General features: G+C 37.5%; 1 protein-coding gene across 5 annotated transcripts; it reads right to left on the reverse strand.

Annotated features, from left to right (window-relative positions):
* Positions 1–19,920: 19,920 nt before the first annotated feature.
* On the reverse strand, positions 19,921–39,441 carry LOC131072987 (cytochrome P450 CYP72A616). Of its 5 annotated transcripts, none has more exons than XM_058009312.2 (8): positions 39,185–39,441; positions 39,012–39,079; positions 22,774–22,858; positions 22,216–22,524; positions 21,896–22,122; positions 21,271–21,512; positions 20,767–21,154; positions 19,921–20,658 (listed from the first exon to the last, which is right to left on the reverse strand). In XM_058009312.2, the coding sequence occupies exons 4-8, from the start codon at positions 22,502–22,504 to the stop codon at positions 20,227–20,229; spliced, it is 1,578 nt and encodes a 525-aa protein (XP_057865295.2). In that variant the 5' UTR covers positions 22,505–22,524; positions 22,774–22,858; positions 39,012–39,079; positions 39,185–39,441; the 3' UTR covers positions 19,921–20,226. The 5 variants fall into 5 exon arrangements, with proteins under 5 accessions (XP_057865295.2, XP_057865294.2, XP_057865292.2 ...); XM_058009311.2 differs by having other exon boundaries at positions 22,764–22,858; XM_058009309.2 differs by lacking the exon at positions 22,774–22,858.
* Positions 39,442–72,089: the final 32,648 nt, after the last annotated feature.

Below are 72,089 nucleotides of genomic sequence, written 5' to 3' on the forward strand. Positions count from 1 at the left end.
TCCATAACTCACAAAGAGGTTACTAGCTTATTCTCTAGTGCTTTCATGTAACAATGAACTAAAACCATGCACCCAACATAAGCACTCCATTCCATATTCCAAATATCTGGTGTTTCTTTGTGTAGCCAAGATGTTAATTTACCCATACAACATGAACACCTTCTCACTACACATGACCACAAGGTAAAGAAACAAAACTACCACACAAGAGGATGCACAAATATTATCAAACAAGAGCTCCATGTTACCAAAAATTAACCAACTCCATGAAGATACGCAAACATGAGCTTTCAATTCCTAACATGGATCAATGGTTTCCAATCTCAAAATCCTACAAAACAAAGTTAACTTAAAGAAACCTCCATTGCAGCCCCAAAATCCATTTATCAGCCTTTAATTACTTCTAAATAATTCCCATAAGCTTTCCAAACTAAGAAATCAAAATTAGAGGAATACCCAAAACCAATAACCAAGAAATCAATGAATGTTGAGAGGGAGGTGAATCAGTGTTCTGCAAATTTTGAATTTGTTAGTCTGTTTCTTTAACCACTGGATGAACAAAAAAGAAATCAAAGTGCAAAAACATAGAACAAGTAACCATGCAACCATAACACCACAAATTTTACGTGTAAACCCAAATGGGTAAAACCACAGTGGGATTTGAACCCACAATATTATTCCACTATGGCTAGTAGCAAAACAATATTACAAGAAGGGAATGCACTTGCATTTAGGCAAACCGCCTAGAATTCACTACTCAAGATACAAAATGGGGCTACAACCCGAAGGAAGGCTTATTTCCTTACAATAGATTGCAGACTGATTACAATAAGTGAAGAACTATAAAATAGCATCTAACTATGTCAAATATCAGTTCTAGTTGGGCACAAAATGATCCACTGCACTGTTCTGAAAAACTATTTTGTTCTGCTTTGTCGAATCAACACAATTTTGAGTGCGCACATGAAACTGTGCTCAATCACTCCAAAAATAGTACACAAAACTATATCCAACTACTAATCCATTGACCCAAATGGTCTTATTTATCTAGACACTCCAAAATTAATCACCCATAAGTCGGCTTCAACAAATATTAAAAGTGAAATGTGTAGCTGCAAGTCCGTTTAGATCTGTTTTCCAAATCATATACCAAACCCAAAATAAATGATCACACACTTCTTATAGGTCTCACATATCATTCAAAACACATTTCTAATCACTGGAAATAACTTAAGGAATCTGGTCACACGATACCCCATCACACATGAAGAATACTTTGTTTTACTGTTCTTCTAGATACCAGACCTTCAAATAGGCGTAGGAATCAATATAGGAGGGTGGATTGACATGATAATCTTCTCCATATACCTAGCCAATTAATCATCGATCACCGAAATCAAAACTGCTTCACCATAAATCATAAAACTGTATACTGAGCTGCTCTGACAGTCTTAGTCCAGAAGTACAAGACATTCAATTAACCAGAACTTCATACCAAATCAAATCAGAAGACTGGGTTGCCATTAATGACAACTCCTAAGAATCTACAAGCATCAGGAACCATCAATATCCATCGAAGCATCACTGAAACACCAAATGCCAACATAAAGATGTTTGAATAATCAAATTCATTCCTCACAACCACACCCCTTGGAATGTCTCCATAGAACTTTAAAAAGCTCTAATTTTGGCTCCAATATTTTTCCTCCAACATGGTTTCCCATACTTGTAAGATAAGCATTACATTAAATGTAATAAATGATGAAATACTAAGAGATGCTTGTTGCCTCTTCCAGTTTCCCACTTAGAGAATTCCAAAGATCACTCATTTTTTCACTTCCTAATTCATTAATTATCTTATTCTAGATGTCTATAAGTGAGGAAAACATTATTCAATAATTGTGTTCACAACCCACTTTTACTGCTACTAGTGGAACCCATCACCCCCTATTAATGTATTACAAACAATAGTGATAATTATGTATTACAAATTATTTTTCCAATATATCCTAAGTGCCTTAGGACACTCTTCAAGGATGTTGGAACCATGTCATAGGGTTTACAACGTAGATGAAACCTTAATCCTAACATTATCCCACTTGACATCATACATTGTAAATACACCCATAGGGATCACAATCAAGGGAAAATCATCCCTTAGCCATCCATGTACCATAAAAATCTTCAATAGGCTCTCGTGCTCAAAAAAGAAACCTACAAAAGCAACCATGATAACCACCATCAAGCAAAAAAAATCTCACATCCTCCAACATGCCACATATGGAAGAAAGAGAACATACCAAGGTGAACCAGTAACTATCACTGAAATTTGCACCAATCTCTACATGAACATAAGCATTAGATTCAAATGCTAACAAAGGATCTAAGTAACTACCTTACTCATATGACCTAGAATAGCAACCACAACAAATTGCAATTCATCCAAGCTACCCATACCTTAAACCAAGGTATACCAACATAGATAAAACTTCATGCCATCAACATATCAACTCTAAAATTGCAATCAAGTTTTTGTATATCCAACCTCCTATCTCAAAGAAACATACTGTGATGCTAAAAATATGGTTCAATGAAAGCAAGCATACACATAGATGAGACAATAAAATGAAATCATGAAGCAAATAGAAAGCTAAACAAAAGAAAACCAAAAGCTCCTTTGAGATGTCCTATCTACCTCTATTCTTTAGGACCTTGAAGGTGTTGGACGGTTGTCTCTCAGCGGAGCAATGACCTCCAAAGTGCAACTCAAGAGTTGAGTAGCTACTTCATGATTATGCAAATGATATAAAATGCATGATTGTATGCATGATTAATCCAAAATGCTAATTATACTAGATGATTGAAATAAAAATCTCTATAGTAATGATGCTAAAATCTAGGATGCAAGGGATCTTTATTACTCCAAAAAGAGGGGTATTTATAGGAATCCCAAGGCCAAAGTTGAGGTAGATGGAATCAACGGTTTGGATTCAATCTGAAGATATCAAGGGCTAAGATTGGGGAAGTTGGAGAAGAGGTTGGAGGAAGGGACACTTGTCATCTCTGTGGTGACAAGTGTCAAGGAACCTTGCTCATGAGAGGGAAAGTGTCCAAGGGAGGAGACATGTGGCAAAAGTGCCATGTGTCTCAAGGGGAGAATATCCAACCCATAAGAGGTTAGGATGTGAAAGATAGGATAGGGTTAGTTAAACCCAGGATTAGATAGAATGGGTTAGGTTAGGGGTGGTTAGGTTAGGTGGTTAAAAGTTAGAAGTCATGTGCTCAATTTGAATTTAGAAATTCAAATATTTAGGAAAGGATAATTAATCTCAACAAATCATGATTTGATTTGTCTTAATTAATTATAAGATTAGAAAAATGAATTTAAATGGGGGGAGGATTAATTAATTTAGATTAATTAATCAAAAAGGGATATGAAATGAACTATATAAATAAATCATGTAGATTTATTTACTAGTAGATGAATAGGGAAATTAATCAAATTGCTTGTGAATTCAATTAATTGGGAAGGGGGATTAATTAAATAATTGCGTATTTAATTAATTATCTTCAGACTTTTTAGGTGTATACATTTTGCCCCTCTTTGAAGCAATGTGTGAAGACACGTTGGTTCAAAGAAAACTCAATTGATGATGTTGTTGATATTGATCTTGATAGGACGTGGATTCGGTCTTGATTTCGATGCGGATTCGGTTTCGATATGATATTGATTCGATTCGAGATGATAAATCTCGATATGATGCGGATTTTCATGCAATTTTGATTTTGAGATGATAAATCTCGATATGATGCCCCAGATGTTGACTGATAGATTATGATGCGAGGATGCCCCTCGGGAGATGAATCAGATAATTTTCGATATTTTGAATTTTTCACGATTTTTTAATTTTTTTGATATTTTTTAAACTTTTCACGGTTTTTTTAGATTTTTAATGATTATCCGATTTGTAGATATTTTCAAAGTTGGTCCGATTCATTTCTTGATAAGAAATTTGAAAATGCTGCCCTGCCAGGCTAATTAGTTGATTAGATGTTTAAAAACAAGTGGAATAAAAATCCCACCTAAATGACCCACTAGAGTTTAAAAAGGTGAATTTCCTTTTACCACTATTCATTTGTGCATTTGAGTTGTTTGAAATTCTCTGGGGGAGGAAATGGCGATCATGTACCACCAGCACAGGTTCAAGCGATTTCGGCGTCACGTGCATCCTTTGGCCTATGGTCCACCGATACGTACTTCGAGAAAACCCACCTTTGTCAAATTTCAGTTTGATTTTCAAAAAAATTTAGCCAATTGTATTAAAAAAAAACATTTTTTTGTCATTTTTGTCACATGGGTTTTTTTTTTAAATTTCGTTTTTAAAATGGGTTTTCCAAGCGTTAAACTAGGTTCGAGGCGGTCTTTTGAAAAAAAATTAAAATTTGTTGCATTTGTTAAAAAAAAAATTCAAAGTTTTGTTATATTTTTTTTAAAAATTATTTAAATTTTGTTGCAGGGGGGCGGTGGCACCCCAGCGGAGCCACCACGGGCATTGCAGCAGACGTTGTCAACGCCACGGGTGTCGTGGTCGACATTGTCAGTGTCGCAACTGGTGTCGTCGGTGCCACCACGGGCACCGCAGTGGACGTCGCCTACGCCACACATGTCGCAGTCGGAGCCATCGACGCTACCGTTGTCGTCGTCGCCACTTGCTGGCCAATTTTTCCCATTTTAAATTTTTTTATTTTTTATTATGGGATGATTTTTTCGAGATTTTTGACTGATTTCTTCGATTATTTGACCTGATTTTTTGATTGTTTGATTTTTTACTTGATTTTTTTATTTTTAAATTTTCCAATGATTTTCTTGATTTTGAAAATGATTTTTGATTTTTTCGAAATGATTTTTTGATTATTTGATGTGATTATTGGATTTTGAATTGATTTTTTGAATTTTTGACTTGATCTTGTCGGTGATGATTTCGATAAAAAATTTGTTGCTCCTCTGTCCCCCCAAACATCACAATTTTCGATAAAGGCGATGAAATGCTGCCAATTTGATTTGATTTTTTATTTCGATTGGTTTTGATAGGGTAAGGTAGATTTGATTAGGTATCAAATTGATAAAATGAAATACTCTTGACTGATGAAATTTGATGATCAGTTTTGATTATCTCAATTTGTGTGCTAGATGAGATAGGATTGATAACGACCTCATGATAGATAAGCGTCATTAATAGGGGCTCAACGAGATTTGATAGAAATCTCAAGTGAGCAAAAATGTACTGATAGATAGATTGATTTGATTGATAGATAATTTGAGATATTGATATGATGATATGATTTGATTGCAGGAGCCCTTTAGTGTTCTTCAGTCTTGGGAGCGCTTCCCGAAGACATGGATGTTGATACCCCACCTTAGCCAAGTGGAGCGAGACCACATCAATAGGTGTGGTTCATCTTCCCTTCTTGATATGCCCCGACCTTTGATTAACTGGGGATTATTGATAGCATTAGCGAAGTGTTGGCACAGTGAGCACAATACCTTCCACCTACCGACTGGCGAGATGATAGTGACACCTAAGGATGTGTATCGGATACTGTGCATCCTCGTGATGGGCAAGTTAGTGTATTATGATCTTAGTGAGCAGGGTGGGATAGATGCACTTCGCAGAGTGTTCGATGATGATGAGATTGGTGGATACGACATTCCTTGGCAGGAGATGCTAGATATAGGTTATGCATGACTACCTACTATGCTCGTCGGATTTGTTGGAGGTTTGATTTTTCCTAATCACAGGTCAAAGGGATTACTCATTGGATGGGGTCATCTCCTTGAGCAGTTGGTGACACAGGGGACTTGATTTGCATGGGGATCATGTATGTTGGCCCACTTGTATTATGACTTGCATCGAGTAGTGTATCAGGGATCAGTCAAATTATCAGCACGCGTGACAGTTCCCCAGATATGGGTCTGGGAGCATATGCCCATCAGATGACCATTGGCTGACAGAGATAGACCTGTAGGTAGGCCTTATACCCATGGATATCTAGGCATCATTGTCTAGCAAAAGATAGGCAAATTGGAGTATTGGCGACGAGCACTAGAAGATTTGGATACCGTGATATGGAGACCATACAGAGATTTTGAGATCTGGCCTGAGGATTCAGTGGAGATGCCATATGTATTCTTGACTCGGTACCTGATTAAATCTACACCCTATGTTATCGAGTGATTCTTTTGTATGAGGGTGTTGAGACAGTATGGAAGGGTACAGGGGATACCACAAGGCACAACCCATTATGCTCGCAGGAGACTGGATGTGGCTACATGGGGGCCCTCTATTGCATACGAGCAAGTGAGTGCAAAGTACTTATCATTGGGGCCACTAGATTGGGATTACTTCCCAGGTATGATAGATAGTGAGATGATAGTCGAGTATGCCACATATTTTACTGCAAACAGGTTGACGTGTCCTGATGAGCCAAAGCTAGTTCCAGATGAGGATGATGTGAGGCCACGATGTAGAGATTCTAGACAGCCGAGGGATGGTGGGGGGAGAAGAGGTGGGGGTGGAGATAGAGGGGATGATAGAGATGGATATGGAGGAGATGCAGGAGATTATGGTGGTGGAGATAGCGATGGAGGAGGCCATGATGGGGGAGATGATAGAGCAGTGGCAATGGTCTCGATAGGTACGCCAGGAGCCAGCAATTCAAGATCTAGTAGAGAGATACCTGTGGATTGGATAACCTGGGTGGTTAGACGGAGGAGATCATGTCCAGCGGATCAAGGGTAGCAAGTCCTAGAGTAGGTTCCCTAGGTTAAGCAAGTACCTATAGGAGTATCACAGGTTGAGCAACCACAGGCAGAGGCACCATGACGGATCCTCATTAAGATGTTGTCTCATCAGCAATAAGCTTAGATTACTGACTTGTAGGGTCAGGTTCAGCAGCTAGAGGATTGGCTAGTAGAGAGGGACTCTTAGATAGCCCAGCTAGAGGTCTAGATGACACAGTTACAGGGACAAGCACAGGCACAGATGTCCCAGGTACAGACGTAAGCACAGGATTAGATTGTCTAGGTAGAGACTTGGATGGCCGCTCTCATGGCAAAGAGATATGTAGCAAGGGATAGGTGTCGGTAGGCCGAGGTGCAAGTATAGATGTCACGAGAGTCTAGTTCAGGGAAGGCGGCCCTGAAGATGATGTGCCAGACAATCCGGGAGGCTGAGTATTATAGGACCTTATACTATACTATTGTTCCTATTGATCGGAGGGCTCCAGGATTTTCACAGTTGAGCAGGAGATCGGGACAGAGCTAGTCTGAGAGCCGAGGAGTGACAAGGCCACTTTAGAGAGATTGGGCCTCGAGTGGGGACCCAGGTACAGGGGGACCAGTTAGTGCTACCAGACCTGCCGCATCAGGACAGAGTCTCACTTCGTGTCCTATTGGTCACAGTGATATGGGACATTGATTCATTGATGTACACACCTTTTGTGATGACATATTGATGATTCTTGTGATGTATATTTGTGATGTATCTCATATAGTTTTCTGTGATATCATTGTATCTTGGACATTGATCTTTTTGATGTTATGATATGCAGTCAATCCTATTTGTTCTATATGACCTATGAGATTATGGATGCATTCTATTTGTTATATGATTATGTTGTGCAGTGACTTTCATGATGTATGCTTTACTTTCTATATGGTTATGGCTTCCAGATGATGGATGTATGCTTCTTATATGATGATGCAGTATTCACATGATGTATGCAAATGTGAATATGTATGGTGATGCATGTGCAATGCAATGCTTTCTATTTTTATGATTTTTGCCATGCATGTTAATATGAGATGGAAGCAATGCAATGCAATGATGAAGCTATTTTATATGATTTATATGAGATGGATGCAATACAATGATCTAAGTACATGAATGAAAGATTGGATGATTTATATGAATGATGTCTTATTATGCAAATGTTTATATGTGGTGAGATGAACTAACTTATCATGCAGGGTGGATGAATTGATTATTTTTGTTAATGTCCAATGTACTCAATCACTTAATAAAAGAGATAACACCATGTTGAAGCCTTTGGCCTTGGAAAAGATGAGCTCTTGTGATCCCATGCAAAAATGAAATGCAATCTACTTTTAAAATGCAAACGCAAAATGAAATACAACGCTACGATCGAACTGGTCATTTGGTCATTGCTTTTTGTCATTATTGAGCCTTTAAAATGTGGGAAGTGAGTGCAAACATCAATGGTATAATTGAGCCATGATGACCTGAGCACTTCTTTCCTTGGTTTTGGTATTGCAAGTTAGCACAAGCATCGAGGTATAATTGAACCAATATGACCTGAGTGTTGCTTGCGTAAAATAGGCAGTATTAACCATTTCTATGTGCAAATCCAAAATGTCTTCGATGATACTCCAATGATCATGTCCTGAGACAAATATGCACATATTAACGATTAATTTACAGACAGTAGACAAGAAAATATCATGTTCCTTCCTTGTTCCTCTATTTAGAGACATCCTGGAGTCACTCAGAAATCATGATAGTGAAAATCAAGATAAAATAGTTGAACCATTATTGTCAAAGTATTAAAATCATTAGTCAAAAGATGTCATCCATTGATATGTGTTTGTCATGTTTAGACTGATAGTTGATAGTTGATGGTTGACAATTTGATCTTGTGTTTAACGTTCAATGTGTCTCAATTTTCACTTGATGAGTGTTGCCTAACTGTTGTTCTACCTATTTGATGAAGCTCAAAACGATAAAATTTTTGCCCCCAACTAGGTTCGGGATTTTGCCCCCAGTCTAGAAACAAACTTTATTATGGTATACACAATGATCCAAACCATGGTCAGAAATCACCTATGAAGCCTACATATGTACAAAGGCCTTATTATGGATATAAACAGTGCTGATGAAAATGAATGCAAGTGGAAGGATGCATGAACTAATAGATGGAAGAGCTAGCTGACAGATAGCGCATGTTGCCAGGTTTTCGCCATTTTTTTTTATTGCACTTTTCTCATATTTGAATTTTTTTTTGTATGTTTCACTATTTTCGTTGTTTTCGAATTTTTCTGCTTTTACACTTTTTGGGGATTTTTCTGCTTTTTCACTTTTTTTTATTTTTCTATTTTTTCACTTTTTTATTCATTTTTCTGCTTTTCCACTTTCTTTTGGATTTTTCTGCTTTTCCACTTTTTTTGGATTTTCTACTTTTTCATACATAAAACTTTTTTAGATGCATTCTATTGATGGGTTCCTTGAGTTGATCATCGACTGACATTGATAGCTAATATGCTCTTGACCGAAATGTTGTTGTGACCACAAATGGACCCAACCAGTTTGGTTCAAACTTCCCTTTCTTTTCTTAATTTGACCGGTTTCGTGGATTTTCCTTTAGCACTAATTCTCCAACTTGCAATGCTCTTGGTTTGACCTTGTGATTATAACTTCGGCACATTCTTTGTTGATACACCTTCAAATGATCAAAGGCATTTTGTCGTTGTTCAAGGATCAATTCTAGCTCTTGCAGTCTGGATACTCATTGTTCTTCATCTGGTATAGTCATTTTAATGATACTCGTAGAGAAGGTATCTCTACTTCTATTGGCAGTATTTCTTCCGATCCATAGACAAGAGAGAAAGGTGTGGCTCATGTTGGTGTGCGGATACTGGTACAATAGGCCCATAGAGTAGGGTTCAATTGAATATGCCAATCTCTGCTAGCATCATTCACTATCTTTTTGAGGATTTTCAAAATTGTTTTGTTTGATGCTTGTGCTTGTCCATTCCCTTGTGGATAGTAGGGTGTGGAGAATCTATGTTGGATCTGAAATTTCTCACAAAGCTCTTATACATCCTAGTTCTTGAACGGTCTCCCATTATCAGTGATAATGGTCATGGGTATGCCATAGCGACATATGATGTAGTTCAAGATAGATGCAGCAATTTGTTTTTGTGTGATATTTGTGAGAGGTACCACCTCAATCTATTTTGTAAAATATTTTGTATCTACAAGGATGAATTTGTAACCATTGGATGAAGGAGGATTTATCATTCCTACTAGATCAAGACCCCATTGGTAGAAAGGCCAAGAGGTTGTCAAAGCATGAAGCTCTTGTCCTGGTGCATGAATTAAATTGTCATGGATCTGATATTGTTTGCATATTTTAACTATCTAAAAAGAATCTCATTCCATAGTTAGCCAATAATAGCCCAAGCATATGAGTTTTTTCAAAAGGATAAGACCACTTGAATGAGTGTCACAAACGTCGTTATGGACTTCATTTAAGGCCTTCTCAGCTTCTTCTTGCTCGAGACATCTTAAGAGAGTATCGTCCAGACCTTGTTTAAAAAGGGTATCCACGACAAGAGTATAATAGGAAGATTGGCAGATGAAATTTCTCTTTTGGTTCTTTGACAAGTCAGGAGGGATGGTGTTATTTTTTAGGTATGTATAAATTTGGTCATAGCAAGAGGAATCATGCCCAACAAGGTGACAAATAATTTGGGAATCAGGACAATTATGGGTAGGGTAAAATAACTCTTCCACCAGGAATTCATAACGCTCTTGATTTTCTTGTGTTTGCAGTAGAGAAGCAAGTGTTGTCATGGCGTCTATTTCTTTGTTGTCATTTCTCAGAATCTATTTAAAAGTGATTTATACAAAATACTTCTTGAAATCATCTACCATATTTTTATAAGGCATGAGTTTTTCATCCTTTGTTTGATAATCGTCATTAATTTGATTAATGATGAGCTGAGAGTCTCCAAAAACCTGTAATTGTGTGATGTTATATTCTATGGACATCTTGATTCATGTGACCAAAGCTTCATATTCTGTTGTATTGTTGGTGCATGGAAAACTCAATTTATATGCCTTTGGAATTGTGTGACCTTGTGGTGTAATGAATAAAATGTGTGCTCTTGATCCATGTTGTGTATATGAACCATCAAAGTATAACTGCCATGTATGTTTGGTGACTGTGAGTATTTCTAGATGTTCCTCTCTATTGTATGATTTTTCCAATATGTCATTCACATAGTCTTCCATGAATGTATGCATCATGTCATGGAATATTGTTGTCATGGCCCTTTTATATGTAGCACTTGCATTCTTTAGTCCAAATGGCATGATGTTCTAGCAGAAAGTACCCCATGGACATGTGAAATTTTTCTTTTCTTGATCTTCCAGAGCTATTTTAATATGATTATATCCTAAGAAACCATCCATTAGAGAAAACATGGAATTTCCAGTAGTTAAATAGACAATGATGTCAATATTAGGCAAAGGAAAGTCATCCTTTGGACATGCATTATTGAGATCTTTGAAGTTTGTGCATACTCTGATACTTTTATCCGGTTTAGAAACATGAACTATGTTTGATACTCATTGAGGATATGCCACAGGTCAGATAAATCCCATGTCCAGTAATTTCTTCAGTTCTGCTTTGACAAGGAGAGCTATATGAGGATGCTTTTTTTTCATTTTTTGTTTTTTTGGTTTAGCTCTTGGAGTGACATTTAGGTGATGCATTATAAGATCTGGATCCAACCCTAGCATGTCTGCATATGACCAAGCGAAATTGATTTGTCATCTTTTGAAAAATTCCAGATATTTTTGCTTTTCTTGTTCTGATAGAGAGGTTGTCGGATGTAGAACCTTTGGTTTATTTGTTGTTCCAATATTGACTGCCTTTGTTGGTTCAATCAGTATAGATGATCTCTCTTGATAATATTTAGGTAAGGTGTCAAATCTCCCATCTTCTAGTGACTCAAGGAGGTTTTCACCATTAGATGCGTCCTTTCTTTTTACTTTTCCTTGATCTAATGTTGCCAATAAATGGCTTTCAGCATTAGACCTGATATTTTTTTCTTTATTTTTACTTTTGCAACTGGGAGATTTGGCACCCACTTGAATGGAAGATGTGTTAGCGAAATCCCTGGTGGAAGTTGTTGTGAGTTCAATTGCATTGAGGTATAAGGCTATAGCGTGGTCATTAGGAAAGGTATCAATTTCAGTATGTCCCTCATTATCCCAATCAATAAGTTCGGGATGTATTAAAGGTAAGGGATCATCGAGTTGAGATGTTTCAGAGGCATTAAGGGTCATGATAGAAACATTAAAGTCCTCAATATGTATTTCAATGTCTAGGACAATACTCTCATCAGAATGGCCTCTCACAAGTAGTTCCCGATCATCCTTGATTAAATCTAAGTCAGCCGAATGTGATTCTAATTCAAGTGATCTAGTTCCTAACGTTTGTCCTACATACGCATGAACTACATCGACACCCACATCTTCTTCATAGCAGGTTTCTTCAGTTGATTGTTTAGAATGATAGGAATCCCATTCCCATTCATTGAAATTTGTCTCACTGGCAGCTTGCAATCTGCAAGTTTATTCATATAGCTTTTGGTTTGTTTCCTATGTTTTCTTTGCTATCTCTTTTGTTCTCTCATATTCAGCTTCCTTTGGGCTGATATGTAGTTATGTTAGTCTTTCTATTAATTCTCCTTGCTTTATACCAGCTTCTTGTCTATTTTGATTAGGAGTTGACTCTGCTTGGGAAGTGCCTTTATTTTGTCTTTCTTGTTGATTAGAAGTTCTCTCTATTTGTGATCTTATGTTTTCTTATTATTGTTGTTTGGCAGATGCTTCTTCTCTTTTGATTGCAAGTTGCTCTTGTCTTTTGTCATGTTCATCTTTTTGTTGCCTAGAAGATGTTTCTTCTTGTGGAGTGACTTGTCCATACCCTAAGCCTAATTTGTTTGTAGCCTGTTGAGTATGAGGTTGTATGGGTTTTGAGATACCTTCTTTTCTTTTTCCTACAGGACCTATTCCAATGTATCCCATTTTCTGAAGAATGTTAAATCCTTTTCCATTATTTTTTGTGGGTATTCTGGCATTATTGATTTTTTGTTGAACATCTTCATCCTTATATAGCCATTATAGCACATCTTTGTCCTTTGTTTCCTCAGATAATGTCCTAGCACTAAAAATAATATGCAAACCAAAAGCTCCTTTGAGATGTCCCATCTTCCTCTATTCTTTAGGACCTTGAAGGTGTTGGATTGTTGTCTCTTAGCAGAGCGATGACCTCCAAAGTGGCAACTCAAGAGTTGAGTAGCTACTTCATGATTATGCAAATGATATGAAATGCATTATTGTATGCATGATTAATCCAAAATTCTAATTATACTAGATGATTGAAATAAAAATTTCTATAGTAATGATACTAAAATCTAGGATGCACGGGATCATTATTACTCCAAAAAGAGGGATATTTATAGGAATTACAAGGCCAAAGTTGAGGTGGTAGGAATCGACGGTCTGGATTCGATCTGAAGATATCAACGGCTAAGATTGGGGAAGTTGGAGAAGAGGTTGGAGGAAGGGACACTTGTCATCTCTATGGTGACAAGTGTCAAGGAACCTTGCTCATGAGAGGGCAAGTGTCCAAGGGAGGAGACATGTGGCAAAAGTGCCATTTGTCTCAAGGGGAGAATATCCAACCCATAAGAGGTTAGGATGGCAAGATAGGATAGGGTGAGTTAAACCCAGGATTAGATAGAATGGGTTAGGTTAGGGGTGGTTAGGTTAGGTGGTTAAAAGTTAGAAGTCATGTGCTCAATTTGAATTTAGAAATTTAAATATTTAGGAAAAGATAATTAATCTCAACAAATCATGATTTGATTTGTTTTAATTAATTATAAGATTAGAAGAATGAGTTTAAATGGGGGGGAAGATTAAATAATTTAGATTAATTAATCAAAAGGGGATATGAAATGAACTATATAAATAAATCATGTAGATTTATTTACTAGTAGATGAATAGGGAAATTAATCAAATTGCTTGTGAATTCAATTAATTGGGAAGGGGGATTAATTAAATAATTATGTATTTAATTAATTATCTTTAGACCATTTTTTAGGTGTATACACATACCAATGCACAAATGACCATAGACAAGGCCAACTACTTTTTTTTGCATCACATTAAAATAATCTAGTGAATATAGACCATCCACGTATGAGTCATACCACTATAAGAAAATGGGTAGGTAATCCATAACCTTCATAACTCATAGATCCAAATCCAATGCAACATGCAAACTCGTCATCACATCAGTTATCAATAAACAAAGATATCATTCAGGAGAATCAAACATATATCTAGAAACTCCCACTGCACGAGTATAGTCAAATTTGAAAATAGATCAAAGCATAACAAGTCTATCTATAATTCTTAACATAGAGGATGTGGCTAAATCCTTTATTACATAGTGTCAAGAAAAGATGCATTGATATGCAACTAGACTACAATTAAATATGTTGCAATAGCTCTCTCACCACCAATCTACATAGCTCTCTTAGATTCTTCACACTCGACCATGTGAATACAAACATTGAGGAAGAAGAATAAGACCAAAGAGAGAACCTACCAATCAAATCATATCCTTGCTTTGTAAGAAATTTAAGTAGCGAAACAACTTCCTAAACTAATCTTGAGAGGAGGGTAATACAAAAAATTATTGATCTTTACAACAATTACATAAACTTAACATAAATAGCATGTATACCACAACACAACGATTTACATAGGGAAAACTCTTTTGGGAGAAAAACCCCACACTGCAAAATTTGTCGAATATATTATTCATAAATCAACAACAAATTATAATATACTTGCAGAGCAAGCTTCTCATAAGAGTATCACCAACCAAGATCCATAGGTAATTCAACTGCTATAAGAATCTTGCACACAACATCCATCACATAAACCTAATATATAGGAGATGCAATACATGAAACCATCAAAAGGTATTACAAAACCATGGGCTAAAACCACCAAAAAGTAGCGCTCATATTATAGGTATTTCTTCTTTGAGATGTTGCATATGTGCTTATGTTGTAAATTGTTTGATGAGGATAATGGTGATCAAAAAAAAGGCCCACCAAACCAAATCTTCATCAAACAATTTACAACATCAAAACATATGTAACATCTCAAAGAAGAAATACATGAATAATGCTACAATCTCAAATAACTAAAAAATTCAACCCAACATCAGTATTATGCATAACAAAGATAATTAGGCATAAAAAGTGTATTTCCAAGACAAAAAAACACAAAAATCAATGCTAGATCTAATGTACCAAATAAACTCACATAGAAGTAACCATAGATCAATAAAAACCTTCCAAGCAACCATGCAAACCTATAACAATGTTCATCCAAAACACCCTGAATCCATTCTTACCACAAATCTACATACCAAATGTTTTAGTTAACTTTGAAAACTTTTATTTAACCATCTTTCTATAATCCACTTAAACATCTAGTATTCACATTATACTTGCCATGTGAACAATGGCATAAGCATAGATCTACAAAACCCAACAGTTGAAAACAAGAGAACACTACAACCCAACATGAAAAGCAAGTTGTTTAGGATCTTAAACCATATCAAATATATCAACTCCAATACTCACAAAGAGGTTAGTTTCTTATCTTTGTGTGTCTTCTAGTAACCATGGGCTAAAACCATGCATCCAACATAAGCACTCCATTTCGTAGACTAGGTAAATGGTATTTCTTTGTGTAAGCAAGATGTCAATACCCATCCAACATGAACATCTTCTCACTGCACATGAACACAAGGTAAAGGAAAAAAAACCACCAAACAAGAGGATACACACATATTATCAAACAAGATCTCTAGGTTTCCAAATCATAACCAACTCAATAAAGACCCACACACATGAGCTTTTAATGCCCAACATAAATCATATTGATAATATCCATAATTTTTAGTCTCACAAGTCTGCAAAACAAAGTTAACTCGTAGAAACTTCATTTCAACCCCAAAATCCTTTCAACAACCTTCAATTCCCATAAGCTTGCCAAGCTAAGAAATTAAAAAAATAGAAGAATACCCATAATCAATAACCTTCAGCTCTAATGTCAAAGGTTGGGAAATAAATAGGTTCAATACCAAAGATTGTGAAGATCAATCTCTATCCAATAAACTAATAAGAGGATGAGATACAGTCTTTAGATAGCTGTGACATGAAAATTTCAAACTCGTGCAAATATGAAAAATTTAGTATCCTTAATGTGGAAAACCAAGATTAGATCCTTCTTCTTAATGGTGCCAAAAAATAGCCTTTTTATCATGCTTCATAAACTTATCCTATGTGAACTTATAATAGAATTAAATAATGATTAACATCAGCTTAAGATAATAGTAATAAGGTATACATCAATAACATAAGATCAAAATATAGCACAAGACTTACATGTAGAAACCCTTGCGGGAAAAAACTCCACCAAGAAGAGAGGGCAAACTTGTATTATGAACAATAAATGTGCTTACAATATAATCACTTCACTTATCCTCTTTGCCTCCAACATAGAAGCACCTATGTACATGTGAACAACCTCCTTATTTCTCCCACATGTCCTTGTTCCTGTAGAGAAACTCTACATTCAACTATTTCTTTGTATTCTACACCCAAAAGGCTAAATTTATAGAATGGCAAGAGCTCCAATACCACCAATGAAACCATGCAAAGAAGCCCCTTCATTCATCATAACCACAACCCTTGGAATTTCTCCATGGTTCTCGAAAAGGCATCGATTGTGGCTCTAATACTTTTCCTCCAACTTGGGTGCCCATTCTTGCAAGATAAGCATTATATTAAATATAAAAAATGACAAAATGCCAAGTGACACATGTTGCCTCTTCCAGGTGCCCACTTTGAGAATCCTAAATGTCAGTTATTTGTCCACTTCCTAAGTCATTAGTTATCTTATTCTAGATGCCCATAAATATGGAAAGAAATATTAAATAATTTTGTTCATGACCCACTTCTACTGCCACTAATGGAACTCATCACCTCCTATTAATGTATTACAAATAAAAGTGAGAATTAAATATTACAAATTATTTTCCCAATACATCCTAAGTACCTTTAAATGATTTCCAAGGATGTAGAAACAATATCATAGGATTTACAAGGTAGATGGCACCACAATCCTAACATTCTATGACCTTATGGGAATCATCACAAACAAAGCACTTCAAGGTCTTCCACTCTCTTGAAGGTTGTCGTCCTCATCCTCTGCCTTTGAAGCCTCCCCTCACTCCAAAATCAGCCTTCACATTCTTGTCTTATTTTGGCTCCACTCGGAGTAGGTTCTAAAGAAACCTCTTTCCTTTTATTTTGATAGCTATCACCCTGTTTACTCACAAATTTTTTTCTGGTTTTGTTTCTCCTCGATCTTTAAGAAATATTCATATGATTTATCTAGAGTAAGAACTTTCACCAATTCAAGCTCATCTTGAAGTTTAAATTTGAGTTCATTCATATATCGAGCTACTACTTGCTCTTCAATTTCTTATATGTTTGTCTAAATTTGAAGCCTCAAAAATAGTTTTGTATAAGTCTATACTGACTAAACTCCATGTTTTAAATTTTGAAATTCTTTTAAACAATTTTGGTTGGTGATCTAAGGGCAAGAATCGAGCTCTCAATTGTTTCAACATCTAAGGCCAAAGTCGGTTGTTTTATTTTCCATGTCTTTTCCTTGAACTCTGCATGCTTTCCCACCATAGGGTCACATGTAACTTCAACATTGAAGCAATGATCTTTACTCTTTTAGGGTTAGCTTCATCCATGCCTTCCATCTCAAAGTACTTCTCTAACTCCTAAGATCCAATCTAAAAAAATATCAGGATCAAGCTCACCTTTAAAATAAAAAATATCTACCCTTATTTGGGAATTTTGTTTTGTCAATGCTTCAAAGGGTCTATTACCCTGATAGGAGTCTCCAAGTTCTCATGTTCCTCTTTAGATTCGTTGAATTGTAATATATAACATCAAAAGCCTCTCATCTTTTAAACACTTATGTAGTGTTTTGAGGGCCTATGTTTCTCATGTCCCTCCTTTCCTAATTGACATAGACTTCCCTCTGGACCATCTATATTGCTCCAATACTAAAATTTGATGTAGATAAGGCCTTTGCCTTGCAAACAAATTTAACAAAATTTATTAAAAAACACAAAGAAAGATGAACAAACAATCAATTCCTTTCAATATTTAGTAAAATAGTTAGAGAAAAACAAATCTTTCTTATCATCTTCCTTAATTATGTCGTAACTCACCCTAAAAGGCCCTATATGTAACCCCAAGACCAACCTGCTAACAAAACCAACAATCCAAAATAAGATTGTCCCCACAAAAAAGGGTAGTGGCAATTACAAACCAAAAAATAGGAAACACGAAAAGAAAGAGTAACACCTTCCTACTAGGGCTAATGCAAATAAAAGTTTGTAAGGGAATCTTTGGTTACATTATTTATGCTCGGAGATGTGATTTGTGAAGCACCTTCTCCTTGACCATGAGAATGTGTTTACACTTTTTTTATTGATGAAGCTAATGCATAGAGCTCCTAATCATGTGTGCATAACTTATAACAACCCCTTTAAACGTATTTGAATGATAGAAAATGAGCTTATCTCCTTGCAACAATATCACTCCAATAGCATAGTTGGTGACATCAATCTATACCTCAAAAGGTTGTAAATTTGAAAAGCATTAAAAACGGTACATTATAAATTTATTGCTGGAGGCCATCAAAAGAATGCTATTGTGGCGTACCTTGATGAAAGCTCTTCTTACAGCTCATGATAACATGTAATGACCCATCAAAATGTGAGAGAGAACTCACAAACTTTGGGAGGCATTGGGCTGCTCCAAAGAAGCACCTAGTTTTGCATATGCATGTGGGCTTTGGTTAATTCATGATTGCCTCTATTTTGGAAGGGTCAATATTTTCTTTTCAATTTTTCACATCTCTTATGTACATGAGAAGTCTTTGCAAAATCATAGTTATTTTCATTCAATAATAACCTATGTTCACTAAAAATAACTTGGAGACTCTCCATAGATGGACACGTTCTTCAATACCTCATTCACTAAGCAAATGAAAGTTGTAATGCCCATATTTTAATGAGAACACTATGAGAAAAAGTGGGTTAGCAATTTCGTTTTTAGCATGAGACAATTGGATCGCCATTAATAAGCAATGTAGACTAACAAACCAATTGTGATGTTGCAAGTGGCAACAATCACACAATGATTTACATATGCAAAACATGTAGATGACTTATCAGTATGGAGATTTTCATCTCAATCCTCCAAGGTTTTTCATATAACTATGTTGTGCAACTAAATAAAGAAATATTAATGAAGAGAGCTAAGCATAAATATACTAGTTCATTTTAGAATATTTTCTTTCAAATTAAAATGCCCTTTAAAAATAGGAGACTCCTACATTTTCTTTGCTACCATTGAGCACCAATGTCTAATAATTATTCAAATAAATTTCTTTAATTTTGAGACTTTATCCTAGATTAGCATGTTAACGAACATTTATTTTAAAATCTGTTATAAAATTCTTGGCTTCTCTATTGACCTAATGCTACTTTCAAATTTATAGAACATTCTATATAAATTACAATCAACATAATCATTGCACCTCCATTACAATCATGGTGTAAAATTGCCAATTTGTAAACCAAAGCAAATAAACCACTAAAAGCATGAAACAAAGTTCACAAAGAAAAATGATAGCTCAAAGATAAATCATCAACCTACGATCAAGATTGTAATTCAAAATCGTATACACAAAAAAAAATAAAAAATTAATACAAAGATATTGTAAATTAAATTAATATATATTCTATGTACATGAAATTGTATTCTCCATATTAATTTATATATAATTTTCTATCGGTGTAACCCTTACACCTTCCAATACAAATACCAGTTTAAATAAATTGGAACTTGAAACATGAGAGCATCATATTGGTATAAATCGGAACTTGAAACATGACAGCATCATATTGGTATAATAAAATGTAAATGTTTTTCTTCCTATTTTAAAAAAAAAAGATAGTTTCTGTAGATTTTCTAGTGTATTACTTTATATTCATGATGAAAGCATCAACCCCTAAAAGAATAGGGTGTACCTAAATGAAATAGTTCTGTGTTATGCCATGACTTATGTCTTATCACCATATGTACATTTCTTTGGAATTTTACTCCAGAGGAAAGTTGAAGTGCCCGTAGATAATGTATTGAACCACAATTATGCATGTAATGGAAGAGAAAAGCTCTAATTTGGTAGCTGTTGAAAAATGATTTGAGCTCCATGTAGGGGGAGAACAGTGAAAATCAATGCAGGGCTATGGATGTAGGTAGGCGAAACAGAGAAAGAGAAACGTTGCAAGATCATTGTGAGCATCACCTTGGCTTCAATAAGAGCAAAATTCTGGCCTATACAAGTTCTGGGTCCAAACCCAAAAGTTGTAAATGCAGCAGGATGGGTAGACGCCTTAGAAATCCCTTGACTAAACCTGTGAGGATTGAACTCCTTGGCATCTTTCCCCCACAACTCTTCATCATGGTTCACTGTAATCGTGGGTAGCACAAGCTCCACACCCGCTGGAACAGTTAAGCTTCCTAGCTGCATCTTTTTGCAAGTCCTCCTTGATAAACCTACTATTGGAGGATACAGCCTCAACACCTCAAATAAAATCATGTTCACCTGACCAACATTAAAATTCATTTCATGGTTTATACTCCTTTGCAAAGATGTGGAATGAAAGTAACAAATTGCCATTAGAACATCAAAGAAAAAAAAACAAATTGTTACCAGTTTGAGGCGAGCCATGGAATCGAAATTTGGAGTATCTCTTTTAAAGGTATGAAGCACTTCTTCCCTAGCTGCATCCTGCCAGTCAGTATGCATTCCAAGCAGAATGAGTGTCCATGTGAGTAAAGTGGCAGTAGTCTCACTCCCCGCTGTAAAGAAAGTCTTGCACTCATCAACCATGTGCTGAAGAGATAAGCTCACAAAATTGCTTTTTCCCTTCACTTCATCCTTATAGGCATTCATCATCAGGCCCAAAAGATCCATGCCATAGCTATCATTTTTCCCCATCTCTACATTCTTTTTGCGGTTCAGGATCAACTCTCTCAGTGATTTTTGAATAGCCATGTCTAACTTCTTAGATCTTAAATTACTTGGAGTGGGCAGGAACCTTCCAATCAAAAACAAATTTAAAAAGTGTTAAACTCGACTACGTTCCTTATTATAGTGTAGAAAAGGAATAAAGAGATCCATTAAGAGAATCAAATATTGGAAGTTTAGTGTTACCTGGAGCCTAGGAAGGACATCTTCCCAAAACTTTTTCCAGCCAGAATGGTTAGTTCAGCTAGCATGTGAAATATATGTTTTCCTTGCTCAAAACTAGTGCCAAAAGCTGTCCGGGCTATCACATCTGCAGTAAGGCATCGAAAATCATTTGAGACCTCAATCTCTTTCACACCATCAGCGATTGCATTTTCCCATTTTTCCAGCATCCTGCCGGTGCTAGATGCCATTACTGGAACCATCGACTGAGAGAAATCCTCCAATAAGTTCTCATAAATTTAGGAAAAGATTCTGGGTTGGATTCATCTTAAACCATGAGCAATCATTGCATCAATTTTTTAATTTATTAATGTTGAAAAACATTCTACAATGGTAATAAGGGATACTAATATGTAATGACATATAACGTGAGCATGTTAACAATAACAAATATTCGTAAATAAAATAGTTCCAAATTGATATCTCTAACATTGCTTTGATAGATATATTTAAGATATCCACACTAATATTATTAATATTTATAAAAGAAAAAGATAATTTTTTCAAACTTCAAATTTCATTCTACCACCTACAAGATTACCATAAGAGTATTTGACCTTAAAGTAAAGCCTACGAAAGTTAAACTGACCTTCAAACTGTCTAAATGAAAAGCAGGATTGAGAAGCCTTCTTTGATGAGCCCATTTCTCTCCACTGGAGCTTGCAAGGCCATATAAACCAAATAGGCGCTTCAATTGAAAGTTGGGATCAGGCTTTTCATAGTGCCCAAACTTGTTGGACAGAATCTGCTTCATCATCTCCGGGTCATGAAGCACAATCCTTGCCTGGGTGCCCAACCAATACACAAATATCCTGCCTAACAACATCCGGGCAATAAGATTTCATTGGTAAAAGTAGTCAATAACTAGAAATTAATCAGTTACCAACGTGACGTTAAGTAAATGTGCACCATATAGTTGCGCCCAAACATGAATATGTGGAACAATTTGATGTACAATATCGTGGGGCATGAACTCCATGGATGTCGATTTGGCACGCTTCTTGGTTTCGAGTAATTCTTGGGTGCTTCCATATAACAGTTTGTATGGAGGTCCATCAATGCCTTGATTTCGAAGAAACTTCTGTGTGCAAAGAGGCGTCCACCATATTTTTACCAGAATATTCACCAATATAGCCATCAATATGAAACCCACAAAGCTCACAAAACGCCAGGGGAAAAGATTTAGATCCATCTCCATCTTCCACAAGCTTTATTTTCCTGCAAATCAAGGGCTCCCTGGTGTTAACATAAATCAAGATAAGTATCATTTCTGCTGCATCTTTTCTCATCTCTTTTAAAACAACGGAAAAAAAATCCTTCCTCGACAGAGATAAATTTATAAATCTTTAAGCAAGATTAAAAAAATCTTTTTATGTTTGTAAATGTCTAGAAGTTTTTTTTGTATTGAATAAATGCAAAAGAAAAAAAAATAGAAGGATAGAACACAGTCAACAGACTGTGAATTACATTAACCAATGAAGCTGCCCGGACAAACCAGCAAGCCACCAAACTATAAAACAACTCGCTGTTATCAACCAGCTAGTGAAAGAACCTAGCCAAAGTATACAACCAGCCCACAGGTGAAACTAATAACAAACATAACAATGAGAAGCTGAAAAGCATCGTTAAATTCTGAATTTAAAGAGTCCATGCAGCTGTCTAGAAGAGAATATCTTCTTTGTGTAGCTTTAAAATCTGTAGTTTAATGATGTCCGGTAGATTGTTAGTCTGAGTACGTTTTTTGGTGAGCCTCTGAGCTGAAAGAGATACAATTTCGATCAGTATGTCTGAGTAAAATTTTAGGAGTTCAGCCTCCTGTTGAACTAAATGATTTGAAAATACAGCCAAACACCTCCTGTTCCATGTACTGAACAAAAAAGTTTGTCTTATGGTATCCACCACAACATTATGATGCAAACCAATTCCCAAAAGAGCTTCTTTCCAACCCAAAACATGATCAACGATAGCAGGTAAATGATAGAAAATAGCATTCCATTTTATTTTTGCTAATTAACAGTCCCAAAAAATGTGTTTCAAGCTTTCAATATGTGCTGACAAAACAGGCATTTGACAGGTTGAACAACCATACATTTTAATTTGTCCCTAACAGGCAGCTTGAAATGTAGATATTCCAAGCCAATAACTGTGCATTAGCTCAGCTGGGGTTCCATATTTGAGCACTCCACTTCTTCCATGTCCTTTCATGAAGCCTACATTTCCATTTTTTATTCAATCTTGGATTTAGTGTCATACTTGGCAGAAGATTTAAATAAAAAAACTTTAAAGGAAAGCAAGAGAAATGGAACTTGGACAACCATAACCAGTCTTGCCAAAAATTGCATTGTAAGGGAGTACATAGTTTCATAACAAGATCCATACACACCAAAGATTTCACAAAGAGTAAAAACCCTTTACAATTGTCATTGAAATGAAAGGAGTTCTTAGAGCTTTGCCAAGAAGCCCACTCAAGAGTGTTGATGTGTGTTTTATGACACTCGCCAACACAGAATAAAATACCAAGTATTATATCCTCTATTGAACAAGGAAACCCCAAATGCTAAACAATGTGATCAAATAAAGCTACCTCAAGGTTTACAATGTGACTTTACAATGGATGGACTCAGTGAAAAACGTGATTTTGTTGTTTACACAAAAGGACTTATGCTTCACTGGAACTAGAATATCAAACTAACTTGAACTTAGATTCCATAAATCAAGCTTTTCTTTTCCATGAGAAAACAACTACACAAAACTAATGCAATCTCCAAAGGCAATGAAGGATTTTCATATTGTAAAACATTCATCCAAATACCCAATACTGGTGCAATCCAAATGAACACCCACAGTAGAACTACTGCTAAATTAGGTTCAGACTAACCATACACTACAAGTTGCAATCAACAAACTACAAATGGTATGAACCAGGGAATTCATCACATATCATCGCATTTCGCCATTACAATAAATGATCTTTAACTAAAACTTAAGGAGTAGAAACCATGCAAAATGTTGAAACAACACACAAAGATCCACCATATCATCAATGAAAATTGTGTACTTATTCCATCATAGTCTTGGCTACAATTTCTAGTCTCCTCCTCCTACTTGCTAACTCTTAACTATCCTATTATAGCCACAACACACAAAGATACACCATATCTTCAATGAAAATCATGTACTTATTCCATCATAATCTTGGCAACAATTTCTAGTCTCCTCCTACTTGCTAACTCTTAACCATCCTATTATAGCTCCTATTAACCTTTACAAATGAAAAGGTTAAGCCTTTTATATACTTCCCAGTAACAAATGAAGGGCCCAAATTGACTCTAAATCAATGGCCAAGATAATTCAAAGCAAACCCTAATTGGGGTAGTTACAACAACCACCTCCTACATTCAATATCATCCAATGAGAAAATTACAAGTCTTTGAATACATATCCTTTTGAGGAAAAGGATCAATTATAAAATGATAGTCTCAATGGCACAATTTACAAGGAGTAGATAATGACACTTCATCCAATGCACACACATGTCCACTTGTCTTCTTCATAGGATGAGCCAGGTTCAATCAATCCAGACATGTTGGCCTTGGACCATTTGATTGGTTGATGATGAAAGGGTGCCACCTCAGCTCACATATGCCTTGTAATCTTCCATCCTTCATCACAAAGAAATATTTGCATCTCTAGCAATATCTCTTAACACTCAACATTATCCAGCCTTTTGACTTATTGTGATGGTTCATATTCCCAAACTGCATCATCTTTATCATTCTTCTCCTCTTGGAAATCCTTCATTTTATTATTTCTTGTGACTGTGCATTGTGTCGTCTTGCATTGATCTTCTTGTAAAGTCCTTCACCTTGATCTTGGATTTCCAAGGGAAATCCAAAGTCATTGTAGAACCTTGCATCATGTTGTAGAGCAATCCGCTTCCTTACTTGACTTGGTCTCTCTCCCACTGTGAAGTTCTTCATCCTGCACATGTGCATCTTGACCTCTTCATGATGTTGAGTCTCCATCCTATGTATCTCCCCTTGCAATGTCTTTCTTTGTCATCATCTTGCACACCTTGATGTTGTCCACCCTCAAGCTTGTCTTTTCCCTTTGTCCTCTTGTATTGTTGAAACATGCTTCATCTTCCTTGCATCCTTCTTTCATTTGTCGCCTGAAAAAGAGCAAAACACCATGAATCAAATTGGTACAAAATCCTTATGTTAATGAAATGTAAGACTAAAATGAAAGCTTAAGGCTTTGCATCATGAATTCATTTTGAAAATTTTTAAAAGGGTTTTTTCATGCTAATCATTCTTTAATGGAGGTTGTAAACAACACCATCAATATCTTGTAAAAAACTGTTTCACAAACCCTCCATATCAACTCTCCATCGTCTTGACTCTAATTCAAACACATCCCTCTTGCACCTCAGTTGATCTTTTGCAATCTGATTTTTATTAAACTAAAAAATGACTTCCTGATCGCATCTTTATATGTATTCATACAACGCTTGATTTGAACCCTCTGCCTTGAAGTTACCACCTTTCTGCTGTCAAAGTTGCATCTTAATTTTGGAATATGCTTACGGACTGCTTGTGAGTGACTCTGATTTATATTGAAGTCACTTTCCTCCCTGTTTCAAAACGGGCTCCTTTTGGTTCTGATCTGCCTTTGAATTCACTGCATGGTCTGTACTTCGATCTGAATTGAGTTGGAGCTGTGACTGGTTTGCATGGATATCCACCACTCTACCTTGGTAAAGTTCACACTTCTGCTTTGATTTTCATTTCTGAATTCATTCTTCCTTCTTGGAATTTGCTTGTGAAATCTGATTTTCCCTTTCTCTTTCTGGAATTCACATGCCTTGTGGTTCTGCTTTGTATTAATGTCTTCCACTTAGTCTTAAAGGAGTTCTTAATTCTGCCTTTTAATTTCATTTGCTACTCTCCTCCTTCAGATTCGCCTCTCTGCTCTGGAATTTTATTTAGAACTGAGTTTGAAGGGTGATGAAATGAATTTTAATCCTTGCTCTTATATATGGTTTCAACTATCCCTCACCTTAAGGTCGGACTATATCTCCACTCCTCACACTTTCATTTGCCTTTACACGTTTTGGGAGAAAATTCTTACTTTCAGATCTTAGGTCGGCCCTCTTTCACTCAACACGTTTCAGCTTCTCCTTACACGTTTCTTCCATTGTAAATTCAGGTCGGCCCATTCACATCTTATACCTATCTCACACGTTTTAGAGCTACTTATACAAGGTTGAACGCTTCATTTCCAAGCAAACACACTGCTTATTCATTTATTTCCAGTGTTCCACAGCCGTTGGAGACAGGGGGACACAGGGACACAGGGGACAGGTTTCGGGGATGGGGGACAAAAGGCTTAAGTTTGGGTATGGCAGGGGGATGTTGAGACATGGACCAGCTAGGATTCGAACCTAGGACCTTCCATACGCTGCTGGAGTGCTCTACCACTAAGCTACTGGCCCCTCTTAGACCAGTCCATCGTCAGTCCGGGTGTGGCTTATTTCCAACACCAACACCCCCCCTTAAGCCACACCTCTCGTGTGATTGGGGCTCCTAGCCTGGACCTGGCTCTAATACCATGTTGAGACATGGACCGGCTAGGACTCGAACCTAGGACCTTCCATACGCTGCTGGAGTGCTCTACCACTGAGCTACTGGCCCCTCTTGGACCGGTCCATCGTCGGTCCGGGTGTGGCTTATTTCCAACACCAACAGGGGATAGCGACGGGGGGTGGCGGGGTGGTGGTGCTGATATAGTTATGCATATACTTATAGCACTTGAAAAACTAGTTGTGAAAAGATGTATAACAGTGTAAGAATTACTTTTCAAATGAAACTACAGAAAATTCGTAAAATTATAAAATAGCAAAATTTGAAATACTAAATCTAAATACAAAGATTTCTTGAATGCTAATTGCATTAAGACTTTTCTAAGCTTTTTCTCCTCTTCAGCTAGCTGGTAAAAAAAAACAGAATTAGAATGTGAATGAAATCAGTAGTTTTAGGGGTTTCGTATTGCATTGGGGGAAGGGGTGGGGCCCACATCAAATTAGGGTTACCCCCCAACCACAAAAAATCACTCAAAATTTTAAAAAATTAAAATTTCAATTGCTTTTTGATGTGTTCGGACTGAGATCCCTGCAAGTCCCCCCGTCCCTCGAGAGATGCATGGGAGTCTCCCAAGGAGTCTTGAAGACACCAAGACGTCTCCAAGTCTCTGGCAAAGCACCAGTGGCGGTGGCGGGACAGCGGGAGATGCCACGTCCCCGACTCCTTGTCCCAGAGACGTGGGCTTGAAGGGGAGGGGGGGGAACGCATTTCCATGGAACACTCTTTATTTCTGCCCTGCGAATTCTGCCCTAGCGGAAAATTTCGTGGATTTTAAACATCTGTGCATTCCTTCCCTTGCAAATTTTGAGGATTTTCAAACTTCATGTATTCTTTCCCTTGAAAATTTCAGGGATTTTCACTTGTTATGCATTGGAATTTTCATCATTTCATGCAAGTTCATCCAAATTCCCCTCTAAATTTGAGGGATTTTGGAGGGTTATGCATTAATTCAAGTGCATAAAAAAAATCAAGCAATTTAAGTGATCATGCATTAATGCAAATGCAAAGAAAAAAATCAGGGTTTTTTAGTGATCATGTATAAAACTTAATCAAAATGCAAGGTAGAAATAGGATTTGTGCATGCATGTTTAAATGAACTTCCACTTTATCCTTGCAATTTCAATCAAGAATTGACCCCATACTTGCATTTTACTTCCATCGCCTTCATTACTTTGTACTTGATGCAAATTTCTCAAAAAATATCAGGGATTTCGAAACCTTGTGTATTTTGCAAATTAGAGATGAAAGAAGATTGCATTGAAAATCGGACTTTACATGCACTCAATTACACAGGGATCTTACCTTGCTTAAAGAGAATGCATATAATCCTTGCAATTCCAAGCAGAATTGCAAGCATATCTCACAACTTTGACTAACACTTCTCCCATCACTTGCAACTTTCTCAATTTCAATTTCACACTTTCATTGTTGCTTCTTCAATTCAAAATTCCACAATTCACCTCAAGACTAGTTAAAACCTAAAACCCTCATTCTAAGGCCAAAGACTGAAATCATTGCCAAGCTAAGGAAAATTACGCACAACAACTAAGCTAACAAGGACAAAAAAGAGGGAGTCCCCATTTGCAATGGGGCATGTGCGTTTACAACAAAACAAAGAGCATTAAAGCCCCAAATGTCACCAAAATGATGTACTCCTTTCTTAAACAAATAAGAAGCCTGCCTTGGAAAAGCAACAAGGAGCTAGCCCTGATATTGAATCAACCTGTTCCAGCAAATGGAAGAGGTCGCGAACTTGAATCTGTACTACAAAGAAGAATTTTTCCAATGTAAACATTTACTCACTTGTTGCCAAGCCTTCCAAATGGAGTTTAGAGGAAATGAAGCTTCAATACACAGGAAGGGAGCAAGCAAACTTTTGTCAAGCCATCTGATATTTGGCCATTTCTTCCTAACAGTAGCAAGCATAATATGGTTAAGGACCAAGATTTTCCATAATTCATCACCAGAAACAACCTTAACTATCCATTTGGCCGCTAAACAAATCTCTTGTGTTTTGGAATCAAGCAAGTCCAAACCTAGGTTCAGCTACAGTTCTAATAGTAGAGCTTAATGCTTGTGGGTTGATGTTCCTTTTTTATTTGTAATGGATTTGACATTGTGAAGTGTGTGTAAATGAACTAGGTAAAATGTTAGCAAAATGATGACTTTCAATACAAACAGTGACATAAAGAACTAAGAACACAATTGGAGGGTGCCCTACACCAGATGTTTCTGCCTGCTCAAAATCTGGGATCATCTGTCATAGTCTTCTCTAAACACCTATAGGCTTGAAGCCCTCTTTGTGGTCGGATCTGAACCTACACACACTAAAACAAGGAAAAATGGTTGTGTTGTATAGGGGCTTGCCTAAATCAAACCCCATGTTGGTGTTCCCACCTCTATAAGATGAAAAAGAGAGCTTATCCTCAAGGAGGACAAAGGTTAAATCATTATTCAAATACTAAAGTGACAAGATTATACATTAGGATTGATAATGGTGGTGATGCAATGCTCTTTAAACAAGTTCTCTGAGTGTTGATGCAATAACATGATAAAACATAACATAACCAATCATGAAGTCATACTTGAAGATAGGTTGTTGTAGCTTGCTACTCCTTGGGTTAACTTTATGAATGATAAAGATTGCTTTATATAGGGTTCACATAGGCCGACATCCAATGGTCAATTGAAAATATTGGGATCGGATGACAAATGACAGAGGTCGACACTCACACACGTTTATATTGGGCCCCTTTTGGAAGGACTAGGATGCCCTAGTCCACTCAAACTAGGGCATTGGGTGCCCTAGTCCTCTCAAACAAGGACTAGAGAAAGTGGTGACAAAATATAAGGACCCAAAACATAGGACCTAGTCTCGAGATTAGCATATGACAACAATAATATAGGATAAGGCCCAAATAGGCTTGAAATGGCCCAAGAGAAGGCACACTAAAGTAGCAGCCCAAATAGAGTGTGAAATTGTAAAGGTTACAATTTACAACACTATAAATAGCAACACTTTTCAATCTACTTTCTTCCTTTCCCAAAGCATCTATCATTTCAGGGTTAGGAGAAACGTGGGTTTTCTTAGGGCCAATTGGAGGATGCTTACCTTCTCTTTTGCACCCTTGTCCTTTATCACTGCCTTCATCATTCCTAGGTTAGAAACCTTGCAGAGGGAGATATTGTGGTTTTTTTCTCCACAACTATGTCACCAAAAGACAAGTTTTTGCTTTTAATTTTAGATTACCCTTTTGGGTTATTGGGAGGCTCGTCGGGTGCGTTGGCACCCACCTCCAATTAATGAATCACATACTATTGGCCCCTACCAATAGAGCTGCAATAAAAGCACTCAAAAAGCAAGTAATTCAAAGCAAAACAAGCGTGGGAAACAAAGAATAGTTTACACATTTGACAAAAATGAGGGGAAAAAAAAACTAAAAACCGATCCCTTATTCTTTGAAATATTAATCTTAAATTGAAAAGCTAGCTCAATAGACTTTTTGGTGGATCGATTCATCCTTTTATCACGAGTCTTAAGAGATCCCATAAGCTCATTTACTAATAACAAGGTTAGATCCTTAGATTCTTCAAAAACTACCACAACAAGATCCAAAAGTAAATGCAAACATCTCAGAATTTTCTCAACAATTTTATGTTCTATTAAATTCTCTCCATAAGATCTAATCTGGTTTACTAGTCCCATAACTCGAGTAAAGAAGTCTTGTATAGATTCAGAATCTTTCATAAAATGATTTTCAAAATCTCTTCTAAGCATTTGTAATTTGATAGCTTTTACCTTCTCCATTCCTTGGAATGCATTCTATAGAAGATCCCAAGCTTGTTTTGACTTTGTTATTGCAAACATTCTTGGAAAAATTGAATCATGTACTGCTTGTTGAATGATAAAAAGGGATTTTGAATCCTCCTTTTTGCTTTCTTTTAGTTGAACTTGTTGTGCTTGCATCCAAGAGGCAAACTCTTGTGCATTTGTAGGTTTTAACTATTTTCAACTAGAACCCAAAAATCTTGAGAAATGAATGACATCTTCGTTTTGATACTCCACAAATCAAAATTTTCTCCTTCAAACCAAATTATCTAAGGTTGTTACAAATTCAAACCACTGATAGTAGTAGCCATATTTTAAAATCAACGAAGCAAGAAAATATCATACTTATCTCTCCTTCACAATGCCTGAATTTGTTGATCTTTAGACAACTCTCTCAACAAATTCTGCTTTTCAAATCCAAAATTCTACAGAACTCTTTTTCACTGACACTACTATATTTTCTCCATCACTCTTGCTACTGTCCTTGTTAGAGCAAACCAAGCTTCTACAACTGAAGTTGGCTCCGATACCAAATGTTAGTTTGTTTGTTTTTTTAAAGCATAAAAGACAAGAAAAAATACAAGAATCTGATCGCCTCAATAACAGAACATAAAAATTGGAACAGAATGCTGCTATAACAATAAACTTTATAGATGAGACAAGTTTTCGGAGTGTTGATTGATGGAGTTGTGCATGGAGGATGTTGTGTGTGGGCTAGGGCATCGCAGCCCTAGCTCGTGAGTAGCATCTGCATGCTGGTGCAGCGGTGGGAGGGAGGTGCTTGCGAGTGGTGGGTGGTGCTGCGGGAGGGGCTGTTATCGGGGTTGCGGGAGCTGAAGGAGGTGTAGTGGCTGCGGGTGGTGGGTGGTGCTGCGGGAGGTAGGGGCTCGGGGTTCCTGCGGATTCGCAATCTGCTTGCGGGGAAGGGCGGTGGGGGTTCGATCTGCCCTGTGGTGGAACTTGGAAGGGGAGGTGTGTGTTTTCTTGCAGGGGGGTGTGGAGTCCTTGCTCATTTCCTTGGCTTTCTGCGTGGTACTATGTCTAGGACTGGTGGAGAGGCCTTGAAGGTATCTCTCGATATGGATTTCCGTGTTGCAGTGGGTTTGAAATCTCCATCCCAAAATGTCAAGACCTTTGATAATAACCTTTTTGCCTCAGATTCGGGGGCTGGTAGTGCTAGTGGCTCTCGGATCTCGAAGATTAATGGCTGCCTGGAGAGGTGCAGCGAGAGACCAAGGTTGATTATTCCTCCGGAGATGATAGCGGAAGATGTTGAATACTTTTCAAAACACTCGTTATACTGCAAGTTTTTGGGGATGAAGGTTTCTCTGCAGTTTTTGGAGAACTGGGCTCAGAGGACTTGGGCACCGAAAGGGGAAATGGAGATTATGTTGCTGGCAAACAACTACTTCATGGTTACTTTCAACTGCATGGAGGATCGTAATAGGGTTTTTGAAGGAGGGTCGTATTTTTACAACCAGGTGGGGTTGTTCATCAAACCTTGGCATGCGGGGTTCAACCCCTCGAAGGAGCTCCCGAATAGGGTCCCAGTGTGGGTTCGTTTACCACATTTTCCGGTGGAATGTTGTCGGGAGGATGTGCTATGGATGCTCGCTTCAGTGCTTGGGAGGCCAGTTGGAGCCTCAACGCAAACCTTGGGGAGAAAGGTAATGACTTTCGCCCGTATTTGTGTTGAAATTGATCTTAGTAAGCCCTTGTCAGATGCTATAAATATGTGTGTGGGTTCTTATTCTTGGGTTCAGTAGCTGGATTATGAGACTTTACCATTTTGGTGTCGTCTATGTCATGAGTATGGTCATTTGTAGTGCAAGTGTCCTAGTTATAAACCGGTGGTGCGCCAACCTCAACAGCCGACCCGTAGCATAGATGGGGCTGACAAAAGAAAAGCTGCCATGACTGTGGAAGTTGTGGGTGTTGATGGTTTTGTCCCACTTAAGACAAAGAACAGGAATCAGGGACAAAAGAGGCCCCTACAGGAGAGACATGAGGAGGATACCTTTAACAGATTTGAAGCCTTGGACGACCTTACCCAACAGGAGGTGAACCCTGGGTTAACTCCTTTGGATCAAGGTGCATCAGGGTTGGTCAATGATAGTGTGAATTGGGACTCTACCCAAGCTCTGCAAATTGTTGGGAGTCAGCAAATGGAGATGGATCTACCAGTAGTGGCTCAGTTGGGGCCCATTTCTAGTGTTGTAGTGGAGTTGGCTGGGGGGGATGGTTCTCCTGCAGCTCAAAAATTGGAATCTGCTGGAGCCAAAAGTAACAAGATGGCCTTACATTTGGGTCTCCATCAAAAGGACATTAAGAAAGGACCAACGGAGAAAATTTCAAAGGCTGGTAGAAAGAAGGATTTGGATAAGATCAAATTGATGGGGGAGAATTTGATTGAGTCAAGGTCAATAAAGACTCTGGATTCTCATTTTTCCAATCCCCCGAAATGATTGTTCTATCATGGAATGTGAGGGGCTTGAACAGTGGCCCTAGACAAAAAGTTGTTCGGCAGTTGATAAGGAGTCATTCTCCTAATATCCTTTTCTTGCAGGAGACAAAACTTTCTGTGGAAAGTATGATGGACTTGGTGCCAAAGCTATGGGGGAGAAGCCAGTGTCAGTGTATTGGGGCTGTTGGCTCCTCGAGAGGGGTGGCCTATCTCTGGAACCCTTTAAGGATTCGCCCTATTTGGTGGGTTGCCTCTAGATCTTCGTTATCCGGGGTTGTCTCTAGTCTTGAGACTGGGGAATATATCTTGTTTACTAACATCTATGCCCCCACTGATCTTCCTATGCCCCCACTGATCTTCAGGGTAAGCAGAACTTATGGTCTCATATTTCTTGTATGCAAAGGTTGGTCCCTTTTCATCCTTGGATTATGTCGAGCGATTTCAATGCCATCCTTGAGTTGAGTGAGAAGAAGGGGGGTGTTATGCGATTGGAACCTTCTTGTTTCCTTTTTCGGGATAGTATATCATCGTTGCATCTTGTTGACATTGAGCCTGGTAATGATTTGTTCACTTAGAACAATAGGAGGGTGGGGGAATATTGGATTGCGGAGAGGTTGGATCGTTTTTTGGTTTCTAGTTTTTGGGTTGGTGGGGGGTGGTCCACAAGCTCTGAGATTCTTGACTGGAGAGGGTCAGACCACTGGCCCATCAAGCTGGTTTCTTCTTCTGCTCGGGTCGCTCTCTCTCATTCATTCAAATTCCAACTTGTGTGGCTTCGGGATCCTGCTTTGCGGACTCTTGTAGCGGAGTGGTGGAGGAAAGGGAGGCCTGCCTTTGGCACTGCTATGTACACTTTTGCCAAGCAGCTGCAATTTGTTAAGTTTCAGCTTAAATAGTGGAACCATCAAAGTTTTGGGAACATTTTTCATGCTAAGAAAGCTGCTCAAATAGTGTTGAACGGCATCACCAGTGAAATCAGAGAGCATGGTTTGTATGAAGCCTTGCTTAGGGAGGAAGACAGGGTTGTCAAGGCTTTAGAGGAATGGGAGCTTAGAGAAGAAATATACTGGAAACAGAGAGCTCGTATTGATTGGCTTCAAGCGGGGGATAAGAACACTGCTTTCTTCTTCAACTCAGTGAAAGCAAGAAGACATGGAAATTCCATTCCTGTTCTGGTCAATGATAGAGGTGAGCAGTTTTTATCCTTGCAGGAGATCTCTAGGGAGTCTTTACAGTATTTCCGGTCCCTCTTCAGTGAGGATTCTCAAGGGGAATCGATGGAGGAGAATCAGGTTCTCGCTTGCATTCCTTCTCTAGTTACTAGGGAGATGAATGAGCAGCTTATGGGTCCTCTTTTGCTGGAAGAACTCGAGAGGATTGTTTTTCACATGAGGAAGGGAAAAGCTCCTGGACCGGATGGGTTCCCGGTTGAATTCTTTCAAGATTTCTGGGATATTATCAAATTGGACTTATTGGAAGTAGTCCAAGAGTCCCAGAGGAATAAGCAGATGCTTCGGGCTTTGAATGCGACTTTCATTGCTCTAATCCCCAAGTGTGATGGGGCTGACCAGTTAGGCTAGTTCCGCCCTATCTCTCTCTGCAATGTGATTTATAAGATCATCTCTAAGCTGATAGCGGATAGGTTGAAGAAGTGTCTAGGGGATGTTATCTTTGAGGAGCAAAGCAGGTTTGTGGAAGGGCGCCAAATCTTGGATGGTGTGGTCATTGCTCATTCTATGGCAACCTCCAAGGAAAAAGCTATGTTTCTTAAGCTGGATATGGCTAAGGCTTATGATAGAGTTTGTTGGTCCTTCCTCCAGAAGATCCTCAGGGCTTTTGGCTTTGTTGATGAATGGATCCAATGGGTTATGAGTTGTGTTACGTCTACCTCTTTCTCTATGCTAATCAATGGAGATCATACTAAGCTGTTTGGTGCTTCTAGGGGTCTTCACCAAGGGGACCCCCTTCCCCTTACTTATTCATTCTTCTGGCTGAGGGTCTGGGGAGGCTGATTAAGCATAATGTGGGTCTGGGTATTATTCAGGGTTGGAGTTGGGTTAATGACTTGCAACCGCAGTCTCATTTGCAGTTTGTTGATGACACGGCCCTGATGGGACTTGCTCAGATCAGAGAAGCTACTAATCTGCGTAAGGTTTTGTATGTTTATCTTGCGGCCTCGGGCCACTTGATCAATGAGGATAAATCTTCTATCCTCTTCTTCAACACTCCTGGAACTATTCAAAGGAGGATTGCTCTTATCTTGAGATTCCAAGTTGGCTCTATGCCCTTGACTTATTTGGGTATTCCTATTTCTCCTAGTAACCCTCCTAGGGAGTCATGGCAGGGTATCTTGGATAAATTTCGCACGAAGGTTGAACACTGGACAAACAGATGGTTATCCTTTGCCGGGAGGGTTCAGCTGATTCAGTCAGTGGTTCAGGCTCTTCCGATTTATCGATGTATGCTTCAAGTGGCTCCTAAGTGGTTCTTGAAGGGATTGAACTCTCTGGCAAGGCAATTCTTATGGGCAGGCAATCTATCCTCATCCAAATGGAGTCTTGTCAATTGGGACTTGGTGTGTAGCCCGAAGCAGTCGAGGGGGCTTGGTTTAAGGCAGTCTATTTTATTTAGGGAGGCTCTAGCGGCTAAATTGTACTGGAGGTGGTGTGTTGAGAAGGATCGAGGCTGGGCTAAGATTTTGGCCTACAAATATATGCAGAGGATCCCGATGGAGGAAATTCCAAGATATCCGCTCGAGGGAAAAGGCTCAACGATTTGGTATACTCTTAAGAAGGGGGCTTCTCTAATTAAGGAAGGACTCTTTTGGATTTGCAGGAGGGGGGAAGAGGTCCTTTTCTGGAGCGACTCTTGGGATGGATACCCCCCCATCCTTGATTAGTTTCCTAACCTGGGAATCTTTGCCAGAGGTTTTTAGGGGCAAGGTGGTCAAGGGTGAGTGACTTCAAGGCTGTTTATAGGTGTGGGCGGCTGGAGATGGAGTGGTGGAAGGCTCCTAATGAGTGGTCGGTTGCTGGGATGGAGGAAGAGTGTGCTGAGTTGCATGGCATTCTGGCGAGTAGACATTGTAGTTCCCTCAAGGGTAGGGATGGACTTGCTTGATTTCCGAATCCTAAGGGTGTCTTTACTATGGCTAGTGGATACCGGGAACTGTTGAACCGAATACTGGAGGGAAGAGAGGTGCACTGGTGGAAACATGTGTGGAATAATTTTTCTTGGTTAAGTGTAACTGCTTCGCTTGGACTTTGGCTTTGAATAGATGCCTAACTTGGGACAATATTCGCAAGCAGGGATTCTTGGGGCCTTCCATTTGTGCTTTGTGTGGTAATGGGGAGGAAGATTCCTCACACCTGTTCTTCAGATGCCCCTTCTCTTTGCTTATTTAGCATTACTGGTGGGGGGTGTGGAAGCATCCTTGTGTTCACGCGGATTCTCTGGTGGAGTTGTGGAGCAGTTTGGTCAAACCTCCTATCTTGTCCTCTTTCCTCCAGACTGTCTAGTATATTGGCCCCATTTTCATACTGTGGCAGATATGGCTCGAGAGGAACAGGAGGATCTTCCGTGAGGTCAAACTGTTAGTTCAGCAAGTGTGGAATAGAATCATTGTTATGATTCGGGAGACGGTGGAAGCTAAATGTGAGGTGAATTTTCCTCTAGATAGAGATGAGGCGGATATTGTGAGTAGGTTGGGTTTGCAGGAGTTGTCTCCCACCTCAGCTTGTGCCAGGAGAGGTAGATGTGCTATGAAGAAGGTTCAAAGGGTGGGAAGGTGGATGCCCCCTCAGGATGAGTTTATCAAGATTAACACCGATGGCTCCTCTAGGGGTAACCCGGGCCCTGCTGGGGTGGGTGGTGTTGATAAGAATAGTATGGGGGAGGTGGTTTTCTTCTTTTCGGTGCATAAAGGACGGCAGTCTAATAATTTTATGGAGGGCCTTGCAATTCTCTATGCCCTAGAGTGTGCTTGGGAGTTGGGTCGAAGGAAGGTTATCTGGGAATCGTATTCACAAATTATTGTTAACTTGTTGACAGAGCAGAAGGTGAGTGGGATTCATTGGCAGCTGGCAAGGATTGTTCGTTAGATTCTTCAAATTAGTTCGTTAATGGAGCAGGTGTCTTTCATCCACATTACTCGTGAATGGAATAGAGCAACTGATTGTTTGGCTAAGTGGGCCTCGGAACATGGTAGTGATTGGAAAGTTGAAGGTTGGGAGCATCTCTCCTCGGATTACTGTCGGGATTTGCAGAAGATTTTTGCTGAGGACATGGATAGTTATGAAGCTGGCTGATCTTGGGCTGGGTTTGTGGTTCATTTCTGGGGCCTTGGGGCTCTGGTTCTCTTTGTAATTCTTGTGTCTGATTTTCAATAAAGGTTTTACCCCTTTATTCAAAAAAAAACAATAAACTTTATAGATATAATAATACACATATACAAAACTCTGCTGAGTATATCCTCCTGGTATCTGAGATTTTTAGATTAGATTGAAGAGTTACATAGAGACTTATTTATAGACAACAGCTCAGGTGGTGCCAATACAATGACATAAATCCCTTAGTTGGTAAACAAGACAGTGCAGTGAAGAGATGGAAATTGGTGGCGACGATAAGAATAAGAATAAGAGTTGTAAACAGCGATTGAATTAAAATAGGATTGCAGGCAGTGGAGAAGCCAGTCTTCGACAAGCAGTGGTTAAGAGGCTTTTTGCATAGTCAGCAATCTTACTAAGCATTAACATTATCATTCAACTCACAACAACTGCTCCTGTTATAATATATAAGAATTTTTAAATGGTTTCTTTCTTCTTTTCCATTATTTATTTTTAAAGAACTTTGCCAGAATCTGGCAAGACTGCCTGAGCAAGTACTGGTAAGTACTTGCCTAGTATTAACACCGTGATTATATTCCCCTGATATAGAAAGAAGGGGAAGCAGAGAAACTGATCAAACCTTCCCTTCTTTTAGGTAACACAGTCACTTTTCCTCCTCCAACAGCTATTCTCATTGATCACACAGCTTTTCCTCTTTATACAGTACCTGCTCAAGGGGCCAATCTTATAGATGAAATGGTCATTCCTCCTCCAGTAGCAATTCCCTTTCCTGAACTGTTGCTCTACTGGTCGCAACTGATCCTAATTTTCAAAAAATGCCGGTTCAATCACTTGCATTACAAGTTTCTGCAATTCAACCATTTGCCAGCAGTAGCCCTTTTTCTCTATAAGATCATGGCAACAATAAAATAACAATCACAATCAAGAGAAACCTACTAGTTAGGTAAATAGGCAAGTTTTTGTGAATTATTTAGACAAGAATAGTAAATCCTAGGTCGGTGAGATTTTGTGCTACCACCCCAACAAAAACAGTAAACCTTAGCTAAATATTTTTTTGTGATACCATCTAGATAAGAATGCTAAACCTTTGGTAACTTTGTTTTTGGTGGTACTATCTAGATAAGAATAGAAAACCCTAATTGGGAAAGTTTTTAGGACGCTAGGAAACCCCAGCTAGGTAAGATTTTGGGGCATGCCTTCCAGGCAACAAAAGTAAAGAAGAGTGTTGTTTATTATTTGTTACTATCTAGAGATCCAAATAAACCCTACATAGATGATTTCTATGAAGACTGCTGTTCCTGCAGTGTAAAAAATCGAAACGGTGTAGAAAATTAAGGAGATCAAAGTTTCAGGCTGAATGCTGAATTCGGATTACAATGCTAATTAACGAATTAAGGTTTACAAATATGAATAAAACTCCTCACCTTTCTAATTTCCAATCCAATGCTGGTTCCTCTTCGAAAAACTTTAATAGCTGGTCGTGGTTATAACTCTGTAAATGAGAGCAGAGGTAGGAAAAATGTACAAACAAAAAATATTTGAAACAATCAAAGAAAGAGAGAGAAAGTATGAGAAACGTTTGAGAGTGGTGTATGACCTCAAGTGAATTCATCATGCAGTGTAGAACTTATCCGCGTGATAGCGAAATCCTGATTGATAATAATGTAGTTGATGTGACTATGATTGCTCTTGCTCTGAATGTTTCTGAGAATTGAGGCGATATCCTTTGACTCTCACTTTTAAACGCAACAGCGAAATCTTGTCGTCCTCGGTGCTCAAATGATGTGGCCACGATTTGTTTAAAATTTATCCTGAAGCATTCCATATCCATTTTCTGGGCCCTATAACAGCAATCCAGGGCCTTACTAAATAGTTTTATACATTTATATTGTTTTTCAAAAAGTCATTAGGGGCGAGGGCATGATACATGCGCATGCGGAGGGTCCTAAACGTGCTATAGGACCCGTTACGTTTGGGCCTTACACGTAATCAACAAATAATCGATATATTTCAAAAAAAATTCCATGTAAATTAACACTTTTAAACCTATTATTAATTGGACAAAAATGGACAAATATCAGTTAAGCATTGTAATTTATATATATTCAAAAGTATGCATAACCGTCTAATCGACCAAGAGGGTATCATCGCCCTTTATGGGCAGCGTTAGCAAAACACACACGACCAAGTTTTTTCTATGCACAACATAACATATGCTTCATCCAAGGCTCAACACCCTAGTAAAAAGCCAACACAGCCAAATTATAGTGCCACGTTAAAGTCGTAACAAATATATTTGTCCCATCAAGCCCATCTACCCATCAACTCTGTATACCATAGTTCCCCAGTTCGACAAGACCACCCTAACATGTATTGGCACCATTGTAACATCTTCAAGTACACTTTGTCCCATCTATGTAAAGACGGGTGTACACCTATTGGTCTTCTCGGCCACTTGCAACCACACAATCGAGTGTATAAGACCACCATTCTCCTTATAAATGCAATGAAATGAACAAAATTATCAAGTCAAATTAATGGCAAACATGAATTGACCCTACAATTTGAATGCAAATTCATATTTGAAAATAAAAACAGGACAACAATTAAAGAGGGCATACCAAATAAGTAACCAACGTATCATTTATTTATCAAGTTCAAATCCTTTCATTTCTACTGACTGAGACAAGAAGAATTTGCATTGGCCTAAGAAGACACTAAAGAAGACACGACAATTTTTGTTATAGGTTTTCTTCTTATTCCACTTTCTATCTTATTTGTTCGACGGTGCAAACAAGTAATAGTAACTTCGTATATGTGTTTACTATTTTTGTCAATGCAATTTCCATATGTTAAGAGTTGTTCCCACTTTGTTGTTACGGTATATGTATATACACTGTCAAACATGTTCTCAATATACAAAGCAAAATATATGCTTCAACACTTGAATCACATCTTCAAACTGGATTCAACACCAAGTTTACCAAAACTCAATGATGTTTTCAATATACACAACAAAGCATAGGCTTCGACACATATTAATAAAGCACATACATCACTGTCATCTTCATCAAATATTTCTTCATGTAAAAACCATCACTTAATTCTCTTTGGTTAACGCATCACTATCAACATACACCAAATAAAGTGGCATTGAATGTTGAAATGGTTAACATTTTTCAGATGTAAAAATGGTCCTCAAATTTTATTGATGTTGCTTTACCTATATAAGATTTACTCAGAATACTTTTTATCTACAGATAATGAAGGGAAATCATATGCAAGAGAAGAGGAAAAAGAAAACTGACAAGATCAAAGTCTGAAGGAAACAACACCTTGAGGAAAAGAAGACAACACAGTTGGTGGCAATGGAAACGAAGGAGCAGGTGAAAATAGACAAGGAAATTAACTGTAAAGATAGAGAGAGGCGTAGAGAACAACAGAGGAAGGAAAAAGAGGTTAGAAAGGAGCAACAAAAGGTAGTGAAGGAACATGAGAGACTAGAAAAAGCTATTGAGGATGCAAAGAGGGAATCGGCACGAATTATAAGCCTATTAACTTGTCCTAGCAATCCCATGCCTAAAGGTCATCCAATACTAAGGGATCTGATAAACATATACCTCCCCAACTTTCCAAGTGTAATGAACTACTCAGATGCCTTAACATGTCCCACACAACTTTCTACCAGCCCAAAAGCACCCGCTAACAGCCACCCTACTTCCAACACCCATCATACCTAGTTTGTCTAATACTGGGACTAATCAAACATAGAACCAACTGGATCATTTTTTAATATATGTTATCAATTTGAATTATATGTTCACTCCATCCCACATATACAATGTAGCAAATATTTTTGCAGACCAAACTTTACACAAATCCACATGTTCTTTTGTATATTGCATCAATATTACTATATTGTGTTCTCCATTTGTCTAAATGATGAACATTGTGTTTACAATTTAACAAGTTTTTCGTTTAAGTTAACCCTTATAATCACATGGCAACACATGTTAGGCTGGTCAATTTTGAGCTAGAGAATTGTGGATTACAGAGTTGATGGGTAGATTGGCTTCATGGGACAACTGTCTTTGTTAGGACTTTAAAGTGGCACTGTAATTTTGTTGTGTTGGCTTTTATACTATGATGTTCAAGCTTGTATGAAGTGTATGTTTTTTGTATACAATAAAAACATGGTTGCTTTATTTTTGGCTTATATGAAGCCTGCTGGTTTTTTTACTAGGGTGTTCAAGCTTGTATGAAGTGTATGTTTTGCTATACAATAAAAACATGAACGCTTGATATTTGGCTTATATGAAGCCTATTGTTTTTGGGTGATTTCCACATCATCTGACACTTGTTGATGGTAATTGGTTCAATGTGTCCATTTTTTTCCAAGTCATGCCCACTCCCACTAGGTGGGGGCGACTATCGAACCCTTAGGATGCATCGATATACAAGTGATGTTGTATTCAAAGATGATGTAGGAATGAAATTATATCTTTTCAATCATTGAATGTTTCAAACCATAAAAAAGAAACATGATGCAAATTTAGTTATGTAAAATTAGATTACTTCATTGAGACTACAATGATAGTTATGTAATTTTATGGGGAGGGAGGCCTTATACGTGTGCACCCTATGTTGTAAGCTCCATAATATGCAATAATTGGACCTCTAATCTAAATGACTTGTTGTCCATTCATAACATACTTAAAATTGAAGGAACGTCATATTTGGCAAGGTTTGAGAACATTGAAATGAACAAATCATCACCATTCTTAAGAGTTTGTTGAACAATTGTATTTTTGTATAGAAGAGCTAAGCGTATGTAAGTGTATATAGCTATGTAAATGTCAATATGTCAATATCTATGTGTGTGTGTACATGCATATACATACATACATATATGTGTGTGTGTGTGTGTGGGCGCGCGCGCGTGTGTGTACACACACACACATGTGTATGTGTATATTTAAATGTGGGAGTTAAATGTGAGAATGTTGAATGTATAGTGTGAAAAGATGTAGATTTTCCACACAGCCACACTATCCACTTCAGAATATGTGTGGATGCACCAATATAGAAGTTACCCCTATACATATTCACTTATATATCAGTGCATCCTAAGGGCTAGATAGACACATACCTAGCAACATAAAGACATACATACATATATACCTAAATACATTCATAGTTATATAATTTATGTTCAATACATACATACATACATACATACACACACACATATATAGGTACATACATATATAGCTACAAACATATATAGCCACATACATATATAGCTACATGCACACATATATACATATATAGAAACATACATACACACATATATACATACTTATATACTTACATACATACATGTATAGCTCTACATACATACATAGCTAGCTACATACATACATATATAAACGAAAACAATAAAGGTAAAGGTTGGAAAGATTTGCAAATTTCATTGCAATACACAGTAAACAGTAAAAAAATATGTTTATAAGAGATGATGAGGAAAAATTTGTATTCGATAAAAAAGGTGCAATGGGCAATGCAACAAACAACGAGGGTGAAGTCACTGATTTCAAGAGAGGTATACCATTTTTCTCGAATAGGGGGATAAGGTCTGTTGATTTCGAAGGTGACTAACTCAAAAAAATAGAAATGTCAATTCAAAATCTAAAAGGATTATAATATATATGATTTCTCATATATATCTAGTAGCCTGCAAAGCTGCAAACTTTTAGGCAAGCATGGGAGTCACCTTAGTAGAAATAGGTAATGTAACAGGTAGAGTGGATCAGTGGGGGGATCTTCATTGTATCTTAAGATCAAACATTTCTAATCCCAAAAAGGTACTCGAATGGGGTGGATTAAGGAAAGTAGAGTACTCGTGACCTTGGAGGAAGTAGTTGTTTAGAAAGGTCAAAAATTGTGAAGCTTTTCGATGGAAATTAGAAGGGACACATTACCAAAACAATCATAGGGTTTTCAAACCATGAGATTTGGGGAGTCCAAAGCAGATAGGAAATCTAAGTGCAGGATGGCAAGCAAGATTTCCTTGGCCCTTGAAGATTTAGAACTATCACCGATAACTAGGGTAGTCAGGGTAATTTGGCTATATAACCATATTGTGTGTAGAGATTGAGGAAGGGGATAAGTTTATAAAAATAGAGAGCTATGCCCAGGAGGAAGTTCTTTGGGATCAAATGCATGTGTAAATAGGAAGGTTGAGAGACTCGGATACATAGGTTGTTCATTGTTGAGGAGGATTAAATCCTACCTACAATTAAGAAAGTGTTGGGATATGATTATGCTTCTGAGGGACATGTGCACGATGGTGTCCTTCTAGAGAGGTTCTTTCGTACGATAGTCCACACCACAGGGTTTGACTACAAATCAATCAAGTTTGTAAAAAAAATTCTCAAGGTAGAATATAGAAATGTGGTTTTTACCGAGATTGTGAAAATAAAGCCCAATCCAAAAATTGGGTATATTGCAGGTGTCTTTGATGTAGAGGCAGTGGTGAAGAAGAGTCATGAAAGAAGTCATGAACCTGTTCAGATAAGGAATGGAAAATTGCAATACTATTGCTTTTGGTAATTATGTAAGTCTCTATGAGGACCTTCTCTTTGCATCTTAAATTGAGAGAGTTAATATTTTGGCTGAAGGGATGATCAGCTTAGGTCATTGGATGTACTAAGTGAATAACTATCTTCTATGTAAGAATCTATTTAGTTATATGTAGCTTCCTTATATTCTAATGTCTTTCATCACTATTTTATTTGGCTTCACATAATGAAACTTATTGAGTATTTGATTTTAACCTCATTTGACATTTGTATTACATAAAATTAGTTCGTCGTTGTTGCATGTAATCTATATTTGGAGTTCAATACATTGTCTCTAACAAATAATCTAATAAAGTCAAACAAAGAAACAAATTTGCAATTTTCCATTCCTTTGAGAACAGTTAACCCATAAAGACTTGCATAATTATGGTGTGTTGTATACATAATTACCAAAAGCAACAGTATTGTAATAACATTCTTATAGTAAAATTACAATACTATCGCCTTTGGTAATAATAGAAGTCCTCATAAAATGTATACCGAAACATACATTTTTAAATAGTTAACCCATTTCAACATATTTAGACACATAATTCTAAATATATCTTAACAGTGATGCCTCAAGAGAAGAAGATTTTTTTCCCATAAAAAATGTAATGTGTTTACGAACATAGATTTGGTAGTGTTCACAAACACCCATGGTTACAAACTTGAGAAAAAACATGTAAATCCACCACACAAAACCCTAACAATTAAGCATTGAGCAATCAAAACATTAACCTAACCAAAAAATGCAACAAAAAATGAATGAGCAAAACAAGAAAGGTGAATGGATGGCCTTAGTGAGTGTTTACACTCACCTGGATCGAATAGGAAGCAGTTGAGGCATTCTCATGTACGTGGTCATAGCAAAAATGGTGTTTGGCTTGAAACCTACAAGGGGGCGAGGTGGGAAGTAAAAGCAACTTTGAAAAAACCAAGTGGAAACCACCTCTCATTGCAATTAAAAAATGCCAAGTGGAATTCAAAAATGAAAAGCGGTTAGAAAGGAAGTAAATGCAACTACTGAAATTTGAAATGATAACCACAAAGAAGGGAAGAAAATGGTAGTAGTGAAATTCCAAAACATTATCATCGAGAAGGAAAGAAATGTTGGGAAAATGGTGTATCAACCTTACATTTACATAAGGTTACTATTTATAGTAAGTTTTCGTTTAAGTACGAAATGATTTGAAACTTTCCCCAAAGCTTTGGATTTGCTGGATAAGCATGTCGGTAAATTTTCGTTGCAAGATCATAACTATTTTTCATGCTATTAAAGTTTTTTGTTTTTGAAGGGTGCGATGAAAGGTTTAAATTTAATTTTGAGGAATTTAGAGGCTCCAAAACATCCTGAAAAGTTGGTGAATCGGTGTAGCGAGATACGAGGTGATAGAGAACTTCGCGAGCTTTCTGATGCTTCAAACAGTTCGTCAATCAAACACCCGATTCACAAGTTATGGCCTCTGAAAGTTCAATCTCCTGAAATAGAAAATATAAAAATGCATCAAACATGGAAATGATTTGTAAAAGGGAGGTACACGTGTTGATGTGTCTTTTGACACATCATAGGGCATCTAGATTGGAGATAATGTTGGTTACATTTTGTTGGGTAGTTTTAGCCCAGGGTTTTGTAATACCATTTGATGGTTTCATGTACTGTAGCTCCTATATATGAGGTGTGTTAGATAGAGGTTTTGTGTAAGAGTCTTATAGCTATTGATTTACCTCTGAATCTCTGGTTGGTGGTACTCATGTGAAGAGCTTGTTCTGTAATTATATTGTAATTTGTTATTGATTTTTGAATAATATATTGGGCAGCTTTTAGAGTGTGGGGTTTTTCTCCCGAAAGGGTTTTCACCACGTAAATCACTATGTTGTGGTATGCATTGTAGTACCCCTCCTCGATCAGCCTCTTTTTTATGTTTTGATTTACTTCAGTGACTATTCAGTGGAATATTATTGTATATTGATTTAGATGTTATGCTATGTTATTTCATGCTTTATCTGGATTTGTGGTGTATGATGTTATGCAGTATCTCAGTACTTATGATTAGTGTTATTTTATGCATCATTATCATGGACTGACACTCTTACCTTATATGTGTGATGAGTTATTTATGTGTTGTGTGTTTGTATGTGTATGGGATGTGAGGAGATGATTTTCCTTCACTCACTCTAGTGAGACAGGGAACGTCATGACTTTCCTTCATCGATGTGTGTACTGTGTCTATATATATATATATATATATATATATATATATATATATGCATGTGTGGTTCTTTGGTGCAGGTACAAGTACCGGGTAGGTACAGGGTATCAACTCCACTTGGTTTCATAGGTTTAAGCGTGCCTTATATGTCCGATGGGAGTGGAGGAGATAGTTGTTGGACCCCAACTTGACCTGCAGTTACACTCGTGTGAGTGTTGTCAGTCGGTTGTCTTTCCCATCTGGCTGGTATGCGAGTCATGGTGCTTTGGTTTGGTCATTTGAGAGTCATCATTTGATCATTCTTTGTTTTGCGTGTTTCCATTTATTTAAATGGTTATTTAATTAAATGGATGATCCTATCTTATGTTGGCGTAATTAGTTAATTATTATGATCTGTGATTATTGATTTATTAATTAATGATTTGCTAGATTAAATGGTTAATGGCTTATTTTATTGTGTAGAGTGGCATTGATATATTTTGTGGAAATAAATAATTGCCTAGTCATTTTAATGTTAAAGGCTTATGTTGAAAGAAAGTATTTTTGGAAATAGAAATTAATAAATGCTTGTCTTTTTACTTTTCCATTTGACCCTTGCTTTTTATTTGTTGAAAAAGAATTGTTTGGAGCTGGAATTCAAATTGGTTTGCAAGGATTGTGATTCTTCCTTCATTTTGCTTGCTAGTTTGCTTCAAGGTTGGATAATCTCTTCTTGGTTTAAAATTAATTTAAATTTTCCAGTTTGCTTCCAGTGTGTTGAAATTATGCAAATCTTCCTGTAGATTCTTGTGGAATGATTGGAATGGAAGAAAGAGTGTCTATTATTGTTGGTTTTGTGAAACTTATATCATATGTTTGCATTTAGGAAAGAAATGGTTCATTTCTCTATTTGTTGTATGTTGTGTTCTTTAAAATCAATTTCTTGTTTTACCTCTCTTTTTGGAAAAGAATGAATTAGATTTGGTTTGCCGTGTGCATCCTAGTATCTAAATTTCCAAGTATTGGTTAGCTATTGCTTCCAGGGTGTTTTATTTCACCATTTGCCTTGTTGGTAAATATTCCTTTGAATTTTGGATTTGGCACTGTGTATGTGTGCCCGTGAAATAATCTGGAAATGAATCATTTCTTGTGTTAAGCGATTTTATGGTTCATTGGTTTTAGAATGATTTGGACCCATGTGTTTTTGTGTCTTCCTATGGACTTTACCATTCCCATGGTGGGCTTGTCTCACCATGCGGGTTGGTAGTGTCTGCTACCCGCAGGTAGCAAAACTACTGGTCGCCAGCACTGCTACGTAGTAGCAATGCTACTGGTCGGTAGGAGTGCCACCAGTTGGTAGCAATAATACCGATCGGTAGGAGTGCTACCGGTTGGTAGTGGCTGCTACTAGTTGGTAGCAGCTGCTACCGGCAGTAGCAGCACTACCGGTCGATGGGGCTGTTACCAGTGGTAGCAGACTACCAGCAGGTAGTGTCTATTGCCCTGGCAGCAGCACTACTGTGGGTTGGCCTTGGCCACCACTTGACCTTGTACCCTTACTGATACAAATCGGTTTATGCTATGAAGTTAATTTTTATAAAATGAAATAAATTTTAAAGTGGTTTTAGTGTTAAATGAAAATGATGATTTTTCATGTGATTTTTATTATGTGGTTTGATAAATTTATCTATGGAAATCAAGGCATGCATTAGGAATTCAAATTGGTTAATTTGGATTTATTCTAGAAATGAATTAAATGCCTGTTGGGAATTCATGTTTTTATTCAGTTGAGTATTTGACGTGAATTTTATCCTTGATGGAATATTGATTTGGAAATTGAATGGATGTGAATGGTAAAAGAGTGTTTTATTTAATTTTCAATCAGTGATGTTGCAAGTGCTTATGATGTTGATTTTCTGAAAGATTGTCTAAGTATGGACTTAGTGAAATTAGTTTTCCTTGCAAGAGTTATATTGTGTTATTTTTGGTTTGTGGTTCAGTCATCCCGTGGTGGCATATTTGGTACCTTTCACCAAGTGATATATGATGACTTTGTTGTCTTAACCATGTAGTGACTTTGCCTTATGGTTAACCAAGAGTCAGTATGTCATTGTTTGACCACTTGTTCTGGATAGTGGTGTTATGGATGTCTGGTTCGCCATAGGATCCTCGGGGAGTGACAATGTTTGTTTAGTGTCCTTTGAGAGAGTGGCTTTCGCTTGGAGGTTGTGCCCAAAGTGGTAGGCATTACGACCCAACAAAAGTTAGATAATAAGTGATAATCTAATTAATTGATTAGGTGGGTAGTTCTCAAACATTAATAAAGATATTGTACCTCGCACATAGGTGAGTGCTTGTATTGAAGCTCATAATGTAGCGAGAAGGCCTGGAATGGAAAACTGACCACCTTGTCTTCACGAAAGGCTAGTAGGGTCCGCATGAGACTTAGTTGGAACCAGAGGTTCAGGAGAGGTTACCAAGACAGTGAGCCGGGACCTATGGAGGTTGTACCATGGTATCCATCTTAAGCTATGCGATGATACTCTCTTTAGGTTCACTTGTGTATTTGTGATGTTGAGTCACCTAGATTATTGTGGAGTCTCTTTGTGCTGTCATGGAGTCGTATTGTCTTGTCGACCATGTCATTCTTTTGCTTGCTTGAGGGTCCTCGGCTATCTCCTAGCATGGTGGGGTGATTCCAGTTTGGGAATTACATGGTTGAGTGGTAGTGCCACTTCCCATCGAATGTTCTTGTTCGTACCTTCATGTGAGGATTGGCTTCACAGGTGGTTTCTGTGGATCTTGGCTCATGCTTATCTCATGTTTGGAGATTATTGTTATTTAGAGACCTATGTGGTCATTGTATCATGATCTTTTGTAATCGTGTAATTGGTTAAGTTGTATCTTTATATGTATATTGACAAGCCATGTATTGTAAGAGCAATGTAATCCTATGTATGGGATGTATTTATCAGTTTCCTTTATGATATGTGTGAGTGCTTATTGAAGAGAAATTATATTGTATCCTTTCAATCTTTCAATGGTTAATCTAATATTGCATATGGCTTCTTGAGAACATTGAGTTAATGATGGATTATTGGATTAACCTCAATTGTGGAATTTATCTTTTGGTTTAATTCTTCATTGGAAACCCTTAAGGAATTTTGGTGTAAGTCTTTTGCTTGTGTTATCGTGCATGTTGTGTAAATGCACTTATTATGTTTATACTTTAAAAAAAATTGTTTCACCCTTGTTGTGGGTTTTCCTTTGGGGTTCCTGGCGGGGTATTACATTTGGTATCAGAGCCCATGTTTCAACACTGGGTACTCTGGGTTTGTAGTGAGCCCATTCACCTTGACCTTTTATGTAGGTATTGTGGTGTGACTTCCTTGTTCCTTTCCTTGCCTTTGATTTGAACTTTTCTCTCTTGTGCAATGTTAGGTCATGGCTGGGAAAGCCAAGGGAGGTGGCTGTGTTGGTGGCCGCACTGGAGACAGAGGAGGAGGACCGGGTCGAGGTTTTGACCACCATAGTCCTTCACCACCACCCACTCATGCGAGTGTGGATAGAGATCAATCGGTTCATCAGGAGGGACCGCATTCAGGAGAGTAGGTTCCTGAAAGGAAAAAGTTGCGGCAGATGTTTCAGGAGGTGCTAGCTAGACTAGGCCCCAGACTGAGGTGGATCAACCCATCCACGCCCAGGTAGTGGATTCGGTTCAGCAGATTCCAGAGAGAGAGAGATCTCCTAGAGGGAGAGAGGTCCCAGTGGACCAAGATCTAGCTAACATGGGACACATGAGGGACTTGATGAGGTCCAATCCTCCTTTCTTTGACAGTAAAGGTACCGATCTCAAGGCAAAGACTTGGCTTATCAATTTAGATCGGTGTTTCACCATGTATCCATATGGTAGCAACACCAAGGCGAGATGCGCGATCATGCATCTTGAGAGTTTCACATCTATCTGGTGGAGGCTAGAGGAGGAGAGGATCGGTGTGAGCATTAACACCGTGTCATGGGAGATCTTTCTGGAGAGATTCAGGGCACGATTTCTCTCACCCTAGTGGAGGCAGTTGCGTGTAGACGAGTTCTATGCTTTGCGCCAGTTTGGGTTGTTAGTAGATCAGTTTGAGCACAAGTTCTATGAGCTCAAATAGTATGTCGAGATCGACAATGATGAGGCTATGCTTGTTCAACACTTCTTGAGGGGTCTTAATGACCACATCAATGGAGGAGTGAGAGTTTTTGAGCCTGCTTCAGTAGAGGTAGTTGCAGTGAAAGCCAGGCTGGTGGAGCAGAACCTTAGTCATGCTCATGGCGTCTAGTCTAGAGTTCAGATTAGGAGTGATCCTTTCAGTGGATCTAGAGGGAGAGGGAATCAGTCCCATACTACTGCACCTTTTAGGGGTCCTCAGGCACCCGCTAAGGGTGATCAGCAGTAGTAGCAGCTGTCGAGACCAAAGTAGTCCCAGTGCCAGTAGGGTGGCAACTCTCAGTTTCGAAAGAGTAGGAACTGGCCGAAGAGTAGGCATACTTTTCTAGGGCAGTCCTCTTAGGGTGCATCTCAAGCCCCTAGTGGGGAAAGCTTTTAGCAGTCCAGTGGGTCATTTGGGAGTAGAGGACCCATTAGACGAGCTTGCTTCTCCTGTGGTCAGTTTGGCCACAAAGCCGCTCAGTGCCCTCAACATCCTCACCAGACGAGTAGCCAAAGGCCAGCCACATCGAAGCCGATAGTGGGGGATGCAAGTAGATTCCATAGAGTATTTTCAGCGGTGGATGACCTCCAGGTTGAGCATCAAAGTACTGTGATTGAGACCATAGGTGTGTTGTGTGGTATTCCCATCTCTGTACTTTTTGATTCCGATGCTTTAGATTCTTTTATTTCTTCATCCATTTAGGAGCGGTGTGGGCTTGTGTCTGCTAAGAAGGTGGATAGGTGGCAAGTAGAGTTGGCTACCAGTGTGCGTGTGGTTGTAGATGCCTTCCTTCCCAGTTGTGAGTTGTACCTAGGACCCTTTGTGACTTCAATTGACCTTTGAGTCCTTCCTTTGGGGTCCTATGGAGTTGTGTTGGGGATGGATTGGTTATCATCTCATAATGCTCATGTAGACTATCGTCTGAAGATAATAGAGTGTTTAGATGACCATGGCAGTAGAGTGGGGATCTTTGGAGTTCAGCAATTGATATACTTACATATGATTTCCGCTATGCAGCTTAGGCGGTGCATGGGTCAAGGGTGTCAACTTTTTGCAGTTTCTCTTGAGGATGTGAATGAAGAAGAGATTCGAGAAATTGCCCTTGATGGTCACCCTATTCTTTGAGAGTATGCTGATGTGTTTCCTTTGGATATTCTCGGTATGCCTCCGAAGCGAGAAATAGATTTTTGCATTGACTTGGTTCTTGGTGCAGGACCTATTTTGAGAGCACCATATCGGATGACTACTCAAGAGTTGAGTGAGTTGAAGTTGCAGGTTGAGGAGTTGTTGGCCAAGGGGTGCGTCGGTTATCTTCGTTAAGAAGAAGGATGGTTCTCTTCAGTTATGCATTGATTATCGATAGTTGAATAAGGTAACCATCTGAAATCGATATCCATTGCCTCAAATAGATGATATTTTTGATCAGGTAAAGCGAGCCAAGGTGTTCTCTAAGATAGATCTCAAATCTGGGTATCATCAGTTGCGCATTCATGATGCAGACATTCATAAGATGACATTTCGTACTCGTTATGGTCACTATGAGTTCATAGTGGTGCCATTTGGGTTGATGAACGCACCTTCAGTATTCATGAGTCTTATGAATGGGGTTTTTTGCACCTACCTTGACCACTTTGTCCTTGTGTTCTTGGATGACATATTGATTTATTCTAGATCTATGGAAGAGCATGAGGGTCACTTGCATCAGGTATTGCAGTGCTTGAGGGAGAATCAACTTTTTGTGAATTTGGCGAAGTGTGATTTCTTCCAATCATAGGTGAGCTATCTTGGTCATATAGTCTCGGGAGAAGGTGTATTCATGGATCCTTCTAAGATCCAAGCCATTGTTGATTGGCCAGTGCCGACCAATGTTTCTGAGGTTTGAAGTTTCATGGGTTTGGCTGGATATTACCATCGCTTTGTGCAGAGCTTTTCTCGCATAGGCCGCCCGATTACTTCTCTTCAGAGGAAAGGGAAGAAGTTCGTTTGATCAGAGCAGTGCAAAATTGCTTTTCGTACCTTGAAGGAACTCCTTGTTAGTGCTCCAATTTTGGCAGTTCCTGATCCATCTAGAGGTTTCATGGTATGCACGGATGCCTCTTTGGAAGGTATAGGTGCAGTGATTATGCATGATGGACATGTGGTTGCTTATGAGTCTCACAAACTCAAGGATCATGAGTTGAACTATCCAGTTCATGACTTGGAGTTGGCAGTTGTAGTGCATGCATTGGTTAGATGGAGACACTTCCTGTTGGGGTGTCGGTTTGAGCTGCATAGTGATCACCGCAGTTTGCAGTATATTTTCACACAGCCGAACTTGAATGCTCAACAACGAAGATGGATGGAATTCTGTTGCGAGTATGATTTTGAGGTTCATTATATTCAGGGGAAAGAGAATGTAGTGGCAGATGCTTTGAGTCTAGTCGTAGGCGACATGAGGTTGCAACATTGTCCCTTGGTGTGGACTTGAGTGAGAGAATTCTTGGAGTTCTTCCTCAAGACACCTGGTATCAGGATGTTAGAGTTGTGGTGGAGTCGGGAAGACCATTGGAGGGTAGATATTCTGGATATACTCTTGAGTTAGATGGTCTTCTTTGACATCTTGGATGGATCTATGTACCTCCTTTGGAGGGTCTTCATGTTTTGATCATGATTGAGGCCCATCGCGCACCTTATTCAGCACACCCTGGTGTCAAGAAGATGCACGTAGATCTTAGACAGATATATCATTGGGCTGGTATGAAACATGACATTGCTGATTTTGTGTCGAAGTGCTTAGAATATCAGCAAGTGAAGGCGAAGCATCAACATCCTATAGGGCTTTTATAACCTAATTTGATACCGAATTAGAAATGGGATATCATTTCCATGGATTTCATTGTGGGGTTGTATGTTTCTTCGCATCGTCATGATGCCATCATGGTCATTGTTGATAGATTGACCAAAGTTGCTCATTTTGTTCCTATTTGATCTTCTTATACAACAGTGGTGGTGGCACAAGTCTTCTTGGAATACATGGTGAGGTTGCATGGGATTCCAAGGCAGATCATTTCTGATAGAGAGCCTGTCTTTAATTCAACCTTGTGGACCTCACTTCAACATGCTTTGGGGACCCAGTTGAACTTCAGTTCAACTTATCACCCAGAGACCGATGGTTAGACCGAGCGTGTGAATTAGGTTTTGGAGGACATGCTTCGCATGTATGTTATGTACCAGCAGTCACGCTGGGAGGAATATCTTTTCCTTATGGAGTTTGCTTATAATAACAGATACCATAACTTTATAGGCATGTCGCCCTTCCAGGCATTGTATGGTCGTCCTTGCCATACTCCCTTGAGTTGGGATTGCTTGGAGGATAGGGTGTGTTTAGGACCGGATTTTCTTCATGAGATGGAGCAACAAGTTGAGCAAATTCGTGGGCATTTGGTTGCTACTCGGGATAGGCAGAAGAAGTATGCGGATGCCCATAGAGTCGATTGCCAGTTTCCAGTTGGCGACTATGTGTTCTTGAGAGTGCGTCTGCAGAAGAGTCTGATCCGTTATGGAAAGGGTTCTAAGTTGGTGCCTTGTTTTGTAGGCCCTTTTGAGATCCTTGAGAGGATAGGACCTGTTGCCTACCATTTTGCCTTGCTGCTGAGTCTATCCTGCATCCATGATGTCTTTCATGTTTCTATTCTTTGACCTTATCATCCTGGTGTGACCCATGTTCTTGATTGGAACGCTTTGCAAGTCAAGGATGGGTAGCTTTCCATGGAGCCTGTGCCCATTCTTTAGCATCAGGATTTGACCCTTAGGGGTTGTACCATCGAGCAGGTAAGGGTCCTATGCAGAGATCACTTTAGTGGCGAATATTCACCAATGGCAAATTTTTCACATCGACGACCTAGGAAATGGCGAATATTTTGTACCGACTAGGGGTGGCCATGTCGATAGAACATTATCAATTTCTGTCAAAGTCACGGCCTGATCACCATATGTTTTAGGCAATTAAATGTTTCTATGTGATGATTTCGCCAATACAATATATGGTGGACACAAGGTAAATTAAATTTTTTCACCTACACTCTTTGAGGTTGCCTTAATAGATGACCATAATTCGCATATAGGCATGTGAAGATTTGTTAGCCAAGAGGACCCAATAGACACTGGTCAGTAAACAGTGGATGGGAATGGGCAAGTTGTCTTGCTAAGGTTGAAAAAGAAGATGTAAAGGAAAAAATAAGAGTCAAACTTTATTGCATTTTCTTTAGACGAAGTTATGGCAGTGGACAATACTTCATGGGTATGCATGCATGTTAATACTGTAGAGAATCATACCCGCCAACCTCATCTACTATCTATTGCTAAAATTAAAAAGAGTGTGACAACAGAAAATTTATTTCAACTATTAAAGAGAAGTTTAATTGAATATGGAGGTATGGATGACAGGACAGTAGCCAAAAAATTGGTTTGTGTTGGAGCAGATGGAGCTTCAGTAATGCAAGGTCACAGGAACAATCTTTGTACAAAGATTGAAACTTCATTTGCACTGTAAATTACTGCAATTCACTGCATGGCTCACAGATTGAATCTATCTTTTGGAATTGTGAGCAAGTTTGCTTCGGTTAAAAAAATTGAAATTTTAATCAAAGAGCTCTACACACACTTCTGTCGAAGTCCCAAGTGATTTTTGGAATTTCAACACTTTGTTGATGGAATAACTGATGGGAACAAGCTTCTCAAGGATAATGATACCAGATGGATCTCTTTGGATGGTCCAGCAGATCGAGTGTTTTCAGAATATACATCCTTGATTGGACTATTTCACACAAGTTGCGACAAATCAGATCAACCGAAATTTCCTGACCTTCTTCGGAGGTTAAGTAATTTAGAGACACTCTTAACTTTAGTAGCTCTTCTACCCATGCTAGAGGAAATGAGGAATATTATGAAGGTTGCCCAAAAAAGAGCTCTTTATATTACATAATATGCTACGTTGCGTAAGATGACATGCATGACCCTCGACAATCTCTATCAAAATCAACCAACACTATCTGATGAAAAATTTGTTAAGTGGCGGACACTCACAGATTTGAACAATCCTGATAACTTTTTACAAATTGTTGCAGATGGGGAGGTATGTGCCAATGTATGGGGAGTTGAGATACGAATGCACTTCTATGCCACAGTCGACCCCGAGGAACCAAGAAAGCGCCCCAAGAAGCAACTAGCAAGAGTTACAGGGGAAGATTTGGACAAGATTGTTGAAACTGTAACTATTTATGTGAAGAAAATTGCGTATGATATTTCCTCAAAAATTAGAAGCATATTCCCTCCTGACAACCTTCTCGAAGCCATGTCTATTGTGTTTCCTTGTTATTGGAGCCTCAACATTACATCTGATTTTCGAAGTAAGCTACTGATTTTGATAAAACAATTTTGCACATCCAGAGAATTGAATGGAGTAACTAAAATGGAATATTAGATGAAACTCATCTTCGAGAGAAATCATCTTGTTTTGCATACACTATGAGAGAACAATATGGCAAAATGGAAAACCCCCGTGAAGAGGGATCAGTAACAAGGCTTTGGAAAACTATAGCTGAGAACTTAGCGTTGCGTGATTCAATGCCAGAATATGTGAAGCTTGGTGATTTATTTCTTACCATGATATTGGGTTCGGTGGAAGATGAGAGAGTTTTCAGTGCTTTGGGGTTCCTAAAATCAAAGCTAAGAAACAAACTAGACAAAAATTTGGAAAATTGCTCGAGGCTCTATACATCTAGGTATGATGTCCACACTTTTCCTTACGATAGGACACTGCAAATCTGGAGGTCCAAATGTGAAAGAAGAGGTTTGGGCAACACTTCAAACCAAAGTGCCAGTGAGACTAATGACTCATGTACTGGACCTACTGGTAGCATTGAGATGTAGTTCAACGAAGGTATGCAGACTCAGAGTGAAGAAACCACAGACAAGAATCAAGAAAGCTTTGAATTTGATGAGGATGAATGGCAACTATAAGAGATTGGTATCTATTAATCTTATTACTATATATCATCATTTATATTACAAAAGCATATTACTTTTTGCAATTAGAATTTAATATTGATTTGTAATTATATTTTTCAACTTTCTATTTCCAATTTTCCAGATTTAAAATAGCATAGAAAAGAAGAAGACCATAATGTGTTTATTGATACAGAGATGTTTATTATTTATTTAGACATTTTTGAGTCTCAAATCTATGTGATACATTTCAGAACCATATGATACAATTCATTCAATAGTAATACACATGTCGAGAACTTAGATTTTCATTAATTCTTTCAAAATATAGCCATATGATACAATTCATTCAATAGTAATACACCAATCTGTGTGATTCTCCATGCAAATTGCAAAAGTGAATACAAAGTTTTAGAACCCTTTGCAAATGACCCTGAATTCTCTTTTATAGAAACAAGAGAGCAACAACAGCTCCTGTGTGATTCTCCAATGTCCATGCAAAAGTGAATACAAAGTTTCAGAACCATTTGCAAATGACCCTGAATTCCCTTTTATAGAAACAAGGGAGCAACAACAGCTTCGGGTCGAATTGCAAGTTTGCAACATGTGAGGACTCAACATCAAAATCACAAACTCAACACAGATTTATATGGCCATCACAAGTCGTATTAGCAATTTAACATCTGCTACATGTTTGATGTCTCCTATTCAAAAAACAGAGTTCAAAATTAAATATTAATTCACACCATGATAAATTAAATATAGATAATAGCAGTGCCTAAAACCTAGTAATCAAAAATAGAGAAATGCATAAATGTTTAAGCAAGGGAGAATTTGAGAATACAAATTTATTGGCTGAAGTTTTGCACTGTGCATCATAGTTGTGTGAGTGTTGGTTTTTTCCTATTCACAAAACAAAGTTATTTCAAGCGATACCAAATTCCAAACAAAAAAAACATAAAACCTTGAAATTAAGAGTAAGCAAAGAAAATTGTGCAATACATACTATGATTCTTACGATTTCTATGCCAGTTTTTGTAGGGTGCTCCACTCTTCGTCTGATGGAAGGTCAATATTCTGTAAACTATGGAAAGTCAACTACAACTTCATCAACATTCCATATTTAGAAGATTGACTTGACATCATTGTTTCATCCAATACCGAATTTAGAGTTGTAAATGGTTGGATGAATTCCAAATTGCTTTGGGGAGTTGTGTCCTTAGGAAGCAAGTCTAAATCAGACTTCATTTTTATCTCCATGGTTTTTTTGTAAGCTTCTTTTCCAATGAATTTATTTGATGGGTCAACGGTCTTAGGCAAACCAAGTTTAATCAAATTATTTTTCTTTTCTTGCAACTTCAATATCTTTTTTCCACAATTTTCCATAACTTTTGATGTTTCCCTTAGTTTCTGGCATTTTTGAATGATAGATGATGTCTTAATTGTGGCATTAATGCGGCTCTTAATTCCCTTGGATGCCAAGTAGCTGTCACTAGAATTGTAGACTACTTGCAAAATGTTTTTTGCCATATCCTCTTTTGAATAAACATGTATGCTCTTCTCAAAGTGCCCTTTGATTTTCATATAAATTACTCTCAGACTTTCATTCAATTCAAACTATTCCCACAACTTGTCACTCCTCTGCATTAGTTGCCACCAAATGTTTTCTTGTATACACTTCATTGTATTTTTCATATTATCTTTCAATCTATCCTCCAAAGTTTTTATTTTATCATTTGCATTGTGCAGGTCTTCTTTCATTTGTGCACATTTTTTTCTTTCTTCCTCTACTTCTGCTTGCAAATGTTTTTCTTTTTCCTTCCCATGATCCAATAGGTCTTGTAATTTTCTCATTTTAGCAGCAGCAAACTCATAACTTTTGTATAATTTTTTAAAGTTGGTTTTTTCCTCATCAATTTTTTTACTGCTTTTAGCCAATTTTTCTGTTAGGTCCTTCAATTCTGCATCCATCTTCTCCTGCTCTGCAGGAGCCCAAATTTTTTATCCTTTTTTATAAATCATTGCACTTGCTATCTGCTGCTTTCCTCCTTGATTTTTCATTTGCCAGGTTTGCCTGTAATTTTTCTATTTGTTTCTCCAGTTTATTTTTTTCTCTCTCCACCTTTAGCAGTGAAGTGTAGACCACTTCGTTAGTCCTTTTTGACACACTTATTTTGTCTACATTATGTACTTTGGAAAATTCCATTTGGAGGGTGCTAACTTGAAATTCAGAGGGATCTATCTAGCTATGTGGTGGATTTTTATCTTTAGTTGGGGTTGGGGGCATAACAACCATGAACTCCATCATATCTTTCTATGGGTCATATGTTGGAAATACCCTGTTCCTTGCAGGCTCTTCATTTAAAACTTCAGTCAGGGAAACCCTATGAAATGCTTTCTTTTTTTCTTTATTTGCTTTTGTTGTGTGTTTATATTTTTTTATAGTAATAACGATATTGAAAATCTGGGCTTGCTGAAGCAATTGAATGTTTGAAAGGTGACATAAGAATACCAGAGGCTCCAATTCCACTTATTCATGTGGTTTTAACAAATGCTTGACTAGGATTACCAACAACAATTCCTGATATTGTCCCACTCTCTCTGACACTTTCATGTGTAGTTTTCATAATCTTTTTAGGTGTGTGATTTGAAGCTACAAATGATTGTTTTGTAGTGTCAGTGGCACTTGATATAGGATTTTGAATAGTATTAGTATCTACCACTAGTGGCCTCTTGCGAGAGATATTTTGTCATAGCCCTTGTCCAACAACTAGACAACTAGTATCAGTAGTACTAGTAGTACCCATGCCAACCTCACCAATCACAGGGTCACTTGACTGAACAATAATGGGAATACTATCCCTAGATTCCCCACCTGTGGCAGTGGCACTTGATTCACCACCAATGGGAATACCATGATGTGGTGGTGGTTGTGGATTTGAACCTCAAACAAATGTAGGTGGACCCTGAGGGTAATGAGTAGTACCTATCCGTGATGAATCTGAAGAATCAAGTCCAATGACTGGTTTAACAAGAGCTTTTTATTTTGACCTTGATGGAAGTTGTACTTGAAGTGGATACCAAATGCCCTCTCCTCTAGCACCTAGACCACCACCTTCAAAACCCATTTTTTCCACAATGCTTGCCCCTTTGCTATATTTTTCTTTCATGGACTCATGGACTGCACCTAATATTTTAGGGACTGTAGTAGTTGTTGGAGTGGGCTTAACCTCATACTCATCATCATCTTCACTCCTGTCATGTGATGTTGTGGGATGCTCCATATTCCACAATTTTCTAAACTCTCCATCCTTGTCAATGGTCTCAAATTCTACACTGGTCTTTGGTTCACCAAGATTCTTCCTCATAGTCCAAAAATCATTTATTTTGGTTTGAGTCCAAAAAATCTCTTTTCATTCTTGTAGAATTTATTTGGGAATAGATTTCTTAGATGGATTAGCAGATTTTAGGTAGAAATTGTAGGACCTCCTATTTTGGATGCCCTGGCCCTCCTTTGTTGTCCTCTGTGTGTGCAATGCCATAATTTGTGATGAAATTTCTTCTGTTGAAATGTTATTGTCAGTTGCAATTTTCTCCATCACTTTTTTAACCTCATCCCAGGAGTCCATGTTTCTAAGCTTTTCTAGCAATGGTTTTCTTTCATGTTGACATAACGCTGAAGAGTTCCCATTTTTCTTAAGCCTTGCTTGAGCTACATTGATTGGATCATACTACCATAGACCCTCATCACCAAAGTTAAAAACTGTCAAAAAATCATGTGCCACATTGAATGCTTTTCTCTCAAATGTGAACCCTCCACATGAGAAAGGCAAGGATGGAAATATGCTCTTCTTTTGCTGACCATGGAAGTGCCTATTTGTGCTCTCCAATTGCCGTACATACTCCAATGCAAATACCCTCTCTGTCACATGTATTGGAAGTCTATATGGTTTTACTGCCAATCCATAAAACCTTAACACAATGAATTCTTCCATGAAGAACCAGTCAGCCAATTCTATTTGACTTCCGAGTTGAATGCAATCTCTACAAGACACAGGCAACCTAGGCATTGGAGTGCTTGTAATTTCATTATACATTGGAGTGGTTGTAGTTCTTTCTGTTATCATGCATCCTTATCTTTGGTGTCCATTCATATATTGGACACTTTGTTCTCTTCACAGTCTTCTCATCAATCTTATAGTTCACAATTTGAAGCTTGTTGGTCTCAAATATTGCACGATACTTGGATAGAAGGAGATATCACAAGTAGGATGAGAACCTAAATGTCTTACAGGAACTTTTTTGATCATTAGTAATTGTTTTTGCATGGATTGAACAATGTGCTCAATAAAATTATATCTTATTGGCTGAGCTACACAATGGATATTATAAATCATTTCAAGAAGGTTTGCACCCACTTCCCTATTATTTTCCAATCCCAGGCAAAATGACAACAAGAAAATAGTATCCCCAACCCATGGAACAAAAATGTTACAATCATAAGGAGGCTTATGATTCTAATCCAACACAATACCAGTACCACTCTTTATTAGAGCTTTGATAAATGAATCTCTGCAACTTGGATCAAGACTCTCATAATTCCCTGCCAACTTTCCAAGGTCAATTTGGATGTTTGAGTTTTGGGCTTCAAATCCTAGGTTCAACAAATGAGCAAATTCTCCCTCGTTTATGGATAGAATTTCCTCTTTTATATTTTTATTGACAATTGCTTTTTTATCTTCATCATAATTTTTGGTGCAGACCATGACAAAATCAGGGCAAGGAAATACTTCAAGTAACACCATGCTTCCCAATTCAGCATCCCATGATGTGATTTTATATGTTCTTTGTTGTAACATTGGGTTGAAAACAGTCAATTTTTCCCTGCATGCATTTGCTGCCTTACTAGATAATGCATATCTAATATCTATGATACGCTTTTCACCATGGATAGTAGGGTCATACATATCATGGTATTCATCAGCGAAACCTGGTGTTTTAACTAGTTTAGTTAGGTAAATTTTATTTTTCACTTGGCTTCCTGTTGAACTACTGCTTCCTATTTTCTCCATCGTTGTTATTGTTAATAATTCAAAATAATACTAGATAAAAACCTGAAAATGCTAACCCTCAAATTGGACCACGAGATTAAAAAAAGCAAAAAGGCGGTATGTAGGTGTTCTAGATTTTACCCGAAATTTCTATTTCACTAGATTGGCGTAGACAATCTCTGTTGCAACTTGCATTCCTCAATCTAGTAGTTGTTTCTGAATCTCCCTCAATTTATAGGTTTGTCCATGAAATGAAATACGATTATGATTTATGAGTCTCTTATTTTGAAAACTCTAAAATGTACAAAAGTAATACCTAAAGGGAAAAATATCTAGAATCATGTTGTAATTTTATTAATTATTATTAATAACTATTCCATGCCGAAGGACAAAAAATTCATTACTTCAGTATAAATTCTGAGGACATTAAATGTAAAACATTCAATTGCGGGTGAAGTTCTCACAAATGTATTCACTTCCCACATTCGGGCCAAAATCCACCCTAAGCCGTTGATCTTAACTCATCCAACGGACGATGGCAAAATATCTAGAATCATGTTGTAATTTTATTAATTATTATTAATAACTATTTCATGCCGAAGGACAAAACATTCATTACTTCAGTATAAATTTTGAGGACATTAAATGTAAAACGTTCAATTTCGGGCGAAGTTCTCACAAATGTGTTCACTTCCCACATTCGAGCCGAAATCCACCCTAAGTCGTTGATCTTAACTCATCCAACGGACGATGGCAAATTAAAATATCTAGAATCATGTTGTAATTTTATTAATTATTATTAATAACTATTCCATGCTGAAGGACAAAACATGCATTATTTCAGTATAAATTCTAAGGACATTAGACTTAATTATATTTAATTAAATTTAAAACGTTTCAATTTCAGGCGAAGTTCTCACAAATGTGTTCACGTCCCACATTCGGGCCAAAATCCACCCTAAGACGCTAATCTTTGCTCATCCAACGGACCATGGTACCTATTGTCAGATGTCGTGGGTCCCATGACTTCTGCCATTTTTCTGGCACGTCACCATACTTTTGTCACTTTTCGGGGCTATTTTTTAAGTCTATTTAATCATTTTAAACTTCCACCCGAAAAAGAGCTTTATAGACTTAATTATATTTAATTAAATTTAAAATGTTCAATTCCGGGCGAAGTTCTCACAAATGTGTTCACTTCCCACATTCGGGCCGAAATCCACCCTAAGTCGTTGATCTTTGCTCATCCAACGGATGATTGTACCTGTTGTCAGATGTCGTGGGTCCCATGACTTCTGCCATTTTTCTAGCACGTCACCATACTCGTGTCACTTTTCGGGTCTGTTTTTTAAGTCTATTTAATCATTTTAAAATTCTGCCCAAAAAAGAGCTTTATAGATTTAATTATATTTAATTAAATTTAAAATGTTAAATTCTGGGCGAAGTTCTCACAAATGTGTTCACTTCCCACATTTGGGCCGAAATCCACCCTAAGCCGTTGATCTTTGCTCATCCAACGAACGATGGTACCTATTGTCAAATGTCGTGGGTCCCATGACTTCTGCCATTTTTCTGGCACGTCACCATACTCGTGTCACTTTTCGGGTCTGTTTTTTAAGTCTATTTAATCATTTTAAAATTCTGCCGAAAAAAGAGCTTTATAGACTTAATTATATTTAATTAAATTTAAATTGTTAAATTCCGGGTGAAGTTCTCACAAATGTGTTCACTTCCCACATTTGGGCCGAAATCCACCCTAAGTCATTGATCTTTGCTCATCCAACGGACAATGGTACCCATTGTTAGATGTCGTGGGTCCCATGACTTCTACCATTTTTCTAGCACATCACCAGACTCGTGTCACTTTTCGGGTCTATTTTTTAAGTCTATTTAATCATTTTAAAATTCCGCTCGAAAAAGAGTTTTATAGACTTGATTATATTTAATTAAATTTAAAATGTTAAATTCCGGGCGAAGTTCTCACAAATGTGTTCACTTCCCACATTTGGGCCGAAATCCACCCTAAGTTGTTGATCTTTGCTCATCCAACGAACGATGGTACCTGTTGTGTGTTGTCAGATGTCGTCGGTCCCATAATAAGAGACATTTAAGTTTTAAAGATGTGCAATAGTTTGAGATAACTATTAAATCTAATGTTAACATTATTTGTAAAAATATGAAATTGAAAAATAGTATAAAACATGAAACTTAGTTTCTAGAATAAAACAAATAACTAAATAAAAGTATAAATTTTGATATACAATTTGAAAGGTAAAAGTTTAATATAAAAAAGAAAACATTCAATATTAAATCTAAAATATTAATTTAAAGTTTAACAAAATTCTTTAAAAATATGTTTACGATATATAATTTTTAAAAATAGTTTAAAAATATATATAAAAGTTCAACATAAATTTAGTGTATTAATTTAAAGTTTAACAAAATTCTTTAAAAATATGTTTACGATATATAATTTTAAAAAATAGTTTAAAAATATATATAAAAGTTCAACATAAATTTAGTGTAATATAAATTTTAATTTAATAAATAAATAAAGACTAAAAATATATATAAAAGTTCAACATAAATCTAGTTTAATAAAGATTTTAATTTAATATAATTAAAATAAGTAAGTTTAATATAATTAAAATAAGTAAATTTAATATAATTAAATTTAGTTTAATATAAGTAAGTTGGAGTTTTAGTTCAAATCTTAACTATATATTTATAAAATTATAATGAACCATAAACAATGTATAAATAATTAATGGAACGAACTGAATTTTTTTTTTAATATATTAAATATAGAGGAAAAAGCATTACATAAAAAAGATCACAGTATTAAATTTATTTCCATTGTTTACATTCTTTACTCTCTTTTGGTATTTTGGCCTTAGGTCCTCCACGGTTAGAATCTCCCTTGCAGATCATTCCTCCTTTGATCATGGATAGAGAGCCCCCTGTTGAGAGCTCAAGTTCTTGGTTTCAGAACTAACTATGTGTGCAGATATGTTGATGTCTTTTTGATGCAGGGTTTTGATCAATTGATATATCTTTATGACAAGCTTGGGAAGCCTTGTGGCTGGGTACCTCCTCTACAGATTACTCCTCATAATTTTTTGGATAATGATATGTATATCTTCGATAAGCCATGTAATGGGAGGGTGATCAATATCAAATATGTAATTGGGTTTATAGGGTTTTTTTGGATAATGATATGTATATCTTTGAAAGCTATGTAATGGGAGGGTGATCAAAATCATATATGTAATTGGGTATATGGAGTTTTAAATTTACTTTTTTTGGGCCACAACCGGAGGTTTTCTTGCGGGTTTTTTCTTGCTGGTATGCCCTTTGAACCCGTTTATATTTTCAAAATTCAAAATTAATAAAATATAAGTTTAGTGGCTTGCCCACTTTTATAAAAAAAACAAAAACAAATAATTGAATAATGTAGCTCATATACAAAAAGCATTTGAAAAACTTTAATTAATAAAAACGAAATAGAATTATAGAAAACATTTTTATATCCGTAAGACTCTAAGAGGCAAACTGAAACAAACTGGAATCTGAAAAATTATCATTAATATTTATGCTTTGGAAATTTACAATTTTTACGTTTGAGACTTAAGTCCCTCAAAAACTTAAAAGCCAAAATGAGTGAGCCACTGAGCTTGTTAAGGTTCGAGGACATAGGAAAAAAAAACTACTAGGGGCCCAAGGGGCGGGGCTAGGGCACATGTAGTGGAATTGTTTACAATTTTGCCCTAAGAATTTGACCCTCCTTCCATGTAGAATTCTTCAGACAGCATAAGCTGAGAGAATTATTCAAGCTACATGTAGTTTGGAAAGTCATCTAGGAGCAACCATTTTTGGAGGAAGTCCCTGCCAATCTGCACCCATTTCCTGTGACGCGTCAACTGCTCCGCATTCAGGTTCAGAAGAAACAGTTGCCTGACCACTGGCACTGTTTGGTCAGGGAGGAGAAGCTTGGATGATTCACTCGCCTAAGGGATCCCCATCCCTACTTCTACAAGGACGAAAAGAGTAATGTCGTCTCCAAGGAAGTATTCCTTAAATACCTTCCTCAACAACATCAACATATCCACCTTGTCTCCTCTGAGGTCCAGAAGAGATGCTAAGAAGAAAATTGTAATGTCTGTGTTAACACGAAACCTATTTTCATTTCGCAGAAATTCTCTGCCCAACACCATCTGCACAGCCTCATTGGTGAATGACCCAACCTCCTTGCAGACTGATTGGAGGGTTGGGTCTCTAACGGAGCCTAGATAGGCCCTCTGCAGAAATGCTTCTCAAGCGGATGGGAGTGTCCATCTTGAGAAAACAGATTAACAAATTAAACAACCCGAGCCTATAAACCTAAACCAGATGAAGAATTTAAATACCGCAAGCTCTGACGATTTATCTACCAAATGGCAAAGGCTAATTGAAGATGAAAGAAGTAGAGATCGTATATAAATAGTTGAAGCTCTTTATTGTAATAATTACTTCTTTAACCATATTAATTGCTTTAAATTTTTTTAAATCTTTCGTATCTCTACAAATCTTTCCCATAAATGCACTATTGTGCAAAAATGGAAACAACTATAAACCAGTACCAAGTTGGCAAGTATCACATTGGAAGTCGTGGGGATGGAGTGGATTGCAATTAGTGAAAAGATATATATTAAATGAACGAAATTATCTATCATGATTCGTGACATTTGATATGTGTCTATTGAATCCAACTTCATTCCGGGCACTTTTTGGTGAGCTATGTTCTCTTCAGAAAATTGGGCCGAAATAAAACTTTGGCCATTGATCTACTATCATCGAACGGATTAAAATCATTGATAGATTTTAGGTATGTGTCACCCTTCATGTGTCAAAGAGGCTGCGCTTATTGATACATTGTGCAGAGTTCGGACTCAATGTATTATGTGATGTGATGTACTGATGTGATATGATGTGCCTTGCCTATTAATGGCAATGAATTCATGAAATTGCCAATAAATTATATATTTTTTCATAAATAACAAAATATTTGCCAAAACAAATTAAATAATTTTCAAGCAGTGGATAAAAATCACCAATACATTTAAATAATTTTCAAGCAGTGGATAAAAATCACCAATACATTTAAATAATTTTTCCTTCGGAGTAAAATTTTTCGCTCATACAATTATATATTTGTTCCTTTTAACAAAAATTATTCACCTCCCACAATAAATATTTTCCCCATAGAACAAGGTATTATTCGCTAGAAATTTATGGAATTTTCATACCCTAGAAAAAAACCGCCAATACAAAATAATTTTTTCCCCCATTTAAAAAAAAAAATTGTTATCAGTATGAAAATTTACCCACAAAAATAATGTCTGATTCGCCAGGATTTTACATAATTACCCAGGGGGTGGTTTCTTAAAGTTATCCCTGGGACTCCTATGGGATCCAAGTGATGAGACCTCAGCGACATGGGAAGATGCAGTGAAGATGAGAAAGCTTTATTCTTATTCATTTTAGGCTTCCAGGAGTAAGCCTAAGCTTGGGGGGGAGGATGTAGTACCCTTCCTCGATCAACCTCTTTTGTATGTTTTGATTTACTTTAGTGATTGTTCAGTGAAACATTATTGTATATTGATTCAGATGTTATGCGATGTTATTTCATGCTTTATCTGGATTTGTGGTATATGATGTTATGCAGTATCTCAGTACTTATTATTAATGTTATTTTATGGATCATTATCATGGACTGACACTCTTACCTTATATGTGCGATGCGTTATTTATGTGTTGCGTGTTTGCATTTCTATGGGATGCAAGGAGATGATTTTCCTTCACTCACTCCGATGAGACAGGGAACATCATGACTCTCCTTCATCGGTGTGTGTACTATGTCTATATATATATATTGTCTATATGCACGTGTGGTTCTTTGGTGCAGGACATTGCAGGTACAAGTACGGGGTAGGTACGGGGTATCAACTCCACCTGGTTTCACAAGTCTAAGAGTGCCTTATATGTCCGATGGGAGTGGAGGAGATAGTTGTTGGACCCTAACTTGTCCTGTAGTTACACTCGTGTGAGTGTTGTCAGCCGGTTGTCTTTCCTGTCTGGTTGGTATGTGAGTCATGGTGCTTTGGTTTGGTCATTTGAGAGTCATCATTTGATCATTCTTTGTTTTGCATGTTTCCATTTATTTAAATGGTTATTTAATTAAATGGATGATGCTATCTTATGTTGGCGTAATTAGTTAATTATTATGCTCTGTGATTATTGATTTATTAATTAATGATTTCCTAGATTAAATGGTTAAATGACTTATTTTATTGTGTAGAGTGGCATTGATATATTTTGTGGAAATAAATAATTGCCTAGCCATTTTAATGTTAAAGGCTCATGTTGAAAGAAAGTATTTTTGGAAATTAGAAATTAATAAAAGCTTGTCTTTTTACTTTTCCATTTGACCCTTGCTTTTAATGTCCCATAGTTACACTCGTGTGAGTGTTGTCAGCCGGTTGTCTTTCTTGTCTGGCTGGTATGTGAGTCATGGTGCTTTGGTTTGGTCATTTGAGAGTCATCATTTGATCATTCTTTGTTTTGCATGTTTCCATTTATTTAAATGGTTATTTAATTAAATGGATGATACTATCTTATGTTGGCGTAATTAGTTAATTATTATGCTCTGTGATTATTGATTTATTAATTAATGATTTCCTAGATTAAATGGTTAAATGACTTATTTTATTGTGTAGAGTGGCGTTGATATATTTTGTGGAAATAAATAATTGCCTAGCCATTTTAATGTTAAAGGCTCATGTTGAAAGAAAGTATTTTTGGAAATAGAAATTAAGAAAAGCTTGTCTTTTTACTTTTCCATTTGACCCTTGCTTTTAATTTGTTGAAAAAGAATTGTTTTTGGATAAAAGTAAATTTGATTGCTTTTTACTTTTTAAAATATTTAAATCTGATTGGATGGAATAACTTTCAACCTAGAAAGTTTAGGTTAAAAATTATTTTTCCATATATACCTGAAAAATTCACGGGAAGAGGAGGCAAAATTTCTGGAGAGAAATTTGGAAAACTATTCTGGAAGGAGGAGTTGGAATTCGAATTGGTTTGCAAGGATTGAGATTCTTCCTTCATTTTGCTTGCTAGTTTGCTTCAAGGTTGGATAATCTCTTCTTGGTTTAAATTTAATTTGAATTTTCTAGTTTGCTTCTTGTGTGTTGAAATTATGCAAATCTTCCTATAGATTCTTGTGGAATGATTGGAATGGAAGAAAGAGTGTCTATTATTGTTGGTTTTATGAAATTTATATCATATGTTTGCATTTAGGAAAGAAATGGTTCATTTCTCTATTTATTGTATGTTGTGTTCTTGAAAATCAATTTCTTGTTTTACCTCTCTTTTTGGAAAATAATGAATTAGATTTGGTTTGTTGTGTGCATCCTAGTATCTGAATTTCCAAGTATTGGTTAGCTATTGCTTCCAGGGTGTTTTATTTCACCATTTGCCTTGCTTGTAAATATTCCTTTGAATTTTGGATTTGGCACTGTGTATGTGTGCTCGTGAAATAACCTAGAAATGAATCGTTTCTTGTGTTAAGTGATTTTGTGGTTTATTGGTTTTAGAATGCTTTGGAAGCATGTGTTTTTGTGTTTTCCTGTGGACTTTACCGTTCCCATGGTGGGATTGTCTTACCATGCGGATCGGTAGTGTCTGCTACCCGCAGGTAGAAGAACTATCGGTGGTAGCACCACTACATGATAGGAGTGCTACCGGTTGGTAGGACTGCTATCGGTTGGTAGCAACACTACCGATCAGTTGGTAGCAGTGCTACCTATTGGTAGTGGCTACTACCAGTGGTAGCGACACTACCGCTACCTATTGGTAGTAGTACTACAGGTCGGTAGAGGCTACTACCAGCGGTAGCAGCACTACCGGTCGGTAGGGCTGTTACCAGTGGTAGCAACACTACCGACAGGTAGTGTCTGTTGCTCTGGCAACAACACTACTGCAGGTTGGCCTTGGCCACCGCTTGACCTTGTACCCTTACCGGCACAATCTGGTTTATGCTATGAAGTTAATTTTTATAAAATGAAATAAAGTTTAAAGTGGTTTTAGTGTTAAACGAAAATGGTGATTTTTCATGTGATTTTTATTATGTGGTTTAATAAATTTATCTATGGAAATCAAGGCATGAATTAGGAATTCAAATTGGTTAATTTGGATTTATTCTGGAAATGAATTAAATGCCTGTTGGGAATTCATGTTTTTATTCAGTTGAGTCTTTGACGTGAATTTTATCCTTGATGGAATATTGATTTGGAAATTGAATAGATGTGAATGGTAAAAGAGTGTTTTATTTAATTTTCAATCGATGATGTTGCAAGTACTTATGATGTTGATTTTCTCAAAGATTGTCTGAGTATGGACTTAGTGAAATTAGTTTTGCTTGCAAGAGTTATATTGTGTTATTTTTGGTCTGTGGTTCAATCATCCCATGGTGGCATATTTGGTACCTTTGACCAAGTGATATATGATGACTTTGTTGTCTTAACCATGTAGTGACTTTGCCTTATAGTTAACCAAGAGTCAGTATGTCATTGTTTGACCACTTGTTCTGGATAGTGGTGTTATGGTTGTCTGCTTCGCCATAAGGTCCTCGGGGAGTGACCATGTTTGTTTAGTGTCCTTTGAGAGAGTGGCTTTCGCTTGGGGGTTGTGCCCAAAGTGGTAGACATTACGACCTAGCGAAAGTTAGATAATAAGTGATAATCTAATTAATTGATTAGGTGGGTAGTTCTCAAACATTAATAAAGATATTGTACCTCGCGCATAGGTGAGTGCTTGTATTGAGGCTCATAATGTAGCAAGAAGGCCTGGACTGGTAAACCGACCACCTTGTCTTCACGAAAGGTTGGTAGGGTCTGCATGAGACTTAGTTGGAACCAGAGGTTCGGGAGAGGTTACCGGGATAGTGAGCCGGGACCTATGGAGGTCAAGTACCATGGTATCCATCTTAAGCTATGCAATGAAACTCTCTCTTTAGGTTCACTTGTGTATTTGTGATGTTGAGTCACCTGGATTATTGTGGAGTCTCTTTGTATTGTCACAAAGTCATATTATCTTGTCGACCATGTCATGCTTTTTCTTGCTTGAGGGTCCTCAGCTATGTCCTAGCATGGTGGGGTGATTCCAGTTTGGCAATTACATGGTCAGGTGGTAGTGCCACTTCCCATCGGATGTTCTTGTTTGTACCTTCATGCGAGGATTGGCTTCGTAGGTGGTTTATGTGGATCGTGGCTCATGCTTATCTCATGTTTGGAGATTATTGTTATTTGGAAACCTATGTGGTCATTGTATCATGATCTTTTGTAACCGTGTAATTGGTTAAGTTGTGTCTTTATATGTATATTGAGAAGCCATGTATTGGAAGAGCAATGTAATCCTATGTATGGGATGTTTTTATTAGTTTCCTTTATGATATGTGTAAGTGATTGTTGAAGAGAAATTATATTGTATCCTTTCAATCTTTCAATGGTGTAATCTGATATTACATATGGCTTCTTGAGAATATTGAGTTAATGATGGATTATTGGATTAACCTCAATTGTGGAATTTATCTTTTGGTTAAATTTTTCGTTGGAAACCCTTAAGGAATTCTAGTGTAAGTCTTCCGCTTGTGTTATCATGCATGTTGTGTAAATGCACTTATTATGTTTATACTGAAAAAAAAAATTGTTTCACCCTTGTTGTAGGTTTTCCTTCGGGGTTCCTGGCGGGGCATTACATGCATGCTATTATGTCTATTTTTGTTAAGTTTTTGTAACTGTTGTAATGATCTATAAATTTTTTTGCATTACCCTCATCTCAAGGCTAGTGTAGGAAGTTGTTCTACTACTTAACTTATGTACAAGTGGTATTAGAGCCTATTCAAGATTGGTTTCAGTTGTTGGGTTTTTTTAACTAATCCAAATTTTAGTGGGAGCTTGTGCAGAAGATACTTTTTGATCTTGTTGCATGAATGTTTAGATGGAAAGTTCGTTAGGGATAATAGAGGTGGAGAAATTTTCTGGAAGTAATTTTGAGATGTGGAAGTTGGAGATGGAGGATTTACTAATAGATCGAGATCTATGGGATGATGTTGATGCGAATGCCTCAAGATCTATGGCATTTCTCTTGTTATGTCTATCAGTAGTACTTCAGTTGTTTTGAAGTCTGAAGATGTGGTGGGTGCCCTAGTTGGTGAAGAGATGAGGAGGAAGGTATCCATCAATTCGAAGGAAGCCCTAACTGTTCACGGAAGACCTAAGGAAAAAGACAATAAGAATGAGAAGCATAATAAGTCCAAGTCCAGAGGGAGATCAAAATATCCTGGAAAGTCCAAAGTCATTTGTTGGAATTGAGGTAAATAGAGACACATCCATAAGGACTCCAAAGAAGAAAAGAAGA

This window comes from Cryptomeria japonica, chromosome 9, assembly GCF_030272615.1.
Source record: "Cryptomeria japonica chromosome 9, Sugi_1.0, whole genome shotgun sequence".
Classification (NCBI taxonomy): domain Eukaryota; kingdom Viridiplantae; phylum Streptophyta; class Pinopsida; order Cupressales; family Cupressaceae; genus Cryptomeria; species Cryptomeria japonica.

Excerpts from the sequence above, each read along its gene's own strand:
- LOC131072987 (XM_058009309.2), bottom strand. The coding sequence starts at position 22,504 with ATGGAGATGGATCTAAATCTTTTCCCCTGGCGTTTTGTGAGCTTTGTG. Across the intron at positions 21,513-21,895 it reads TTCATTTAGACAGTTTGAAG|TCGATGGTTCCAGTAATGGC; the intron begins GTCAGTTTAACT and ends GATTTCTCTCAG. Across the intron at positions 20,659-20,766 it reads CCATGGCTCGCCTCAAACTG|GTGAACATGATTTTATTTGA; the intron begins GTAACAATTTGT and ends AATGTTGGTCAG.